The sequence below is a fragment of the Saimiri boliviensis genome, chromosome 17 (genome assembly GCF_048565385.1).
Source record: "Saimiri boliviensis isolate mSaiBol1 chromosome 17, mSaiBol1.pri, whole genome shotgun sequence".
NCBI classification, from domain to species: domain Eukaryota; kingdom Metazoa; phylum Chordata; class Mammalia; order Primates; family Cebidae; genus Saimiri; species Saimiri boliviensis.
The window spans coordinates 14,428,164-14,499,940 of NC_133465.1; the positions used below are offsets into that span (position 1 = coordinate 14,428,164).

Below are 71,777 nucleotides of genomic sequence, written 5' to 3' on the forward strand. Positions count from 1 at the left end.
TCAGGGAAAAGGGGAAGATGGAAAATTTTCTCAAACCTAACGTCTCTAACAAATTCATGTCGGATAAAACTTCCTACACGTGACTCCCACGCACACGTTTCGACCAGGAAACTTTTACTAGACTCTTCCTGTTAATTTCTTCGGTCTCTCCTTTCCCTTTCCCAACTTATTTTCGGCAGTTTGGAAGGCTGGAGATTTTTCTTAAGGACACTTTACAATGATCCCAGTTAACCGGCAGGCCTAGGGAGAGCAACACCTGGCAAAGAATAAGAAAGACACACACACACACACACACACACACACACACACACACACACAGGAGTTGACAGCGATTTGTACTTAAACTTCTGTGCCCATGCCTGCCCCAGACAGGCCTCTGAATGAATCCCCGGCGTGGGTTGGGCGGGTTCGAGTGCCTCGTGCATCTCTGCCCTTGCTCTCCCCTCTCCAACCGCCTCCCTGCACTGCAACACGTTAACTATCACGAAATGTCCTGTGAAACATCTGGATGGAGACTTGAGTCCCAACATCTGGGCAACTACAGCCAAGGCTGGCTCCTAGGGAGAGAGTGCGGAAATGCGTGCGGTCCTACTCTGTAGGGTAGGACCTCTCCCAGCGCTCGGTCACTGCAGCATTCTTCGCATCATCTGCTCCTGTCACCAGCCCCTAACTCCGCCCCTCTGGGCCCGCCTCTTGTTCCGCAGCCAATGGCAATCCCCGACCGCCCGACACCGCCCAGAAGCCTTTCCCCACCCCCACGTCCCGGGAGCGGGTTGGCTGCTGAGCGCTCGGCGCAGCGCCCGTATTTGCATGATGTTCGGGGTTCCTGGTAGGTAGAGCAGCCCGTCACTCTGGAAGGCCGGGGCCGCCCACGCCACCTCTGTCCCCAGCTCTCTTCCTGCGCAGTTCGCCTCCTCAGCCTCTGCGGGCAAGTGCCGGGGCTGCTCGCGAGGCTCAGTTCCCAGGACTGCGAGGAGGCAGCCCCGGCGTGCGGCGGTGCGCACCGTCTAGAGTGGCCAGGGCGCGGGAGTGCAACGTCCTCCTGGCTCCGAGCGCGTCGTCCCGCCCCAGGAGCAGACCCTCCGCCAGCAGTTACCGCCGTCCCGACTTTCAGTTCCAGTTGCAGCTCCTGCCGGGCAACATGTCAAGAGCCGCCGCCGCTACAGCTGCCGCCGCCACCTGGGGAAGAGCAGCAGCAGCAGCAGCAGCGGCGGCCGCGGGCACGCGGGGGCTATAAACCGAGCCACCCGGGCTTCCAGCGGGCCGGGAAACCCTCTCAGCGGTCACTGCCCAGCGGGACCCACGCCATGTGCTGAGCCATGCCCCTGGCCGCGCCCGCGGGCAGCGTATGGGGCAGCGCCTGAGTGGCGGCCGATCTTGCCTCGATGTCCCCGGCCGGCTCCTACCGCAGCCGCCGCAGCCCCCGCCGCCGGTGAGGAGGAAGCTCGCGCTGCTCTTCGCCATGCTCTGCGTCTGGCTCTATATGTTCCTGTACTCGTGCGCCGGCTCCTGCGCCGCGGCGCCGGGGCTGCTACTGCTGGGCTCGGGATCCCGCGCCTCACACCCCTCGCCAGCCCTGGCCACGGCTGCAGACGGGAGGCCCCCCAGGCTGCAGTTCCGGGCACCGCCAGCCACTCCACTGGCTGCGGGCAAGGAGATGGCCGAGGGCGCTGCGAGCACGGAGGAGCGGAGTCCGGAGGCACCGGACTCCCCAAGCCCCATCTCCAGCTTTTTCAGTGGGTCTGGGAGCAAGCAGCTGCCGCAGGCCATCATCATCGGCGTGAAGAAGGGCGGCACGCGGGCACTGCTGGAGTTCCTGCGCGTGCACCCCGACGTGCGCGCCGTGGGCGCCGAGCCCCATTTCTTCGATCGCAGCTACGACAAGGGCCTCGCTTGGTACCGGTGAGTTTTCCCGCCAGGGGCAGGGGCTTCAGTGTGGATTCCGACCCTGCGCGAAGGGAAACCAGGAGAACGACAGGGAACTGGCAGGGTTACAGCTTCAGACCACCGGGGGTGGGGCAGGGAAACCACCGCGGAGTGCGGCCGGTGGCGCCGCGCATCCTGTCCGGGTGCGGTGCGGGGTGCGCCCCGCTCGGTTCTCGCCACAACCCACAGAAAGTTCTCGCGGAGCGCTGGCAGCTCAGTGGTCTATGGTGCCCTTGAATTAATCAGGTGCCCTCGCCGCAAAGAAGAGGCGCAGCGACTGAGACCGCGCTTGGCAAAGCGAGCCACCCTCTAACCATGGCGGTACCAAGGCTAAGAGTATTTTATGACTCAGTTTTAATTTTTCCTCGTGGAGCCGGAGACTCTGGGAATGTTCTGCGCCCCTCTGGCTGGTCTCCGCCCTCAGCCAACTTCTAGAGCAGCTTCTGCTTCCCAGATGGGGAGAGGGGGTGGGGGCGACGGCGTCCCGCCCAGGCCACTGAGTCTGTTAACTTTTTGTTACAGTCCGCTTGCTTACCGGAATCCCAAGGGATTCAGACCCGCTTCGCTCGCGAGCCGCCGGGGCTCAGGAGGGTGAGCCGGGCTGGCGGCGCGCGGAGCATGGAGCTGTGCTGGTCCCTATCGGGCAAAGGCGAGCACTGCAACGGGCAGGAGCGGCGCGCGGCTTTGAAGGCGTCCGGAGCCCCGGGCACCGCCGCCCGTTTCCGCCTCCCTGGCCTCGGCGCTGGGATAGCGAAAGCAAGGACGCGTGTCTCCGCGGGGCTTTTACACGTCCGGGGCAAAGAATATTAGGGGCCCATTGATTGAGAAATGAGGGTTGCTTCGAGGTCGCGGTTTCCGGAAATTCTGTTGAGTCGGGTTGCGGGTCATGTTCCAAAGGGACAGCGGCCCCGGGGTCATAATCACGACCCCTGCCCACTGCTTTCCGCAGCTGCTGGCCTTTGGGGGTAAACTGTTGGGTTGCCTGGGCTTCGGGTAAGGCGCGAGTGGGCAGGAGGTCTAGACTCCGGCCTCGGATAACTGTCTCCGACTAGGGGCCCAGGTACCGGCCCCCACCTCTTCCTTGGGGTCTACACTCGCAACCCCAGCCAGCACGACGTTCAGGCACCCCTCCAGGCCCAATTAGCTTCACAGCAGAGGCTCGAGAATTGGGAAAACAAAAGAGGAGAAGAGAACTGAACGCCCCCTCCCTATCCCCACCCCGCTATCTGGACCTGGGTGGGATGGAGAATAAAAGTGGGCTGACCTCGCGGATTAAAACCGCTCTTTTCCCAGCCTTGTCCTACTCTGCCCCCCTTTGTCCTTAACGTTTTATATTATTGTCAGGAGTTGCCTAAGTCTCGAGGTTTAACCAGCCGTGACAGTCACCCTTCCCACCGTTCCCGGGCTGTAACGTATTCTCGGGACACTGGTGGATAAGAAGGCGGGCTCTGGAGTCCGACGCCTAGATTCATGTCCTGGTTAGTCGAGTGAACCTCGGTGCTCTCATCTGTGCAGTGGGAATAATGCAGATTCTGGGCAGGGATGGGGAGAGTGAATAGGCTGGTAAGGTCAGGTGCCTCGCAGGCACGAGAGGGCCGCTCGATTTGTTAGCTATTGTCATCGATTGTGTTGTTATTCCTACCACCACTCCCCACCTCCTGGGATAGTGATTCCGGGGTCGGGTGGCAGGCTGTAACTAGCGCCCTTCCAGGTGGAACCCGCCAGAGCCCGGAGGCAGCCTAGGATTTTCTGAGATCAGACACACTTGGGGCCGGGTTGGGAGGAACTGGCAAGAAAAGGACTGAACCCTTAATGTCAGGCAGTTTTGAAGCACCTGGGGCAAGCTATGGAAATCCCCATAGGAAAATTCACGCAGTCTTTTAGGAGGCTGCCCTCCACCTGCCACTTTCCTTTTGATTGACTCAAAAACGCTGAATGAAGAAAGAAGTCGCATGGAAACCCTAGCCAGGCGCCTGCAGCGGAGAGCGCAGCCCGGGAGGTTCGGGTGGGGACTTGCGCCCGGGGGCTGCGCGGCGAGCGGCGGCGCACCGCGACTGGCCCTGGGAGTGGAGGTGGCGCCAGGGTTTAGCTGGGATGCGGGAGGCGGGAGGTTTTTCGTCCTCCCGAGCCATCTCCCTGAATTGATAAGCGTCACTCCCGGGACCAGGAGGCACAGGGCCCGCGGCGGTGGCCCTGGGGACACGGCTGTGGGAGCCCACTGCAAATGCCGCAACTGGCCCCAAATACTGCGTTCTTGGACTACGCCAGCAGTGCCCGGCGCGGCTGCAGGGTTGGTGGATATTTTCCAAGGGGGCAAAAAATCTTTTAAATACTGTCTGTTTACTTAAAAAGTTCTAATTGAGAATAATTGATGGGTGTCTGGGCAAAGGTATGGACGTCACAATGATTTTGGAGGCGGCCTTTTTAACTTTAAACAGACCACGCCAGGAGGCGACTCCTGACCTAGAGCACTTTACCTAAAATCTGGTGCCCAAAGTGCACCCTTCGCCCTTGCTGGAGTCCCCTCCTCTCTGCCAAGCTTTGCTCCGTGCCAGAGGTGTGCTCCACTGTATCTCTGCTCTGTCCCTGCAGTCAGGCAGCCAATGGGAGAAGAGCACAAATAGTAATTAACCAGGGAGAGGTGCAATTTAGAAGCCTGGTACAAGTCCTCAAGAACTAGAGAATTTGAGAGTGGGGAGACATTTTGAAGGCATTAAGGACAAAAACGATGGGCACGGATGGTTGAGTCTAAGGATCAGCATCGTAATCTGTTAGAGAACGAGGTCGTGGCTGTCTCTGTGAGTGGTTAATGGGTTTAATCGGTTGATATACAGCCCTGCTAGTGGCCTAACCAGTAGCTCAGGGCTTGGCGGATTTGCAGGACATCTCGGAATTTGATTGCTCTTCCTTTCCCTTGGCAAAAGGAGACACCATTGGCCGGATCCGGAGGGGTCATGGTGAGATGGAACCCACCGAGCTGCCCTGCCACTGTTCAAAGTGTGGGAGCCTTTCCACTTCCTTAACCTTGCAAAAATCAAACGTGCTAGTATGGACTGTCCATCCACACTGGATCTCCAGCTGGTTTTAGTCTGCGAGGAGGACTCTTCTGGGTTGACTTTTCCAATTCATTATGCAGCCCTCTTGAATCAGGCCTCCCAAACTTAGCAGGCACCGATGGAGACCCCACAGAGGGGCTTATCAAGCAGGCTGGTGAAACTGGCCGTTTCCTTCTGTTCCTTGGCCCCCATAGTGTTTGAGAAGCATGGTGCTGTGGTTCAGAACTCCACATGTGCAAAGGTGGAGAAAACACCTGCCCTGTCCATTTAGGCTTGGGATGTCGATTTAAACTTTGAATGGTCAAAAATTAAATCTGTAAATTTTAAAGTTTCTCTTTGTGATTTTATTCCAGTGTTGGTAGACATTTTTAAATTTCAATGTCCTCAGTTTGGGAATGAAGTTAGCCAAATGTGTAATTATTGTTTGTTATACAAAAATATGCCTTAGACTGTACAGCGGGAAAAACTCTCTCTCCCACCTTGGCTCCTCTTTCCATTCTGGGTTATACAAAATCAACTGACAATTTAACGCTGTGGCCAACATTAAACAAAGTATATTGTGTGTTTGTGTGTGATAGTAATGGTGGTAGCTAACACTTACAGAATGTGAATGTTTTCCCTATGTACCAGGCACTGTTTCGAGTTTTACAGGATTAGCAAATTTAATCCTCATTACACTTCCGTGAAGTAGGTACTTTTACAGATGAGGAAACACAGGCAGAGAGAGGTTAAGCAATTTGCCCAAGATTTCACAGCTGGGAAGTAGCAAAGCTAATATACCAACCCAGGCAGTCCTGCTCCAGAGATCATTCTGTGCTTCGCTTCCTCGCTTAAGTGATTGAAGCGGGGTATTTATCATATAGCATGGGTCCCAAACTGAATTTGCTTTAGAAGAGTTTGACAGCTTTCTGACATGCCTTTAGTGGTCTCAGTGCACACTGCAGATTTTGCTATTTGCTTTAAAAGAGTATCAGCCTCAAACAGGCTAATTGCTACATCTAACATTGGTTAATAACTAATGTGAGGATAATCACACCAACTGTGGCAGTTTCATTTTTGTGCAAAGGACGGTTAGAATCAAGGTAGTCACTAAAATGACCAAACATCCCTCAAGCATCCAGACAGAGAAAACAGCGAGTGTCCCTCTTGAGATTTATTCTCTGCCATTTGCCCTTTTTAAGGCTGGGAGGATGTGGGGTTAAATGATGTGTTCCAGAACTTCTTGGAATTCATTTATTTGTAAAATGTAGAGAGCCCCCAAATCAAGTTCATGAATAATTAACTTGTACTGATTAACCAGCAGAAAATTATAGCTAACACTTTCAGCAGATTCCTTTAGAATGAAATTAGAAAATGCTGTAACTTCAGAAATCTCTCTCTTGAAGGCTAATAGCTGAACATAGCAATTTTCCCTACATTTTAAATTTAACAAATGCCGAGAAAACGAAATTGCCCCCTATTTTTCTACTTCAGAAAACCTAGCAAAGACTGTTTCTGTCTTTACTGAGGGAAATTTAAGAAAAGATCTGATTGGGGATAATCCATTTTGAAGTAATTGCACTCTCTCAGTCCTAGTTTAAACCAAGTATGTAACTCACTTCCAAGATGCTGGGTAAAGATTAAAAAAAAAAAAATCTACATTTGTATGCAACAATTTGAAATACAAACCATCATGTTACAAAGCTGTCAAGATTTATTAGCAAGACAGTGGAGCATGTGTTGAACTCTGTTTTTAATTAGGCACCTAAATTAGACCATAAAATGGTTGATTAATCTTTTACAAGTTGAAGGGAAAATATAACATAAATTAACCTAATCATAAGTGTTTTCCCAGATGCTCAGAGTTAATAAAATAGTCAAAATTTAATAGCAAGCCATTTGTTTTAGATAAATATAATGCTATAATATATAAATTAGATTATACTTGTTATCTTCCAAACGATACATTATTATTGAACAGGTCTCTAAAAATTAGGTTGCAGTACATGTCTTAAAAAGTATTTATCAAAATAGAAAACTGCAATTCGGAATTACATGTTGGCTAAGCTAGATTATGTTTTTTAATGGAAACTGATAATTGAAAATTTATAATTTAGCATAGACCAGCATCTGTGAAAGATATTTTTCCAGCTAAAGTTGTGTTGCTTGAAACTTTAAAATGACCTGTCACAACTTCTGTGTTTCAAGTTTGGTGTTTTAGTCTAAAAAAAAAAAAAAAATTTTTTTAGTATTTTGAAAAGTCAATTGTCACATACCCTTAATCCACATATGTATGCTAATTTATCTTTTTGTTGATAATATGTTGTAGGAATAAGGTTTTCTGGTTATATGAAATGACTTTTTGAATCACTAAAATTATTTGTAATTAAAAGCACACCAGGAATTTTTAAAAAGACAAACTCACCAGTTAGCTAGTTTTCTGAATCAGGGAGGTGGCGTTTATTTAAAGCTTCAGAACTGAAATACGTGACTCAGGCTGCTTGCCGACTGGTTTCTATGTCAGTAGTTTTTTGAATACTTTATGTTCTCACTCTATGAACATGGAAATTAAGTTGATTGACAGAAACACAAAATGCCTACTCTAAAGGCAGAGCATAATGAGGATTTCTTTTGCTGTGAATAGAGTTAGTTTCCAAATAGGGCACTACCTCTCTCATTTAACAGTCGATGATTTCAGACAGTAAGAGAAATTTCAATCCTAGGCTGTTGGGATAGTCAGGAATTCCAGCAAAATGAATCCCCCAAGTATGTGGCATATTTTCAAGGGTAATGAAAACAATATGCTGCCTACCTCGAATGAAAACACTTGCCATGACCGAAAAGAAATGAGATACTGATATCTCTGAAAACTAATTGTAAGTAGAGCATGAAACGTTTTATATATTTAAAACATTGCCTTTTATATATTTAAAGCATTACCTTGTTTTATATAGTTAAAACATTACCTTGTTGGATTTCTCTCAAACTATGCCAAAATGAAACTAACATCAAATAAAACTGATGTTAGTGCATGTTGATTTTTATTTCTGATTTTTCTTGTCAAGAGATATGGGGAAAAGTTTAGGATGTGAGAACCAATTACCATCTTAATAAAATGATAATAAATAATTTTTATTGCAGCCAAGAGTCTATATGTTAAAACACTGCTAATGCTAATAAAACCCACCATTAATTTTATTTGTACACAGATAAGAGTGGTATTAATTTCCTTTGTAAGTTCTTCTAAATGTAAATTTCATACACATTTCTGTAACCTGAAAAATACTGAAAATAGCTTGTTACTGGGTCATTCAGAAAATGTACTTCATTCTGTCATGGATGAAACATACTTAAATAGCACAGTTGTAATGCACAGTTTTTGCCTCCCAAAGATTGCTGTTCGTAAAAATTAATAAGAGCGTCTCTTTGGATTTAGAGCTGGTTAAAGAGGACGGTCTGAGAGTTTATATTTTCCGGACACTAAAAAAAGTACACACACCATACATCGCTGGAGTAAGATATTTTTGTTCTACATATGGCAAATGTGAAAAACTAAGACTGGTTTAATATCGAGTTGACCGTGTTTCAGCCCAGACTCTCTCGCCAAGAGGTCACTATTTTGAACGCCATTGCCTAGAATGTGAACAATTCCATGTGTGTCCATGAAGCACCTTACACGTAGGATTCAGAATCCCTGTTTTCTCCCAAGTCTTTGCCTCACACTACTTAATGCGGTTATACTTGCTTAGAAACCCATAAAATGCTGAAAGATGGTTCTGGGCACTAGGAGGTTTGAGAAGCAAATGGAGAGTGAAAAAAAAAAACATTGGGAAGAGCAGTGAAAAAAAATCACAGTATTGATTTAATGAATGGAGCTTAGAGAGCCGCCCCCCTTTTTCAGATCTGGGGACGGAAGTGTCCAGCAGGGCCCCAGCGGTCCCAGACGTTGCCACGTGTCCGCTCCTTTCGGCAGCTAGAGGGGCGCTGGCTTGGACGGCCCGTTCTGGAAGGGTGGCCGGGGACGCTGCCGCCGGCAGGGGAAAAGGCTCCGAGCCGCTCGGCCTCGGGCATCCGTCGACGCGGCCCTGGTGTCGCGCGGGATCGCCTCCTCTAGCCTGGGGGCCGCTGAGCCGGGGACAGATGGCGCAGCCTCCCAGCGAGGGGGCAGGGCCGGCGGCTGGGACTGGGGCCGCCTTCCCCGCCCCTCTGCCCTCCGGGTCGTCGGCCGTGGCCACGTGACCCACCCCGCCCTCCGGCCTCACCTGTTGGGTGGGGCCTGGCAGAGCGGCCCGCGCTCGGGGTGGGCGGTGCCGGCGGGACCCGTCTTCGCGCTGATTGGGTGGAGGGGCTGCCGAGAGACCAATGGTGCTTCGCCTGCGAGGAGAGCCCCGCCCAGAGAGGCGGGTTGAGCGGGCGAGCCCCGCCCCCGCCGAGGCCGGCGGGGCAGTTCCGCGGCTCAGCTTCGACCCCGTGCTGCTGATTTGGTCCTGGGCTGCCTTCGCTTTCCAAGTCGAGCCCATCAGCTGATCGATCGTGCTCTCTTCCTTTCGTTCCCCTCTCTTTGTCGGGTCTACACCTTCCTGCACAAATCCTCCTGCCTTCTGGAGCGGAGGAGTCTGTTCTCTGAACGTTCGGCTCTCGAGTCCTGCAGGGAGCCCGCCTCGCCTTCCTGCAGCCCCGGCTGTCGGGACAGCGGCCCGAGCGGATTCTTGACAGCCGGAGAGGACACCCCGGCTTTTCCGGGACTTATTCTGGGCCGGGGAAGCGAGAGGGGTTGCTGGCAAGAAAGTGAATCCGTTTGCAACGAGCACGTTTCTTTTTTCCCTTTTCCCCGCCCCCTTTTCTCTTAGGGGAAAGAAATGGCTAATCCTCTTTCCACCCACTTCTATAATGGGTGCCTGTAAGGCGGTTCGGCAGATTCAGTAGATAACAGAAAACACCTTCATTTCCATAATGTGGGCCACTGAATGACAGGATAGAGAGAAAGTGGGAAGGCCTGGGATGGAAAGGAGATGAGAAAAAGGAAAAGGCCGGTCACTCTCAAGTCCCCTCCGATCCCTGAATCTCACCTGGGCTCAGACCGAGTGCTCCGTCCCCCGGCCCAGCACCTCCCCCGCTGCTCACACACTCCAGGCCCGTCCTCCTAACCCTAAGCCCTGGGCACTGGACCCTGCGGCCGCCCCTGCCCAGAGCAGGGGAAGGAACGCTCCCCTGGACAGCCTCAGAGGAGAGAGGGGTTATCTCCTCGTGGGCACTGACAAGCCCACCAACTCAGCCCACAAACGCCCCAGGCTCTGCGGATAGGCTTCCTCCGCGGTGGCGACAAGAACTCTTGTGGATTTGAAAGAGGCAAGCTTTTTCCTTGCATTTCTAAAGGCCAGTGTAGATGATGAATGAACCGTATGAAAAGGGCAAGGCAGGAAGTGCACATTGCTGCATGAGGTACTCAAGAAATACAAGATTTCCCTCTCACTTCCATGAAAGCACCATCTCCCTGGGGAGAGACACACAGAGCACACAATTAGAGACCAGTAATTGTCGTCCAGATCCCTCCTGGTGCCTTTTCCTAGCTGAGCAGCCTCTCCCTGCCGGCCTGGCCTTGTGCACCGGCAACTCTCCAGGCTGGGTTCAGCCCTTCCTCTTGCTGTGTTGTCGGGCTTGTCCCTGGTGCCCTCTCCTCTGATTGTTCCAGTCTGTCTCCAGGCACTTAGCATATGTTAGTGCTGCCAGTTGACACGGATACACAGAGTAAACATCCTGTTCCCACTGAAGATCCCCAAGTGGGTGGGTGGATGGATACGGGAAGAGATGGGGTAAAGAGAGAGAGTAAGGCAGTGAAGTGATCATTACCTTATCATTGATTTAAAATACTTATTAATGGAGGAAGCCCAAGATGACCATTTAAAATCCTTTTCTATAGTCAATGAATAATACATTAATATAAATTATGTTTACTTTTTCATTCATCTAACAAAAATTTATTGAGCACTTTAAAAAAATAATTTGAAGACAGGGTCTTGCTCTGTCGCCTAGGCTGGAGTGCAGTGGCACAACCTCTACCTCCCCAGCTCAAGCAATCCTCCCACCTTAGTCTCCCATGTAGCAGGGACTACAGGTGCACACCACCACTCCCGGCTTTTTTTTTTTTTTTTTTTTTTGAGACGGAGTTTCGCTCTCGTTACCCAGGCTGGAGTGCAATGGCGCAATCTCGGCTCACCGCAACCTCTGCCTCCCAGGTTCAGGCAATTCTCCTGCCTCAGCCTCCTGAGTAGCTGGGATTACAGGCACGTGCCACCATGCCCAGCTAATTTTTTTTTTTTTTTTTTTTTTTTTTTGTATTTTTAGTAGAGACGGGGTTTCACCATGTTGACCAGAATGGTCTCGATCTCTTGACCTCGTGATCCACCTGCCTCGGCCTCCCAAAGTGCTGGGATTACAGGCTTGAGCCACCGCACTTGTTGCTCAGGCTGGAGCGCAATGGCGCGATCTTGGCTCACCACAACCTCCGCCTCCTGGGTTCAAGCGATTCTCCTGTCTCGGCCTGCCGAGTAGCTGGGATTACAGGAATTCGCCACCTCATCCGGGGAATTTTGTATTTTTAGTGGAGATGGGGTTTCTCTATGTTGGTTAGGCTAGTTAGAACTCCCGATCTCAGGTGATTTGCTAGATTCAGCCTCCTAAAGTGCTGGGATTACAAGCGTGAGCCACCATGCCTGGCCCACACCCGGTTAATTAAAAAAAAAAAAATTGTAGAGATGAGATCTCACTGTGTGGCACAGGCTGGTCTCCAACTCCTGGCCTCAAGCAGTTTGCCCTCCTCAACCTCCCAAAGTGCTAGAATTACGGGTGTGAGCCACCACACCAGGCCCAGACCTTATTTGTAGAGCAGTTTTAGGTTCAATGCAAAATTTAATAAAGTATACAAATTTCACAAATACTCATCGCTCCTCGATGTGCACAGCCTCCCACTATTAACATCCTCTACTAGACTGCTACATTTGTTACAATTGATGAACCTGCATTGATTGACACATCATCACTCAGGGCCTGTAATTTACATTAGGGCTCACTATTAGTGTTGCACATTCTCTGGGTTTGTAAAAATGTGTAATGACCTGCATCCCACATTACAGTAGCATTCGGGGTAGTTTTACTGCCTCAAAAATCCCATCGGAGCATTTGCTCTTATCTGGTGCTCTTACCAAGTATAAGCAGCACTTAAAGCACTGAGGAAGTACAGGAGTCATGAACTTGTCCCTGAGAAACCTGTCTTAGTTGATAGACTGAAATCTACGGGCTTGAGGAGATCTGCAGGCAATTTAAGCCTGGTTTTTAATTTTAATTTTGAAATCATTTGTCCTACTAAATCACTGGTAAATCTAAAAACCATTTTAGGAGGAAGCCAAAGCATGAGATAAGATAGTACAAATTGTAAAGTGTGATTTTGCATTTTACATTTCTAGGAGCTTTCCAAAAAGAGCTAAGGAGATAAGAAGGGGGCCAGAAAGTCAGTGACTGTGTAATAAAAAAGGAAAAAATATGTCTTAGCCTCAGCAAGCCTCATCCGAGGACTTGCCGTGTGCAGGCCAACGGGCCAGGCGCTTACTTCATCTTAACAGCGATGCTTCCTGTGTGATTTCCCTTACTTTCCAAGGGAGGAAATGGAAACTCATAGAGATTGCCGAAGGTCATACAGCTGTATCTGTAGGTGGCTCTACCTCCTGGACCTAAGAAGAAGGGAATGCCTCCCTGAGGGCTCTTCAAACTCCGCAACTCCAGGCTGTCTGCCTGGCTGAAATTCAATGCCACGCTCCTTCTGGACCAGTGTAAGCCATCGCTCCTGTTGTTTCTTTCCTCTTGACTTTTCCACTTAAAAGCGTTTCCGAGATTTGATTTTTTCATCCCTTTTTCTGTCTCTATTCTCTTTTATCCCCCACACTCGTTCCTGGCCCGTCGGTTGCTCTGATGTTCATGTTGATGGTGGCAGTCTTCAACCACGCCATCCGTGCACCACACCAGCACTTTCCTGCCATCCCTTGCCCCAACATCTGTGCATTTGACTCCCCATCTCTGACCGAGGTCTCCTCCCATCCCCTCATCTACCAACTCATCCCTTCTCTCCCATCTGCCCCACAACTATGCCACTCAGATTCTCGGCTCTTGGGATCACACTGGCACCTCCTACACCTTACACTCTGTGGCCCATTGCATCTGAGCTGCATTGTCCAGCACCGTGAACACCCTGCCCCCACCCCCTGTGGAGACACCGGGTTTTATACTGTCCCCAGCAGGTGTGCATGAAAATGTGTTATATAAAGACACCCGGCCCACCCTGACTTTATGCGCTCCATGGAGAACTTGGCCCTTACTTACGCTGCAGCTGCTGGCCCTGCTAGTCACCACCCCTTACCTGTGCCAAGAACGCTTGTGTGGGTTGCTTCTCTGCAGGACATGCTCTTCCTTGAAGCTCCAGTTAATTGAGCTCTCCCTACACACGAGGAGAAACCTCAGAGAGATGGCAGCATGTATATGAACACCACTCTTAACCACTTCTAGACATGGCTTTATTTTTACACCTTCACCAAGACTTCCATCATTTCTGATTTTTTTTGAGACGGGAGTTCCACTCCTGTTGCCCAGGCTAAAATGCAATGGCACGATCTCGACTCCTGCAACCTCCGCCTCCCAAGTTCAAGCGATTCTCCTGCCTCAGCCTCCCAAGGCATGCACCACCACACCCGGCTAATTTTGTACTTTTAGTAGATGTGGTTTCTCCATGTTGGTCCGGCTGGTCTTGAACTCCTGACCTCAGATGATCCACCTGCCTTGGCCTCCCAAAGTGCTGGGATCAAGACGTGAGCCACCACGCCTGGCCCCCTCCATCATTTCTAAGGAGGTGTTGAGTTATCTCTTTCCAGTATTATTTGAAAGAAATTTCAGGCATTATATTGTTTATAAATCTGTGGGGTTTGAGTTTTTATTTAAATTTGTTACATACTTATAGAAAAGTGCACAAATCAGAAGTGCAGAGTCCGATGACTTTTCACAAAGCAAACATACAAGTATGTCGTTGGTAAAAAGCACCAGGATCAAGAAGTGGCAGTTCAAGAACCCCCAAAGCTACCTTTGCATCCCCTTCTGGTTACTGGTCCCATCCCAAGGACACCCACTGTCTCACCTTCTATCACTGCAGATAGTTTTGCCTGTTGTTGAACTTAATATAAATGAAGCCAAGAGTAAATATTCATGGGGTTTTAAATTTGGCCGGGTACGGTGGCTGACACCTGTAATTCCAGCACTTTGGGAGGCCGAGGAGGGTGGATCACCTGAGGTCAGGAGTTCAAAACCCTGTCTCTACTAAAGATACAAAATTAGCTGGGCGTGGTGGCGCATGCCTGTGGTCCCAGCTGCTTGGGAAACTGAGGCAGGAGAATCGCTTGGACCCGGGAGCCAGAGGTTGCAGTGAGCTGAGATCACGCCATTGCACTCCAACCTGGGCAGCAAGAGCAAAACTGCGCCTCAAAAAGAAAATTTATTGGCTATGTTGGCAGGTTGGGAGGTTTCACATACAAATCCAGATTTCCTGGTACTTTTATAAAGGATCTGATTGTGCCATGCCTGCCTTTCTCAAGGCAACAGCTGGCTGGACGTGGTGAGCTCCTGGGCCTGTGGATGGGGCATCTTCTCTCCTTCCCGCATTCCACCCTCCCTGGCCCTTCCTGTCTCACACTTGGCCTGCTTCTCTCCTTTGTTATCAGAGCGGGGAGCTGCAAATGGTTTTCCCACTTTTTTCAGGTATGCACATCTCAGGGTTAAATTTTCTCAATCCGGTTCATCAGGAGCATTCTTGTTAGAGTTGGGGCAGGAGCTTTTATCTATTTGACTTTTTCATTTTATTCACTTGTAGGGATCCCAGATGAATCTGTGTGCAGGTCTGCTTAGCTGGCTGCCAATTAAAATCAGAATCGCTGTGATGAAATCATTTTCAGTGACATGCTTCTATTTTTTTACTTTTTTAGTTCCCTGTCTTTGCTTTTATCAGGTTTCCCAGTTGGCAAATGTTAGGGTTAGCCTTTTGCTGTGGATACTTTGTGATGTGACCTACTCAAGTCACTCTGGCATTCTGGTGTCAGCAGAATACCCAATGTATACCATAGAAATTGGACCCAGCAGTGTTTTCTAAACCAGTGCCCAGCCAACTCTGCTGTAGGACCACGTTTTTCCAAATGACTGTGGCTCAATATGCTGTCCTACTGCATGTGACAAGCACACAGATCATGCCATGTGCCTCCTGCCACACAATTAGCAACACATACACTGGCCAGTGAGCTCACTGATCATGGCCTTGGATACTGTCACAATGTCAAATTATTTATCATAGTTTTAAATGCTTCCTCTCAGGTTTTGCATGTATCTCCTCCAGGACGGTTTGGGGTTCATCTTGCAGACCAGATGTTGAGATGCGCTATTCCACTATTCCAAGTTTTTTCAGTGAAGAGAAAGTTCTTCTGGGTGCAGTGGCTCACGCCTGTAATCGCAGCACTTTGGGAGGCCAAGGCGGGTGGATAACCTGAGGTCAGGAGTTCCAGACCAGCCTGACCAACATGGTGAAACTCCATCTCTACTAAAAATACAAAAAATTAGCCAGGCCTGGTGGGGGGTGCCTGTAATCCCAGCTACTTGGGAGGCTGAGGCAGGAGAATCGCTTGAACCTGGGAGGTGGAGGTTGCAGTGAGCCAAGATTGTGCCATTGCACTCCAGCCCATGGGACAAAATCAAGACTCGTCTGTCTTTAAAAAAAAAAAAGATTAATACTGTAGCTAAAAGCAAAAAACTGTATTTATAAATTAAATAAATGTTTGTTTTAGGCCAGGTGCAGTGGCTCACACCTGTAATCCCAACACTTTGAGAGGCCAAGGCGGGTGGATCACGGGGTCAGGAGTTCGAGACCAGCCTGACCAACATGGTGAAGTTCCATGTTTACTAAAAATACAAAATTAGCTGGGCATGGTCATGGGTGCCTGTAATCCCAGCTACTCAGGAGGCTGAGGCAGGAGAATCCCTTGTACCCAGGAAGCAGAGGTTGCAGTGAGCCGAGATGGCACCACTGCACTCCAGCCTGGGTGACACAGCAAGACTCTGTCTCAAAAAAAAAAAAAAAGAAAGAAAAGAAAAGAAAATTTAATAGGTATAGTGGTATAGTGTAGAAAAAAAAGAGTTCCATGTTAGCATTTTAAAGGCCCTGAGAAATACTGTAGCTAAAAGGAGATTATACATTAAATAAACGTGTGTTTCACCTAGCATTTTCCCCATGAGTACAGAATCCTCTCCTTGATACCTACCAGCATTCTGAGCCACTGTGTCCATCCGGATGCCAGCTTGGGCCATATTAGCCAAACAGGTCTCTGAGGTTTCTTGCAGTTCTGAGAGTTTGACCCTGATCCTGTGTTCCCGCTCTCTCTCCATCCACCTTTACCCCTTGGAGTAGGCCTCCCGTTCCTATAGTTTGAATTATTCATCTCCCACACATCTCCCACTGTGATGCCATCTCAAACCTAACACGGCCGCACACTCCCCCGGCCGCAGATGATTGCTGCCAAAGGAATCAAGAACAAGAAGTGGAGCTGCCGTAAATCAAGGGTCCTGGATAAAACGTGGCTGAGGCTGAGGCCAGGGGAACAGTCTCGCTGATGAGGATTTCAAGTCGGGTCTTGCCGAAAGCTCCTTTGGTAGGCGTCTTCTTGCTGTTAGTTTGTAAGCAGGCTAATTGCTGGTTCGGCTTACGTCTGTGTTCCAAGGTAAGTGTTCTGTGTCGGTGGTGTTTACGGAGCAAGATGTTTGATGGTGCTGGAAAGGGTGAAGCTTTTTTCCACCCTGCCTGGCATTGTGTAGCCCTTGCGGTCTGTGTATGTTTTGTGCTAGCCCTGAGATGATTGCTCACCCTGGGTGTAATGTGGAGGTCTTCACTAAGTAACGTGAGTGCCACATGTAAACACTGGCTGCCTTGGGCTGAAAACAAAGCCAATAACTTTTTTTTAAAAAACGCCTTTTCCCCTTTTTGTTTGGCCAAGGGGAACACTTAAAAGTGTTCTGCAGTTCACACAGCACCGGAAGCAAAGAAACTTTCAGATTAGGTGTCACTGGGAAAGGAGGCAAGTGGAACCTTTTAACAGAGAGAGATGGGGATCGATTTACCTGTTTGTATAAAACTAAAGTTACAGGAGAGTCTGGATTTCTCCTGCAAGCACTCTAAGCTTGCTGTAGTTATCTTAGTATCTCCTGATACACTTACCACAGATCCTCCGTACTTGGGGAAATTCTAACACCTACGCGGATCACCTGCTCACCTCTACCTGAGCCCTCGCTGAGCAGCAGCTGTTTGCCAAGGACATTTCACATGATCTGCAGGTGAACAGTTCCACACCGGAGGGGGATCCCCTATTGCATGTACTCGACTAGCTTTTCATTCTTATCACACTTCCCTTCCTATAAAGTTACGTATCTTTTAAAGGGAAATTTAACACCCACCTTCTCTTTCTGTGCGGCCTTGTGAAAATCAGGCAATAACAAGGGCCGCCTTATTGCCAGAGTATGAACAGAGCATCTAGATGGCACTACTAGTGGAAGATAGTCTTGTCTGCCATTCATTCATTCATTCATGATTTTGTCTACCAGACTGTTTTGGAACACCTGCGGTAGACAGGCATTTGGGAAAACAAAGTTTTAAGCCATTGTCCAAATCCTTAAGGAACTCACCATCTTAGTTGAGGGGCCATGGTGAGATGTGTATATAACAAAGTGAGAAATGCTTTAGGAGCAAAGAGAAAGAAAGAGGCCCAGAGAAAAGGCCACCAGCCAGCTGGGTTCTGAAGCATGGATAGGAAGAAGCTTGCTGGCTGGTTGTCCCGGAAGGTGATAAAGACATTCAGGGCAGGAAGTTCCATGTGAAAAAGGCCCAGAGAAGCACAGAAGAGCACTGCAGCTTGGGCCTGGGGTTGGAGGAGAGAAGATCCAGGAGGCTGGCTGGGAGATGGAGAGGCTGGAATGTCACATTAAAGAGAGGATTTTTTTTTTTTTTTGAGACAAAGTTTCGCTCTTGTTGCCCAGGCTGGAGTGAAATGGCACAATCTCGGCTTGCTGCAACTTCTGCCTCCCAGGTTCAAGCAATTCTCCTGCCTCAGCCTCCCGAGTAGCTGGGATCAGAGGCTGTGCCCCCACATCTGGCCAATTTTGTATTTCTAGTAGAGACGGGGTTTCTTCATGTTTGTCAGGCTGGTCTCGAACTCCCGACTTCAGGTGATCCACCTGCCTCAGCCTTCCAAAGTGTTGGGATTACAGGCATGAGCCACCATGCCCGGCCAGAGAGGGCTTTTATCCTACAGACAAGGGAGTCTTTCAATCTAGCAGAGCTCCTACACCAGAGAAATTCACAAACTTATAAGTTGAGAATTTAAATTATTTTCAAAGAAAATTAAAATATTTGTTATTTCAAGACAGAAAGCAAGAAAACACGTAGATGGTTCACTAAGATGAACCACATTTAGCCGTGCCGGGTGATTCGAGTAAGGCTCTCAAAGGAAAAAACAACAGTTCTTGATGGTGTTTGCAAATATGGCTGGGACATGCTTCCTCATCCCCACTCATTGCCCCTGCAGAATCCAGACATCCCTCTCCCTGCTGCCTCCCTGAGTAGCTTGGATGACTATCCTAAGCACCTTCATTCTGTGGTTTGAAGTATTGAGGGAAAGAGAGCCGTTCTCCAACTCCTGGCTCGGCTCCCCAGGCCAGCTGCTCCAGCCCGATGGTGTGGAAAGGCAAGTGGTGTGCAGGGTGGGCCCTGCCACCTCTCCTGCCCCTTCATCAGTCCTGCTGAGAGAGGATCCCTGTCATTCTTTGGGAGGGGCATGCCAGCAGGCACAGCGAGTGAGGGGGTGAGGGAATGCCAGGTGGCCACTGCTCTCTGGCTCAATCAGGAAGGGTAGGGGCGAATCTTCGCCCTCTGTCTCAGAATTCTGAGCAGTCTAAAGAAACTTTAGACTCCTGCCTGCCAGCACTCCCAGCGTGATTTAGTCCTGTGCCCATCCCTCATTGTGAAGGAACTCATTTAAGTTTGGGAAACTTCCATGTTAGTATATAAAAGCAATTGCAGTTATTGATCAGGTCTAGCTCAGACTTGGGTTGCCCTGATCAGATCCTATTTCTGTTTGAAGGAGAGAGAGAAGAGAGGCTGAGAGGTAGACTCAGGAGGGCACAGCCAGGAGGCAGCTGGTTTGGGGCTGCCACTGTGTCTGGGGGGCCCCCTGCCCTGGCTGTGTCTCCTTCCCATCTGTCTGCTCCTCCAAGGGAATGTTCAGTCTTTCGCTGTTATTTTTAGGGTGGTGTTTTCTTCCAGTCCCAGCTGGAAACAGAAGTACAGAACAGGCCCATGACTATTTTGTGTTCTGTGAAAAGAGCATTTGCCAGGCAGCAGATGTACTGGCTTCCTCAAGACTGAAGCTTTCATGGGTTTTGAGGACTTTGATGGAAGCCACCTCATTTTACCCAGATGGTGTCTTTTGGGGATGTGGGTTTGGGGGATGGGAAGTGCAAGAGCACATCAGCGAGGGCGTGAGTTGTTTGTGATTGATCAGCCTCCAGATGTGGCCAATGGATCGTAGTTTCCAGAAGCTCAGGCGTGGTGGGGGACACTAGCAGACAGCGGTGGTCTGGGCTGCAGGTAGAGCTGCTCTCAAAGTGATTGCAAGCTCAGGTTCAGTGGTGGGCTTAGACTCGTCTCACACGTGACCTCCGTCAACAGTTTTCCAGCTGCTTGTCAGTTACATTCTGGTTTGGATTTGGTGCTGTTTTTTCTCAATTATAAAATCACTTGGCTTCTCTTTACTCAATTAGGGTGTATTGAGAGGACAGGTATCGTGTACCCTCCTCCTGGAGGAAACCATCATCAGGGCAGCCCCTGAAGATTGATTATATCCATCTGGAAACCAGGAGTGGACACAGGGAAGAGGTGGAGGAATCAGGTCGATTTCAGTTAGCTCCTGGTTTCTGTGTATCTGGATGTCCACTGATTTTACTTTTGTTCCTTAGAATTTAAGTACCAACTTTATTAATTTATCGAGCATCTACTCTGTATCAGGCTCTGGTATTCAAAGGTTTGGTCATTTCACTAATATCATTGGGTGCCTTTTTTTTTTTTTTTTTTTTTTGAGATGGAGTTTTGCACTGTCATCCAGGCTGGAGTGCACTGGTGTGAGTCAGCTCATTGCAGTCTCCACCTCCTTGATTCAAGTGATTCTCCTGCCTCAGCCTCTTGAGTAGCTGGGATTACAAGCACATGCCACCACTCTCCGCTAATTTTTTTTTTTTTTTTGTAGTTTTAGTAGAGACAGGGTTTCACCATGTTGGCCAGGCTGGTCTCAATCTCCTGACCTCATAATCCGCCCGCCTTGGCCTCTCAAAGTGCTGGGATTACAGACGTGAGCCACCACGCCTAGCCTGGGTGCCTATTTTATGAGCACTGTGCCTGCCATCCTGTAGCTTACATTCTAGTAGGGAGATGGGCAATAAAGAAATAAACAAGTAGACTAATAAAAATATGTCACCAAGAGTGAGGGGGATAGACCATTTTGTGGGAGAGGGTGATGGGAGAAAAGGGACACTGTAGACTGGAGATTGGGAGGGCCTTTTTTAAATAGTTTTTGAGGAACAGATGGTTCTTGGTTACATGGATATGTTATTCAGTGGTGATTTCTGAGATTTTGGTGAACCAGTCACCTGTGCAATGTATACTGTACCCAGTGTATAGTCTTTAATTCCTCACCGCCCTCTCCCCGAGTTCCCAAAGTCCATTATATCATTCTTATGCTTTTGGGCAGGAGGGCCTTTTTAAGAGGTGAAAAAGTAGAAAGGTTAAGGACTGAGAGGGTCAAAGAGTCAGGTCTTAGTGTGAGACGCCAGTGTGTGTGAGACTCTGTGAATGGAAAGGACTGGACCTGTCCTACATTTTAGAAAAACCCCGACTGCTTTGCAGAGACAGACGGTAGAGCCTGAGAATAAAGGGAGAGGTTGAGATGACTAAGTACAGTCAGGCATGATACATGCAAAAACAGAAGTAGTAGGGAGAATTTTAGTCTGTCTAAGCGGGGAGGAGCTGCACTGGGAAGGCTTCAGAGAGGAGGTGACGCGGGAGTGAAGTTTTGATGGATGAATAAGAGTTCATGTGCAGACCAGATGGGAAAGAAGATCTTGGCGGAAGGAATGCATGCGAAAAGGGAAGGAAGTTCCTGGGAGAAAATATGGATGGTGCAGGGAAGAACAGAAACGAGAGACAGCATGAGGGAGAGCAAGGGTTTTGTAAGCAAGGCTTACCATCGTGACATCAAAGGGTGACTAGTACAGCTTATCCTCCTCCGCCTTTTTTCTTTTTTCTTTTTCAAGTATGTTAGCGCAGAAGTGGGAATTGTAAGATGCTGTTTAATAGCACTAAACAGAAATTGTTTTTGCTGGTGATGCCACCCAGAAAACAGGGCCAGGGCTGGAGATGCTGTCAGGATGTGTTCCGGGATCCACGTCCTCAAATCTGGTTGCTTTCTGCCTGTCTGGATGGAGGCTTTAATTAGGTTGAAGCCATGTAATTAGAAATTCCACTTCTCAGCTCCGCGGACCTACAATAGGAACAGCCCCGTTGGCCACTCAGTTCCAGCATTCAGTTCCAGGCTGCCAGTGCCAAAATGCCAAACCTGGTAATTAAGAGGTGGCTCTACAGGCACACACCTGTTCTGAATGTGCAATTAGTGCCTGCCGCCCTTCTTACTGAGCTCAGCCCTCTGCACAGACCATTTGCAGGGACGGTGGGGTGTATGTGTGCAACCTTGATTTGCTGTGCTTTATCTGATCATCAAAGTAAGAAAGTCTCACTCATTTTGTTGTTGTTCAAAAGAGAAATTGTAAAGGAAGACCAGGTTGGAGTGCCTGAGGATGGAGTCTGGGCAAGCATTTGGTGGTGGAGTTTTTTCCCCAGGATTGCTCACTCATCAGACACTTCCCCCGTCTACATTTCGGGTTTATAGCTAGGCTAATTTAATTTCCAGCTGAAAGGCTACTGCCCAATATGATGGTAATCTCAAATAGTTAATGAGCTAGAAGAGGAGGCAGCCTATTGGATTGATTCTGGCTCCTCAGCTCAGTGGTTTAGTAGTACTAATTTATTAGCTTGTTTTTCTCCTGGTTTGAGAGGCTTGTTGAGCCTGGCACAGCTTCATGTATCTTCCCTCCTCTGAAGATGGATTGAGCTTGACTTCTAGCCTCTGAACCTTTAGAATCAACTCTTTTTTCCATTTACGCACTTGGTTTATTTAAAGGGAAGGAGGAGAGCAAAGAGGATACCCTGGGTTAGTTCATCAGCCCTCGATACCTGTAAAGCGCATTGCGAAATTCCAGTTCTTTCCTTCTTTCCAGCTGGGTCTGTATCACCAGCAGAGCCTTTTAGGTGAGCTGCCTTGAGCAACTCTGGCTTGTAATATTCCAGGATTCCGGCAAGTGGTGTTTTTCTTCCATAGGACACTGATGCCATTGAAATAAAATACAGGCTAAAGTATGTAAAACAGAATAAGAATTGGGACAGACGAATGAAGGCTGTGGTTTGGAGAGGCTAATCTGGTTGTTTTCAGTTTTGTGATCATTTCTTTCAGTGGGATTGAGTGAAAAATGAACTCCTAAAATAAAGGAATTAGTGTGGAAGTGCAAAGAATCAGTAGGACATTTATCTTCCACTATCTAAATGAATTTTTCTCTCATATATATATATATATACACACACACACAGACATCATCATCATCGTCATTATCATAATCATCTATTTTATATATGTATATATAAAGTGCCATTTATTTCATTATAATTTATAGGCCCCGTAATTCCAAAAAATTAATTTAAACCCAAACCATTTTTTTTTTTTAATTGTCAGATAGGGAAAGAAGATGAAAATCTCTTTCGAAAGAGGGTGGGTAATTAGAGATGAGTGAAAGGTGGGTGGTTACTATATCTGAGCATTTAGAAATGCAGAGAAGTGGGATGAGCATGAGACTCAGAGTGTTACGTTCTGGATTCGGAGTCCCTGCTTTGCTGTTGCCCAGTGATTCATCTGGGGCCACTCGGTCTCTCCTTTCTCAGCCTCACCATCCCCATCTCTAAAGTGAAGGAAACAACCCTTCATTGCGATTTACATTGAGCCAGTGAGATTCTGAATGTCTAGTCCTTTGTGGTGGGTAAAGTGCTAAGCAAGTATTAGAGCTGACATCATGATGACCAAGGTAGAGAGGACCAGCTTCTGATAAAAGGGAAGACTATTTATTCTTTCCAAGAGGCAAACTTATTTTTCTGTAGCATGAACTTTGAATGTTGCGCTGGACAGTATCTTTGGGACTTCACAAAATTGTGCAGACTCAGCATTTCAGTGCTTAGTAAAATACAAAGGCAGATCCCATGTGTGTGTAGTTCAGGCAGAGTGGGTGGGCCTATGTGTTATGCTAACCCACCAGATAGACAGAGTCTAGAAAACCTAGAAAAGTCCACGTCCTCTCTCCCCCATTCACTGACCCCGAACACAGATCATGTCAGCCAGGCTTTTGACCAGCGGAACAACCAATCAGTGGCTGGTGGATAGCTGCTGGACTGTGCCAAGCCTCTTTATCTGGGTTCATGGTTTCACCAGGGTCTGTGAACCTCTTGAAGTTGAGAACCGAGAATCGTGTCTATGTCTATTGTGTGTGTGTGTGTGTGTGTGTGTGTGTGTGTGTGTGAGACAGAGTCTCACCCTGTCACCCAGGCTGGAGTGCAATGGCGCAATCTCAACTCACTGCAACCTCCACCTCCTGGGTTGAAGTGGTTCTCCTGCCTCAGCCTCCTGAAAAGCTGGGATTACAGGCTTGTGCCCAGCTAATTTTTGTATCTTTAACCTTTCTGGACCCAGAAAAAGACACAAAAATTGCATCTGGCTAATTTTTATATCTTAAGCCTTTCTGGACCCAGGAGTTCTTTCCTAGCCTGTAATCTGAGGTTATACTTAACTTCTCTCAATTTTGATCTGTTTTTACACGTGGACACAAAACCAAAACCTTCATTTGTTTATAACATTTCTTGGATGAATATCTAAATCTTCCAAAACTACCTGGGTTGCTGCTACTTCTGTAGGTGAATGCAGATCACATTAGTATAATGTCCTTGATCGACTTTGCTTAAAAATCGAGACCATGTTGGCCAGGCTGGTCTCAAACTCTTGACCTCGTGATCCACCCACCTCGGCCTCCCAAAGTGCAGGGATTACATGTGTGAGCCACAGCGCCCTGCTGTGTATATGTCTTATACATATTATACATATACAGCATTTTGTTGCACAGAGGGTCTATCCCTTTATTCTGATTCTCTGCAACCCTAAAAGATGCAGAGCTCTGCTCCTTGGGTACTGCACTGTGGGATTTGCATAACTTTTTGCAGTCAGCAAGGGTAGCATTCTGTCGTAATATTTAACAAGCCCTGTTTCTGTTCTAAGCAAGTGAAGAATCATCTATCTCCAGAGGAAGGAGGAGCCCAGGAAAGGGGATCCTTCTTTGGATAGACACATTTGTCTCATAAAGAAAGCTATCCCAATTCCGGATTCATTGAGATACCTTCATATTGGGGGTAAAGAGGGTAACAACTGCACCAGCTTTAGGGAATCTTTGTAGTCAGTTGATTCTGTTCCTCAGTTTGTTACCTGATAGTCCTGACTGTCTCCAAGTGACAAGTGAATCAATGTATGTTTAGCAAATACAGGAAAACATTGTCTTTGGAGAGGTTTGAGCTTGAGTAATTTCCAAAATGTGCTAATGGGGCGATAGAGACCCGGGCTCTTGTTCTCTCCTTCAGGTGATGTTTGCTTCCGGGCTTAGTACCCTGTGTTCCCAGCCCGGGGAAGTGGAAATTGATTCATTTGGGAAAGTGGCAGCTTAAAGGTCTTTATTTGATTTTGTCAGAGAATAGAGAATACCACTGAGCTTTTCCGAGACAGGCAGTAATTATTCTTGGTGCACCCCCCACCCCTGTCCCCAGCTCCAACCTCGGCTGACTCATCTGCCCAGAATTAGCCTTTCTGGACCCAGGATCCCTTTTCTAGCATATAATCTGTGGTTATGAGGACCTTCTCTCAGTTTTGATCTGTTTTTAGATATGGACACAGGACCAAAATCTTCATTTGTTTATAACATATCTTTGATAAACACCTAAATCCGCCACCCCAACCCGTAAAACTACCTGGGTTGCTGCTGCTTCTGTGGGTGAACCCAGAGCACATTAGTGTCATGCCCTCAATTGACTTTGCATAAAAATCGAGGGTGCTCCTTGTCCCCAGTTCTTTTTCCACATCTAACCTGCTACTGGCTTTTCTTTTTATCTTCCCTGAAAATGTTTATCCGTTTATTTATTTATTTTTAGAGATGAGGGTCTTGCCATGTTGCCCAGACTGATCTTAAACTCCTGGCCTCAAGCAATTTTTCAGCTCCAGCCTCGGTTTCCTGAGTAGCAAAATGTTTGGAATGAGCTGCCCTTTCTTTTATATGCCCACTGTCCCCTCCCTATTCAGATCTACATCATTTCATTTATTTGTATTTACCTTTGTGAAAAAGTACTTATGGTAGTTTTTTTTGTTTTTTGTTTTTTTTTTGCTTTTGTTGTTTGGTTTTTAAAAAATATCTTTTAGAGACAGAGCCTTGCTCTGTTGCCCAGGCTAGAGTGCAATGGTGTGATCACAGCTCACCGCAGCCTCGACCTCCTGGTCTCAAGCGTTCCTCTTGCTTCAGCTTCCTGAAGAGCTGGGACTGCAGGCCATCACACCTGGCTAATTTAAAAAAATATTTGTAGAGATGGGGTCTCCGCGGTGTTACCTAGACTGGTCTCAAATTCTTGGGCTCAAGCAGTCCTCCCATCTTGGCCTCCCACGTTGCTGAGATCACAGGTGTGAGCCGACATTAAGGTGGTTTTTAAAAATGATACATAAAGAACAAAAGGCACATAAAATATGGCAGTTAAAGAAGAAAACCAAAACTGGGAATATAAAACGGACTTGGGAATTGTCCTAAGAAATGCACCTCGAATGACAGCGGATCCGATTCACAGATTTCTCACAGCCTTTTAAAAAAGGTAACCCTTAATTACACAAATCACAAAAGCAAGCTGTTTGCTCAAAGGGAAACATGAGTGTTCTCGGTGTTAAAATGGCCACCGGCACAGATAGAGCCCCTCCAAGAAGCATGTGGTTAATCCAGCCTTTTTGTTAAAGGATACTTTTCTTAGAAAAAGGTAAAAATTGTGACTCTCATCGAGGTATACAATGACCAGGTTAAAAAAACTTATTTGACTCATTATGAATGAAGGAACCAGGCAAATGTCACCATTGGTTCCAAGGAGAAGTCAAAAGAATACAGATTTACCTGGACTTAAATTGACAAACAGGTGAGAAACTGACTTCTTCCACAGAGTGGAGCAGGAGGTGAGAAGAAAGTCCCTAGGACTCCCATCAGAAAGTAGTTATGTGTATATCTCTGGTCAAGAATCAAGAATTATATTGGATTGCTATATTGCTGTCTGTATAATTTAGAAAGTTGCAGAGTCTCTCAAAGGCAATAAAAGACTGGAGTCAGATAATCAGTGAGCATGTACTAAACAACGCAAGCTTTCCACTGGAGATACCCAGTAATCTTTTTTGCTTATTCCAAATTTGCTTATTCCAAATGTTAAAAATCCTGGTCTTCTGCAGGCTCGTGGAGTTTATAATCAGCTCAAAGTCTAAGCCTGTTTAAGACATGCTGCTGGTAAGCGCCAGCTCGCTGACACCTAACACAGATTTTCATGTCACTAACCTCCTACACTGGATGTGACTTCCCATTGCTTCGGAGGTCAAATCCAAATTCTGACTAGCATTTATTCCTGCATTTATTTACCCTTCCTTTATCTAGCAATTGTTTATTTTTGCCATAGTGCAAATAAGTCACAGTCCGGTCCTCACACCCCCCGGGGGACTGCTGTAGCAGATGGATAGAGGTTATGATGACTCTGTGTGTGTGCGTATGTGTGTGCGCACGAGTGTGTGAGTGTATGTGTGTGCATTTGAAGGATGTTGGGAAGGTAATAGTTATAGTTATGAAAATGGAACAAGGAGTGTTTAGAAATGTATTAGAAGGAGGAGGTCCAGAAAGAATATTCCAGGAGGAGGGAAGTCCATGGGGGCCAAGAAACCTCATGACCCACTGGAGAAACCATGGGCACTTGCTCATAGCCGGAGTAAAGCAGAATTGGGAGGAGGGTTGGAAAGAGAGCGAGGGAGGAACTCAGAATTCCCTTGGAGTGAATTTACATGTGCCCTGCCAGGGCATTTGCAGATCAGTCTCCACACAACGGGAGGCTATGAACATTTCCAGATTTGGCTTTTGGAAGGATGTCTGTGGAAGCAAGGGGTGGAGGGATGGGCGGAGTGGGTGAGGGTATTCTCAGCCTGTTTTCCAATCCATCCTTCTAATCTTATTTGCTATCATTTCTTAAAAACAAATACAAAAACAAAAAACTTCAGGTTAAATGGTCCAGTGGCTGTCTCATTGAGTAGGCTTTGTTCAGGATTCTGAGTAGGAGCCTCTTTTGTTTCTGATTTCTTCACTTCCACCTACCCTTGGGGCAGACACAAAGAAGCTTCCGTTGTCCCAACCCCAGCCTCTGGGTGCCTCTATTTCTTTTTCTTTCTTTTTTTTTTTTTTTTTTTTGAGACAAAGTCTCGCTCTGTCGCCCAGGCTGGAGTGCAGTGGCTCAATCTTGGCTCGCTGCAACCTCCGCCTCCTGGGTTCAAGCAGTTCTCCTGCCTCAGCCTCCCTAGTAGTTGTGATTACAGGCATGCACTGCCAAGCCCACTAATTTTTTTATTTTTTAGTAGAGACAAGGTTTTACCATGTTGGTCAGGCTGGTCTTGAACTCCTGACCTCTGGTGATCTGCCTGCCTCAGCCTCCCAAAGTGCTGGGATTGCAAGCCGGAGCCACTGCGCCCCGTCTGGAGGCCCATTTTTCATGTTTCTCATTTTTGAGTCAAGTATATAATATCTCTTGGTAAACCTGTGTGTGGAATTTCTCTCGACACAAACAGTAAGCCCCTGGAGGGTAAGAATCATCCCCATCAGCAACACTTACTGGCCATATTACTGACTCACTCATCATCGTGACAAATAGGAACTGAAATTTGAGTTTGCTTTCCTCTTGCTGCTACCTAGGAGACATTTGCCATCACTTGAGGAATGCCTGGGAATGCAAACTATCTTTAACAATAATTAAGGCAAAATAATAAGTAATCATTAACACAAATCTGCTAAGTAACGCAATTTTTCTCATGGTTATTAACTGTAACCATTTATTAGTCGGAACAGATGTTGATTACTGGCCACCAGAGGTAAAGCCTCCCAAGTTCCAGGGGGAGATGGGCTCACACCGTGCTGTAATCCACAGGCAAAATGAGGAACTCTGATCTTATCCCGTTTATGGTGTGTTTTTGCTCAGCATTTACGTTTAAGACCTTTATGGGTATATCCAGTTAATGTCATTGAGTCACTTAATGTAATGGGTGTGACGATACATGTATGTATCATCTTTGGACATCAGGATACTGGGACCATCACCCTTTTGAAGCCTGGCTCTACCTGTTTATTATTCCAAGTTGCCTTCGATTCACTCTTGAGTCTCCTGACGTATTTGCACCATGACCTCCAGTCATCAGTTTTAAGCCTTGCTAGTCGATTCCTTTTCTTTCATTCATTTATTTGTTCATTCAACAAATACTTTGAAGTGCTTGCGATGCCTGGTGTTTTGCTGTTTTTCTTGTATTTTTTTTTTTTTAAGACAGAGTCTTTAAAACTCATAGTCCAAACAAATACAAGAGGAAACAAGGAAGGCAATAAGTCTCAATTAAAGATTTTGTTCTTAGAAATGGTCATGAGGCTTAAAAATAGTCACAGCGTCAGTTTCTCACTGGGCCAATGCAGGGTAAAAGACTAATCGCACTTGTAATTCTTAGCAGCTCTCTCGCTGATGGTTTAGCTACTTAATCTCCTCGGCGTTTCCAGTGTTGTTTGTTAGGGGTGGAGAATGTGACACGAACGGGAATGCTTTGTCTAAAGCACAGAAGAGTTGCTGAAAATTTTAAGGCTCACCAGTCAGGCAACATCATCTACCAAAACATTCCCATAGAATGTAATAAATAATCGTGGAATCTGCTGAAATAATGCAGAACATTTGACCTTAGCTTCAGCCTCCAATGCTTTTCTTCTCTCATATCGTTGGATGTGAAATGCACAAGACAGGTTGGACTCTGTATACGAACCTGTTGCAAATGTATTGGGCTTTTAGAATAAATGACTGACCACGGCAATGAAAAGATGAGAATTTAGAGAGGCTGGGCTTACTTTTCTCCTGTTGAAAATTGATCCTGTGTAGCATCTAAATGTCACAAGCTGAGAATTCCAAAGAGGCTGGGGAAGGGGATGTGGACTTTAATTGATGGGGTGTCCAGTGAGAGTTTCCATTGGCATTGCTATGTCTCTTGTTTTCTTGAGACATCTTTTGGTCAACCTCAAGCACATGGACAAGCCAATTTAAGAAGAAATAAGTGCTGATGACAAGAAGGAGTGCGAGGCGAGAAACAGCTGCCTCTTCTTTGTCTGTAACATCTCCAAGTGGTACACTCTCTGGGATCTTCTCTCTGGTTAAAAAGCGCTTCTTTTCCACCAGGCGAGGTGGCTCACACCTGTAATCCCAACACTTTGAGAGGCTGTGCCATTGCACCCAGGAGTTCGAGACCAGCCTGGGAATCATGGCAAAACCCTGTCTCTACAAAATAAAATTAAAATAATACAAAACAAGAGGCAGAAAATGCTTCATTTCTTTTCTAAAATGTTGTTGAGCTTTTTAAAGCCTGTGATAACGGAGGTTTATCGGCACTCACTTCCCTTCATGTTAGTTGAACTCAAGCTTCTATCTTCAGATTTTTACACATTTAGTGACTTTATGCCATTTTTAGTGGATAGCCATGAAGTGGGGTTCTGTTGGTTGAGCACGAGGGAAGCAGAAAGCTGGATGGAGACATTATCCTAGACTTAAGTCAAGCGCTGGTTGGAATTTCTCATGTCCCAAACTCCTACTGGTCCTGCACTCAGGAGGTAGGGAAGGTCACTGATGATATCAAATCTTCTCCACAGTGGTGGTTTCTTCTTAGCGGCCTCAGATGGACCCCTGCCCCTAAACTGGGGCTGTTTCTCTCCTTCTCAACTGAATTCTCTGCCATGTTAAAAAAGAAAGAGGAAAGAAGGAAAGAAAAGAAAGAGAAAGAGAGAAAGAGAAAGAAAGAAAGAAAGAAAGAAAGAAAGAAAGAAAGAAAGAAAGAAAGAAAGAAAGAAAAAGAAAAAAAGAAAGAAAGAAAGAAAGAAAGGGCCAGGTGCAGTGGCTCATGCCTGTAATCCAGGGCAAGGTCAGGAGTTCAAGACCAGCCTGGCCAATATGGTGAAACCCTGTCTCGACTAAAAATACAAAAAATTAGCTGGGCATGGTGGCAGGTGCCTGTAATCCCAGCTACTGGGGAGGCTGAAGGAGGAGCATTGCTTAAACCGGAGGCGGAGGTTGCAGTGAGCTGAGATCGCAACACTGTGCTCTGCCTGGGTGAAAGAAAGAAAAGAGGGAGGAGGGAGGAGAGAGAGGAGGAAGGAAGGAAGGAGAGAGGAAGGGAAGAAGGAAAGAAGAAAGGATGGAGGGAGGGAGGAAGGAAGGAGGGAGGGAGAGAGAAAGGAAGGCAGGAAAGAAAGAGAGAGTGCTTGTATTAAAACTGCCTCATTTCCCAATCCCCCTTGATTGATCATCCAACTCATTCAGTGATGTCAACCCCAGAGGGAGATTCAGTTTCCTTTTATCTCCAACATCCTACAGGGGGACTGAGAAGGAGGGTACCAAAAACGGAATCCCTCACAGCACAAGGGAAAAATTATAGGAAATCCCAACTCTTAAATATTTGTTGTTACATGAGCCTTTACATTTAAAATCCAGTTTTACGTCCCTTCTTCCTTAAAAGCATTTCTCTCATCCAGAGCCAAATGCCAGTGGAAACATGAAGAGGGGATGCAAGTGGGGTTCATCCCACCTTACCCTTAGGTAGGATTTTGCTGCTTTCAGTGTGTATTCACCCACAAACTACATTGGATTCTCGGAAGAATTTTTTGTAAAAGCAGCAGGACAAATGTTACCCTTTTACAGATGAGGAAAGACAGCACAGAGATGTTGTGCAACTTGCCCAAGGCCACACAGCCTGACATTGAACTCCACTTTTCTTTTTTTCTTTCTTCCTTCTTTTTTTTTTTTTTTTTTTTTTTTTTGAGACAGAGTCTCTTTCTGTTTCCCAGGCTAGAGTGCCATGGCACGACCTTGGCTCACTGCAACCTCCACGTCCCAGGTTCAAGTGATTCTCGTGCCTCAGCCTCCCAAGTAGCTGGAATTACAAGTGCTTGCCACCATCCCCAGCTAATTTTTTGTATTTTTAGTAGAGACGCGGTTTCACCATGTTGGTCAGGCTGGTCTCAAACTTCTGACCTCATGATCCACCCTCCTCGGCCTCCCAAAGTGCTGGGATTACAGATGTGAGCCACCGTGCCCGGCCTTTCACTTTTCTTTTAATTCACCAGGCTGAGTGCCTCATTTTACATTTGACCTTGAGGTATCATCCACATAAATGACACCTCCTGCGGGTGGTCTGTAGGAATGCCCTTGAGGTGCATTTTGTAGGTAGTCAAACATCAAATCTTTATAGAAGCTCTACTTGACATCTGCCAGCTGTGCCATCCTCTTGCTGGCTGTAGGAGGAAGGGGTATGTGGGGAGTGGTGGGATAATAACTCCCTCCACTTTAGAGCTATTTAGAACTTTTGTTTTTGAGATGGAGTCTCACTCTGTCGCCCAGGCTGGAGTGCAGTGGGGGATCTCTGCTCAATGCAACCTCCACCTCCCTGATTCAAGCCATTCTCCTGCCTCAGTCTCCTGAGTAGCTGGGATTACAGGCACACGCCACCACCTCAGCTGATTTTTGTATTTTTAGTAGTGACAGAGTTTCTCCATGTTAGTCAGGCTGATCTTGAACTCCTGACTCATGATCCACCTGCCTCAGCCTCCCAAAGTGCTGGGATTACAGGTGTGAGCCACCGCACCCGGCGCTATTTAGAACTTTCACACCTAAAGTTCTTAAGAACTTTCGAGCTGAGGAACACCCTTTTAAACCAATCCATTAACTTTTATACAGGGAGAACTGAGCTCAGGCTTTGAGTGCCTTGTCCAAGTACCTCTTGTCTGTGGCAGGGCAGGAACTGGAACCCAGGCTTTCATATGCCCAGTGCCCACTCCGCTTTCACTCTGAGCATTGGGCAGCCCCTCCCTTGGCTTGTTTCTCTCCTGGTTTCTCTGTGTGTGTGTGTGTGTGTGTGTGTGTGTGTGTGCATGTGTGTGTGTGTGTGTGTGTGTGTGCATGTGTGTGTGTGTGTGTTGCTTGGGGATGGGGGTTTAGTGATTTTCATCAACTCTGTGTTGACTGAGTTTCGGAAGATCTCTGGGTGAAGACCTGTTTACAAACATTTATCCTTTGCTACCAAGGGCGCAAGAGAAGGCTGCTTTTCTCAGGAATGAAGCTGGGAGCAGGGAGGGACTACAGAGGCATGTGAAAAAGAAAAGCCAATTGCAAGCTGCCCGCTGGAGAAATGGCCCTTTGTTGCCAGGGAAGTAACCCACATAGGGCTGGAGCCCCCACGGGCCCAGAAAAAAGAAGAGTGTAACAGACAAGGAAACTAGGGCTCATCAGAGACAAAACGTTGGCCCTACGTGTGCAGAGAAGAATCTGTCCAAGCAGGAAAGAGCAGAACCATTTCAACTGCGGCTGGATTTGATGCCCTCCTCCCCTTCTTTCTGAGTACTCAGCTCTGACCCGCCCCTGGCCATTGGCAGCGCTGATTTTACTTTCTAAAAAGTCTGCTTCCCAGAAAACTCTTGTTCTTTCTTTCTAATGATTTTAAGTTGGATTTTGTTTTGCTTTTTTTTTCGTCCCCCTGGGAAATAAGACACAGGATCACTGATTTCACATGATTTGTCCCGGCATACAGCAAGGTCCTGTAAACAGAAGCAGTACCCCAGAGAGCTCACCCACAAAAGACTATTAGCTTTTAACTGAAACCCTCCCTCCACCCCCATCCCCAGCCCCTTCCAGGAACAGGAACTTGTGGCCATTGTGAAGCAGGGCCTATAACCAAGGATTCTGCCCCTGTGAAAGGGATCTTGAGTTGACCCAGAGAAGCGAGATGCTCTTTTGCGCCCCACCCCCTTATGGTATTCAGGGGCTTTTCATTTTCTGAGCAGTATTGAAATTCTAGGACAATAGAGACCAAATCCTTGCGGTGGGGGCTGGGGGCTGGGCGTGGGGAAAAGAGAGAGGGGCTGGAAGAGGAGGAGGCCTGGAGAGTCCATCCTTTGTTATTTTTCTTCTTTCCTACCCATTACCTTTAAAACATTTTTAAAAAGGAAAGAGAAAAGGCCCTAGTAAACTTTTAATGAATAATGACATCACTTCCGGGAGCCCCAGGGATCCTGCTTCGAAACCTGAAATTGATAGCCAGTAACTATTTACAATTTCAGTTCAAATTATTTTAAACCCTCCCAAAGGAGTTCTTTGATATGCAAACATCTCCCCCAAATGGAGATCATTATTTATGGAGATGTGGGCCTTTGAAGGGCACTCTCAGAAAGGGTGGGCTTTGAGGCTTCCCAGGGAAGGAAGAAGGTTCCAGATAAGGAGTGGCGGGGCTGATACACATCTTTCGCCCAGCTGCCTCCTGCCATACCCGACTCCCAGGGATGAAAGCTGCTTTAAAGAAGAAACTTCCCCGAGTTACGACCTGCAGTTCAAATTACAGCTCTCCTCTGTCATTGTACCCATGACTGTGTTAAGTTTTCTGGGAAAACTTCCTTTTCGCATCCCTGGCTGGGTGTCTTATCTTTCGGTAGAAGAAAGGGGAGAGTAGAGGCTGTAACCTTTGTCTTTTTGACCCCTGAGGTTCCCTGCGTATAAGGTCGTGAGGTGGAAGGACCCTAGGGAGTTTTTTGGGGGGTGAATACTTAAGGTTAGTATATTGGCTTTCAGAGAAGACAGTCACTTAAGGCCATGCCTGTGACTACAGAAAATGCTATGGTTAGAACTGTAATGACCCTGCAGTCTCCTATTTCTTTTTTCCTTGGATTTTTATTTTATTTTATTTTTATTTTATTTATTTATTTTTTTTTTTTGAGACGGAGTCTCGCTCTGTCACCCAGGCTGGAGTGAGGTGGTGCGATCTTGGCTCACTGCAATTTCCACTTCCGAGGTTCAAGCAATTCTCTGCCTCAGCCTCCCAAGTAGCTGGGATTACAGGCGCGAGCCACCGCACCCGGCTAATTTATTTTTGTATTTTTAGTAGAGACAGGGTGTATCCATCTTGGCCCGGCTGGTCTTGAACTCCTGACCTCGTGATCCACTGGCCTCAGCCTTCCAAAGTGCTGGGAATACAGGCGTAAGCCACCGCGCCCAGCCTACCTTGGATTTTCTTATGAAAATGCTTTAATGTGTCTGGAGTAGCAGATCTCCCCTCCCCACCCACACCCCCGCCCCCCCTCACTGCCAAACCTGTCAGCTGCTCCCACCTCTAGGACTTGCCTGAAGGCTGGGAAGTCCATCCCCAGCTAACCTATAAATCTGCAACCGCTCCCCTCCCACCGCCCTTTCAAGCTGGTCTCCTGAGTAAGTTTCAGCATCTCCCTGGGATGGGAAGTTTGAGCAACGGGTCCAGGGAATGTGGAGCCTGAGATAAAGCACTCAGCTTCCATCCCACTGGTTCTTGGGTCCCTCATTTCCCTTATTATCGCACTTCCCCAGGGAACAGAGCAGGAGCTAAGGCCCCAGCTCCAAGGGACAGAGGCCAAGGAGGGGCTTGGGCAGCCTCCATTCAGCACAGTGGGGTACAGAGCAGAGTCCCTGATAACCGAGGGGCGTCCTTTCGTAAAAGAGGACCTTTTATCGTTTTTTCAAAATGTCTTAGGTGAAGACGTGCTAACTTTGACAAATCTCAGTTTTACTGAGTAGGAGGAAGGGTTTTTCCTTTTCCTGCAGGGTTTCAAGACCAGCAAAGCTGCGCATGCTCCCTGCATCCCAGCAAGAACCTGCAGCTCCAAGCAACCAGGTGATGACAATGATACTGATGATGTTGGCCTTGGTTAAGGGGTGAGACCCTGTTCTTCCCCAGAGGAGAAAAGGATTGTTCTGGTAGGAAGGAAACTAAAGTGAGATAGAATCTGTCAAAGAAAATCATGTAGGCCGGGCGCGGTGGCTCACACCTATAATCCCAGCACTTTGGGAGGCCGAGGTGGGGGGATCACAAAGTCAGGAGTTCGAGACCAGCCTGGCCAACATGGTGAAACCCCATCTCTGCAAAAGAAAAGAAAAGAAAAAGAAAACCAGAGCCAAGATCATGCCACTGCACTCCATTCTGGGCAACAGAGCAACACTCTGTCTCAAAAAAAAAAAAAAAAAAAAAAAAAAAAGGGAAAAGAATGTCTAAATCTCTATTGACCATTTTCTCATTTCAGTCAATATTTTTCCCAAAGCAGTATCAAAACAAGGATTGGGGCGACCTTTGGCCCTCTTGAAGGGGACTTGTAAAATCTTCACTGGCAGAGACCGCATAAGGGGATTTGTGGAGATGCCGGAATTGTTCTGAATCTTGATAGTGGTAGTTACATAAGTCTATGAATTTATCAAAATTATTGGACTTGGACACCAACAATGAGTTTTACTATAAGTTAAAAAGTAAGTTTTTTAAAAGGAGGAAAAGAATCTTTGTTGGAGTTCAGAAAACGTGGAGTGTTTTTGCAACTAAACAAGGAAGTCATTCTCCTAAGGGAACAGGAGGAGGGGGTGGGCTACATGTTTCCCTTGCTCTTCCCAGTTTTCCTCAATTGACTTGGAAGACTGAGCCCCCCCCAACTCAATGTGGGCTGTAGTTTGTTTCCTCTCTGAAGCACATTAACTTCCATCATCTGTTTTACATAAATTCCCAGGCATCTGTTTGCCTGTTGTGAGTTAGGTTACACCCATTTCAATATTTTTTTTTTTTTTTTTTTTTTTTTGAGACGGAGTTTCGCTCTTGTTACCCAGGCTGGAGTGCAATGGCGCGATCTCGGCTCACCGCAACCTCCGCCTCCTGGGCTCAGGCAATTCTCCTGCCTCAGCCTCCTGAGTAGCTGGGATTACAGGCACATGCCACCATGCCCAGCTAATTTTTTGTATTTTTAGTAGAGACGGGGTTTCACCGTGTTGACCAGGATGGTCTCGATCTCTCGACCTCGTGATCCACCCGCCTCGGCCTCCCAAAGTGCTGGGATTACAGGCTTGAGCCACCGCGCCCGGCCCAATAATATTCTTTTTTATTGTTGTGTCATTTACCAGTTCAAACAGTAACTTCAATTGCTGGACTATAGGAGTAGAGATATCACCCGAGGAAAGGAAGAAGGGGAAGAAGAAATTAGGGCAGATCGCGCCATTGCACTCCAGCCTGGGTAACAAGAGCGAAACTCCGTCTCAAAAAAAAAAAAAAAAAAAAAATGAAAAGAAGTTAGGGCAACATTTGGTACCGGGTAACATCTGAATTACAGGGTTTTTTAGAATGGCTCTGGTTCATTTTAATTTCCTACTCCTTTAGCCTTCAAGGTTGGTTTCTAATAGTCCAATTCTAGCAGCAGTATTTAAGAACCCCAGCGAGAGCTGGGGTGCTCAGCGGTAAAGTTTCATGTTTCTCCAAAGCCCTGAGACCGCCATTCCCCAGTGGGAAATGACTTGGCAGGAAGTCAGCTCATCTTCTCAGCTGACTTCTGTCTTCTGGAGAGGAAAGGCAAGGGGCAGAGGCTATCTCCGACTGAGGATGAAAATTCTAAATCCTCAGACGTGATTCTGAGCATCCTGCCTCAAGACTGGGAAAAAGGAAAACAGAAATTTTTGCCATTAATTCATGTTACTTTCGTGGAATTTTTTTTTTTCTTTGAAAGGAGAATTTCGTGCCTTTTTTTTCCTTTTCCTTCCTTCCATCCTTTCTTCCTTTCATTTATAAAGAAAAGAGTTTATTTTATTTTTACAGTTCTGGAGGCTGACAAGACCAGACACATTTGCTGGTGGGGACTCTGTTGAGTCCTGAGGCTGCTTAAAACATCCCATGGTGAGAGGCTGAGCGCACTCACATGAACTAAAAGAGCACTGAGTTTCATTTGCAGCCACGGATTCTCATAAAAGCATAAATTAGATAATCTAATACTAGTATCCTTCTTCACATCTCTGTTTCTTTCTGCTTAGGGTAATATTATTTAACTTTTGATGATGAAAGAGTTAGATACCTCTGTTTGCTTTTCTTTATCACACCAGTGGAGATGGACTTATCTTTCTTCTAAAATTTCCTTTCATTTACTTTGTTTCACTGGGAGCTTGACAGTTGGGTAACCGACTGTCAGAGGGGTGTGTGTGTGTGTGTGTTTGTGTGTGTGTGTGTGTGTGTTTAGGGGTAACAAGTACCTTAGCCTGCTTGGATTTTTTTTTTTTTTTTTTTTTTAAGATAGTCTTTCTCTGTCGTCTAGGCTGCAGTGCAGTGACAAGATCTTGGCTCACTGCAACCTTTCTCCCAGGTTCAACTGATTCTCCTGCCTCAGCCTCCCAAGTAGCTGGGATTACAGGAGCCCACCACCATGCCTGCCTAATTTTTTTTTTTGTATTTTGAGTAAAGACAGGGTTTTGTTATATTGTCCAGGCTGGTCTTGAACTCCTGGCCAGGTGATCTGCCCACTTCAGTCTCCCAACATGTTGGGATTATAGGCGTGAGCCATCACACCCAGCCTGCCCGATTGGAATGGATTTGTTCTTTTGTCTGCAGTTTGTAGACCTTGAGGACACAAGCCCTCCCTGCCTCTGGGAGGTGGTCTACAGGCAGCTGAGTGTGTGATCCTCACTCCTCTAGCCTTGACTCAGATAGCTTGGATTAGATTAACAACTTTCAGTTCTGCTGACAGCGTTGTTCTCTCATTTTTCCCCCACGATGGTGGATCTCCATACCCACATAGTGTCTCCACTTAGGTGCACGTGAATATCAGAGGAATAAATGACTACAGATCATGACAAGTTCCAGGCCCACAGATACCACAGAATAATGGTTTCCAATCCTGGTTGCACGTTAGAGTCATCTAAAAGAATCCCATGTTGAAGCCCCACCCATCCAGGGCCTGATTCAGTGGGTGTGGGGAGGAGCCAGGCATTTAACACCTGTTAAAAGCACCCTGCATGATTTAAAATGCAACCAGGGATGGAACCGACTGCCACAGAGGTGGCATATACCTTTCTTTCTTTGTTTTGTTTGTTTTCAGATGCGGTTTCTCTCTTATTGCCCAGGCTGGAGGAGTGCTGTGGTGGCATCTTGGCTCACTGCAACCTCTACCTCCTAGGTTCAAGTGATTCTCCTACCTCAGCCTCCCAAGTAGCTGGGATTACAGGTGCGTGCCCCCACGCCTGGCTAGTTTTTGTATTTTTAGTAGAGATGAGGTTTCATCATCTTGGCCTGGCTGGTCTCGAACTCCTGACCTCAGGTGATCCGGCTGCCTCAGCCTCCCTTAGTGCTGGGATTACAGGCGTGAGACACCACATATACCTGGCATATACCTTTCTTGAAATATCCTTAAACAAGTTAAAAGCCTGAAATACTCCAAATCCTCCTGGTTCTCAGAATCATGCTTTATGGGCCAGTTTTTTGAGGCCCCTGGTGTTCCTGGAAGTTCATTGCGTTTGTCATCCCCAAACCTTAATAGGGTGACAAGTCTGCTTTACCCTTAGGTTTAATTGAAGAAATAGGATCTTTCCAGAGTTCTGTCACCCTGTGTTCATGTGGATCTGGCTAGCGTCTCCTAGGCTCGTCCCAAGGAATCCTTTTGCGAGCATTGTGTCTTCCTTAGCTTTGGACTGGAGATACTGTCTAGTCTACCCCCGTCAGCCTCACAAACATCTCCTAATGATATGTGCCAGGTTTATGTGCTTTTCAAAGAGATAGCCCTTCCTGCCCACGCGGTAAAGAGGGCAAGAAGAGGCGGGGCCGGGGTTGCTGGAGAGCAGGTGCTGTTGCAGTGACTGGTAATCGTCCAGGGTCCTTAGAACGCAGTTAACAATGGGAATAGGTAAACCAAAGAAACATTGTTTCAAAATGGGACACTTACTGGAACAATTATGATCGGCAGAGATCTGATTAGCACTGAAATACCTTCTATTAGGATACTAATCTCTGAATGAAAGAGAAAAATACAGGTATCTATTTAAAGAGGGGTCAGGTGTGTAGCTCTGCTTTTGTGTTCTAAATCATTTTAAGAAGCAAAGGAGGGTTAAGAGAGGATCCTCATGAACGGAAGGAGGCGCATCAGGAGACCTGACTGTAAGTCCCAATTCTCTGACCTGCAGCTGGTGACCCAGCTCCAAGCAAGTCACCCTCTCTCCTTTAGACTCAGTGTCTTCATTTGACTTGGAGATTACAGTAACTACTACAAAGGCGTTTTGCGAGGGATCAAATCAGATGACGTAGGGGAAAGTTCGTAAGCTCCAGGGCGGTATGTAATTATGAGCTCTGACTATCCCTTTGAGAAACTGGCTTTCATAATGAGCAACTCAATTAACCTGCATCATGTGCTCACTCTGGAGGCCAGCCTGGGGCTGGATAGGCCTCTGGGCTTGCTGGGATTGCCGGGATGGGCACGCAGATTCCATGTGAGAGGGTCTCACCCTCGGCCACATCCTCATCCTTTTTCCTCTGTCCCACTGTTGAGATCAGAGAGGTTTCTGAGAGTGAAGGCAAGAAAACGTGACCAGAGGAGGGGCAGAGGAGGGGAAGGTGTGCCTAGTTAGTGCATGGAAAGGACTTGAATCCAGGACTGGGCGGCGGTGGGGTGAGGCTGGCAGAAGAAGAGCAGCCAGAGGGGCATAGAGGGACCTGCCTGGATGGTTCCATGCCGGGAGCTGTTCGCCCACTTCTCAGGCTGTGCCGTGCTTCTCACTTGGTATGACAAAGGCTCTTTACTTGACCATCCTTGAGTCTGCCTCCTGAGCCTCCTAGGGCCACCCGTTCGTGTCCTTGCAATACCCAGTCTGAGCAAAGGCTCCTTGGAGTTTTTAGCACAAACTCCTCACCCCTGAACCTGATCAGGTTCCTCAGCCTCCACCATCCCCCAGGTGATGTCTGTTCACCTTGGCCTGTCTTCAGGGAGAGTCCTATTAGATCGATTCAGCCAGAATTCCCCTTACCCAGCATGGCTCCTCAGAGTAATTTTCTACCCACTGATCCGCACCCTGCTCCTTGACTACAAACCCCACTTGCCCATGCCAATCTCTCTCCCCTTCACTGCAAGACTCCATTGCAATGGATCTCTATACCTATCACAATGGTCCTGAATAAAGTCTTCACTACTATGATTTAACCATCATTAAGCTAGGCGCTGTGGCTCACACCTGTAATCCTAGCACTTTGGGAGGCCAAAGCAGTCGGATCACCTGAGGTCGGGAGTTTGAGACCAGCCTGACCAATATGGTTAATCCCCATCTCTACTAAAAAAATACAAAATTAGCCAGGCATGGTGGCGCATGTCTGTAATCCCAGCTACTCAGGAGGCTGAGGCAGGAGAATTACTTGAACCTGGGCGATGTAGGTTGTGATGAGCTAAGATTGTGCCATTGCACTCCAGCCTGGGCAACAAGAATGAAACTGTCTAAAACAAAAACACGCATCACTGAGTAATTATTTTCGGCTCACTGCAACCTCTACCTCCCAGGTTCAAGCGATTCTCCTGCCTCATCCTCCCGAGTAGCTGGGATTACAGGTGTGTGCCACCATGCTCAGCTAATTTTTGTATTTTTGGTAGAGACAGGGTTTATACATGTTGGCCAGGCTAGTCTCGAACTCCCGACCTCAAGTGATCCACCCACCTTGGCCTTTCAAAGTGCTGGGATTACAGGCATGAACCACCAATCCTGGCCAAGTAATTTTTTCTTTAATGGATGGATCCACAGGGGCATACGGGGGAGATGCCAGGGTCTGAGCCCAGTGCCCACTACCGATGTGCCCCTGGAAGCCTTTGGAGAGGGCACAGGAGGCATTTGCCAAAATGATAAATTCCATTGTGTATCTCACTTCTCAGCCAAACATGCCGAGGAGAGAGTGGCTCCAGAGCCTCCGCTGGACAAGGGCTTAGATGTCTCTCTCTCTCTCTCTCTCTTTTTTTTTTTCTTTTTTGAGACGGAGATTCTCTCTGCTGCCCAGGCTGGAATGCAGTAGCACGATCTCAGCTCACTGCAATCTCCGTTTCCCAGGTTCAAGCAATTCTTCTGCCTTAGCCTCCCAAGTAGCTGGGACTACAGGTGCCACCTTGCCCAGCTAATGTTTGTATTTTTAGTAGAGATGGGGTTTCACTATGTTGGCCAGGCTAGTCTCGATCTCTTGACCTCGTGATCCACCCGCCTTGGCCTCCCAATGTGCTGGGATTACAGGCGTGAGCCACCGCGCCTGGCCCTAGAAAGAAGTCTCTTCCCCTGGCTCCATTATTTTGACTATAATCTAAATAAATTCTGAGGCTCCTAGTGTGCTTTCTGACACATGCAGACAAACAGCAGACTGTCCTGGGGAGAGGGGCCCTTACATGGGTTGGGGGACCGGCCAGCAGGCAGTTGAGCACAGTAAATCTGCCCTTGGCTCAGGGAATCTTATGATTGATCTCTCATTTCCTTTATACTAGCTCTATTATGTGGTTTCTTTTCCACAATTGCCAATTTAGCATTCTGTGCAGCTACTGACAAGCCCTTCTTCAGGACCAGTGAGGAAATGCAGGCTGCAGAGTTCAGGGAGGGTAGTGGACCCCAGGAAGGCTGAGAGAGGAATCCAGCATTCCTGCACTTAGCCCCTTCCAGGAGCCAAATCTCCCTCATTGCCCCACTGTGGGGTAGAACTGAATGAGTGACGAGTCCCCTATGTGCAAACCTTGCTTCCTTACATCCTTGCCAAGATCCTGTCAACAGAAGATAATTGATAACATTTTCCTGACAGCCTACTAGGTACCAGGCTGGGTACCAAAGTTAGCTTTGCCGTTCCTTCAAAAGCCCTAAGAGGCAGACATCATCTGTTTTTTTTTTTATTTTTTATTTTTTTAAATTTTTCACTATTCGATGAGAAAACTGCAGCTTGGCCAAGTGAAGTGACGCGTCCCCGCGGATCATACACCTTAGTAAACGGAGGTGCTGAGAGTCAAACTTGGTGACCACGTTTGGTCCAAGCCATGTTAGGTCAGACTGACAGCGAGCAGGACCCTAAACTGCCTTCTCTGCAATGGCGCTGAGGAACGCTGGGGTTTGGTATTCCTTCCATCGTGGTGACGCTTTGATTCTGAATAGTAACCTCTTATAAACTGTCTAGTTGCAGATGGTTTAAGGCAGGGCAAAAAGGCCTTGGGCTTTGTCTGAATTGACCTGCTTTTTTAGTCAAATGCAACATAAGTTGCGAGCTGGGACTTCCTTTAATCCTCAATCACATTAGCCTCATGACACTGCTATATTAATGTAAGTGGTTAATGGACAAAGTGGGTCAATCCAGCTTTAAACCAGGGCTGACTCCAGTGCTGCTGAGGCAGCCTTCCTGAAGGGAAGAGCACTCGTCTGACTCCCTGTTGGCAGTCAGGAAGAAGTGCCCTCTCTCCAGGGAACTGCCTTTTCTGGCTCCCGTGATAAAGTTTCTATCGTTTCTGTAGCAGTACTAGAGAGGAGAATTGTGGTCTCAGGGGATTAAGATGCCTTGAAGCCTAGAATGCCTTACTGAGAGGTAAATATTTGGTCAAAAATAATGTGGAAGTTCTCTCTTTTTTTTTTTTTTTTTTTTACTTTTAATTCCTGTGGCTAGGCAGGAATCAATCAGAAAGCTCTATTCCACAGCAGGTAGCTAATAGATGATGTCGCACCTAATGTGGTGTCTAGAATAATTTAGCAGGCATCCAATAAATTATCTGACTTGTAAATAATAAGTTGTCTGACTGTAGATCTGTGACCAAAACTTAGTATCCATTTAGTTAATGCCTCCTTTTGATGTATGCACGCCAGTGCTTACACACATATGCTGAACTTTGGTCTTACCATATGTCATAAACTGTGTATTGAGCAACTTGATGATGATAATAACAGTAGTAGTGGCTGATATTTGTCAAGTATATTCCATATGTCAGGCATGTTCTAAGCCTATTATAATTATTAATTGTTTAATCCTCATTAAACTTCCATGAATAGGTATTGGTAGCTACATTTTTGTGGATGAGAAAAAGAAGCCCAGAAAAGTTAAATCATTCAAAGTGGCATAGCTTATAAGTGGTAGAGACAGGATTTAAACCCAGGCAGTCTGACTTTAGAGCCCAAATTCCTTAACTAATTTAAGGAGCTAATTTAAGCTAAACTGACTCAGCTTTATGAACTTCATTTAATTTTTTTCCTTTTTTTTTTTTGAGACAGGGTCTTGTTTTGTCGCCAGGTGTCAGGCTAGAGTGCAGTAGCGCAATCTCTGCTCACTGCAACCTCCGCCTCCCGGGTTCAAGCCATTCTCCTGCCTCAACCTCCCGTGTAGCTGGGATTACAGTCATGTGCCACCATGCCCAGCTAATTTTGTATTTTTGGTAGAGACGGGGTTTCACCACGTTGGTCAGGCTGGTCTCGAACTCCTGACCTCAGGTGATCCTGCCTTGGCCTCCCAAAGTGTTGGGATTACAGGCATTAGCCACTGCGCTCAGCCTTATTTTTAATAACAACTATATGAGGTAGGTGAGATTATTTGCACTTCACATATTATGATCCCGAGGCTCAGAGAGGTTAAGTAACTTGCCTCATACACACCTAATGAGTGGCAGGGAGGGATTCAACCCTAGGCCCATTCACACCAAAGCCCATACTCTTAACTCTTAATATGTTCATTCAGGACTTACCGATCAGCCAGACTACGTATCCATTCATATAGTTATTGGATGCTTGCTATCGTTCCAGACACTACGTTAGGTGCTAGGCATTTAACGGAGGATGAGACCACTACAGTCCCTGCCTTCATCTGGAAGTCTCTTGTTCCGGGAGACATCTCACCCAGCACTCTTTCTTTCCTTCCTTCCATTTCCCATCTCCTGAGGTGTAGCAGAACGTAAAATCTCTAGGCATTTTCTTTTGCATGGGAGCGTTTTTCTGTCCTGTTTCTTCCCAACACGGGTCGTCCTCCTTATCCAAAGCTGCCTTATTCCTTGTCTCCAGTCCTTCCCCCTCGCCCCTGCTTGCCTTGGTTGGTGCTGTTTCTACTTCCTAGAGCACTTTTCTATGGATTCACTTGAAAATATATGGAGTGGAGTTACAGGATCAACGGACCCCTCACATCTAGGTTCTGGACTCTCTGCCAAATATTTTACAGCAACAATTACATAGTCATATAGCAGAATCTATGTCGTAAGAAATTTTGCAACCTGTTTTATAATAGCTGGATTCGCGTGCCTTTTGACTTCATTTATTGTATCCAAGGTCTTACATCATGGATTTGTATAGTTAATGTGGTTGTGATTTATCCCCATAAAACTGCATTTTAGTACAAATACTGTATGTACCGTAGGTTGTAACTGTTGTCTACATGATTTTCTTGAAATTAATGCCACAACAGATATCTTATAAGTTGTTTTTCCTAATGGAATCCATTAGAACATTCCATTTCCTAGTTGTTTTCTGTTGTTTTTTGTTTTTTGTTTTGAGACGAAGTTTTGCTCTTTTTGGAGGCTGGCGTGTAATGGCGTGATCTCGGCTCACCGCAACCTCCGCCTCCCAGGTTCAAGCGATTCTCCTGCCTCAGCCTCCCGAGTATCTGGAATTACAGGCACAGCCAGCTAATTTTGTATTTTTTAAAGTAGAGACGGGTTTTCTCCATGTTGATCAGGCTGGTCTCGAACTCCTGACCTCAGGTGATCTGCCCTCCTTGGCCTTCCAAAGTGCTGGGATTACAGGCGTGAGCCACCGTGGCCAGCCTATTTGTTATTGTTGTTGTTTTATAATTTCAACTTTAATTCAGATTCGGGGATGCATGTACACATTTGTTACATGGATGTATTGCATGAGGCTGATGTTTGGGGCACGATTGATCCCATTACCCAGGTAATGAGCATTATTTTTGGAGGTTTCTAGAATTGTGTCTTGGGAATTTCCTTACCTGCACGTTTGTATCAGTTTACTTACTTGTTTCACTGGAGTTTTTTTGCTGCGGTGTCCTTTGTCGCTTTGTGGAGTAAAGGCTTTGTCAGCAGTCACTGTGATAAAGCTGGAACAGCTGGGCTGGGCCCGAGGGATGTTTTCCTTCCAGTGCCCACAGTACATTTGCCCGGGCTTGGTAAGTATGACAAGGCAAAATAGTGCCAGGACTCATGGACAGTGAAATCTCTGGCAGTCCTGGGTGCTGTATTTTTAGGAAAGGCATTTATCAGAGGCCACAGGTTTTTGTATTTTGGCAACAGATGCTTGGGGCAATCTGAAAGCTGAAAAAATAAGGGAAAGGTGATCCCCACAAGAAGATCTTAGAGAAACACGTAGCTTGCTTTTTCTACCTTGCGTGAAGGTGCCTTCATGTTTCCGGTAGATGGTATTTGCCCCCCAAACCAAATGTGATGCTAATGGACCTTTCAGCTCTAAAGTTCTGCTTGCATTCTTACATGTTTCTACCACTGCTTCCAGAAATAAGAAGGAGCTGGGATTTGAAGTGGTGACCTTGAGACGTGTGGCCAGAGAGGCCTCGCCTTCTGACCCCAGTCCGTTTGCTTGCTTTTCTCAGGGACCTGATGCCCAGAACCCTGGACGGGCAGATCACCATGGAGAAGACGCCCAGCTACTTCGTGACGCGGGAGGCGCCCGCGCGCATCTCGGCCATGTCCAAGGACACCAAGCTCATCGTGGTGGTGCGGGACCCGGTGACCAGGGCCATCTCGGACTACACGCAGACGCTGTCCAAGCGGCCCGACATCCCCACCTTCGAGAGCTTGACGTTCAAAAACAGGACGACGGGCCTCATCGACACGTCGTGGAGCGCCATCCAGATCGGCATCTACGCCAAGCACCTGGAGCACTGGCTGCGCCACTTCCCCATCCGCCAGATGCTCTTCGTGAGCGGCGAGCGGCTCATCAGCGACCCGGCCGGCGAGCTGGGCCGCGTGCAGGACTTCCTGGGCCTCAAGAGGATCATCACGGACAAGCACTTCTACTTCAACAAGACCAAGGGCTTCCCCTGCCTGAAGAAGGCGGAGGGCAGCAGCCGGCCCCACTGCCTGGGCAAGACCAAGGGCAGGACCCACCCCGAGATCGACCGCGAGGTGGTGCGCAGGCTGCGCGAGTTCTACCGGCCTTTCAACCTCAAGTTCTACCAGATGACCGGGCACGACTTCGGCTGGGATTGAACAGACCCGGGCCGTGTACCTTACTCACGTGGCTTATATATTGACAGAGATTATATGTATGTAAAATGTACAGAAATCTATTTTATAATAATTTATTTTTAATTCATAAGCAATTAATTCACTAAGCTGCCTAGCCACACTCTTTAGAGAGTTAGCTTCATAATCTGTTAACATTCCAAAGTGTTTAACTCTAATATTTTGGTCTATGCTTCACAATGGATGGTGCTTCCATTTTTTTATTTTCTTCTCCTCTACCTAGTATATTTAAAACGAAGAAAAGCACAACTTGAGATTTTTGTTGTTACGGGTATTCAGCCTTCAGTTGCTGTTTGAGTTCTTCGGTAGCTGCCTCCATGTCCTGTCTTGGGCCTTCCATTCCGGCTTCCCTGTCCCTTCGTGCCTGTGTACCTGTTAGGAATGCTGAGCTGCCTCAACAGGGCTGTAGGGCAGACCTCATGAAGCAGCCTCCTTCCAGATGTGGTGTCAGGTCGGGTGATGTTGCCTGAAAGCCACAGCACTAGGGTTCTCTTCCCATCTCCACTCAGCACATGGGGGAATCCCTCACTACCTTTACAGGGACATCCGAATCTTTTTAGAGTCAGAATACTAGGGTCCATTGACTTCAGCTTTTAATTTTGAAGGATGGCCCTGTATCCTCCTCTACCCCATGCCCTGGTTCATGAACCGGTTTGAAATGTATGCAGATTGTTGTTCCCTCTTTCCCAGGTCACATGTGTGAAATGCTGGGGTGCTGCCTTAGAAATCAAGGAGATCTCCTTTAATTTGCATGACATGGCACCATGCTGCGTTCTCCGGGCGGACAGTCATGCTTTAACACACCAAAGAATCCCATAAGCTAGCAGAGCCGCTGGCACAAACCGAGGGCACTGGGTGTCGAGACTCAGAGGGGTCAGCTGCGTCCCTCGGCATCAGTGCCTGCCAAGGTGCTGCTAGGTACAGAGCCAGCCAGTGTTGGGCAATAGGCTCACAGCCTCAATAGGGAGAAAAGACAAAGGCCCCCAGATGACAGGTAGCCTAGCAGAGGAAGGGAGTCTCACACCTCAGCTTAATGCATCTTTGGAATTCCTAGCTCATGTCAGAATGACATCTCTGAGTGATAATATGGTCAGTAGCCAGTGGCCAAACAGCAGGAACGAAGAGTGGCCCTTGTAAATACAGGTTGAAAAAGCTGGCCCCATGTTGCCTGTAAACGCTTGAGCCTGATGCTTGTACAGCTGTCCCTTGTTTTAGCCAGGTTTTACAGAAGGGTTGCCAGCACTGGCACTGCTGTGCAGAATGCTCTCCCCATGCCTCTCTGTTGATTTATAACAGTTGGGTTACCATATAGCAATATCATGGCAATTGAGTAGCCATATAGTAATATAGGGTCAGTTGGTTAAACATATAGTAATATCACATAATGACATGTCTAATTTAACCTCAGTTTTTTAAACCAGAATGCTTCTACTAGCATCAAATAATGGTGATTTCAGTTATACTTCCATCACGGAACATATGGGAAGATACACATATTGTCAAAATGGTTGGGATGGAATAGTTACAAAGGACACTTTTGTATGTTGTATGGGATCACCTGCCTCATAGTGTAAGAAACGAATGAAAGAGGAAAAGATCATTCATTTTTAGAAACTGATCAGAGATGTCACTGGTCTTTGAGTGGTATCTTGATAATCTGGTTTGTATTTGCCCAAAAGTTATAGCCTAAATCTAGCTAGCTTACAATTAGCATCCAAACTATCTTTGCTTAGGTTCGGTTTTGGAGGAAGCTCATCGGGGAATCTGTGGATTTCTTAGGTTCTCCCTGTTCTCTGATGTTATATCCATTTCATAGCTCCAGAAAGTAGCGTGGGACCTGCCCGTAGGAGAACACCATAATCATAGCATGGCTCTACCTTGTTGATGAATGGGTGTGAAAAACACCTGCATAAGGTACTAATTGGTTGTGTATTTTTTTCATTTATTTGAAATCAAACTGAGAACACCTCTTTTCAGTTACAGCGAAACATGGCTTGAAGTTAAAGGCAATATCCAAGTGCTTCACCTGGTCTTGCCCTGTCCACTTTCTGGCCACCCTGGTGGTCTGATATGGTTCTTGATGTGAAACTGCGGAATTATTCAAAGGACGGTATACAACAAAGCCATAGGAAAACATGCAGGAGCTTTCCCCGATGCCGGTCCCCGCCCTCCTTCCAAGCTGGACAATGTTTGATTAGGTTGTTTATTCCCTGCCTTAAAATAAAACTGAAACAGGACATTTTCTGGTAGAAGGAGGATCATTTAGTCATGAACGCTGAAGTGGGTCAAAATTCTATTCTGGGTCAAATCCTTGAATTCAAACAGATGTCCATAATTAGTACTGATGGAAGAGGGCAAGTTTTTCTATGAAAGACAAATAAATCAATGTGCATCTCTTCATAAGGGTCTGATGGCTTAGAGCTCCTGACAGATTTGGACGCAGCAGTTTCTGCCAGAACTTGAACCCCATCGTGTGATGGTTATTACAAAACCCTCATGTCTTCCCCCTGTAGAAGTTAGGCACCATGAAAACGTAAGCCTTAGATTTCTTCCTGTTCTAGCAATCTGCAAGACCACCAAACTTAACTTTTTAGCTGCCCAAAAACAAACACCCTTTTCTGTTTTGGCATTTTGTCCTGGGACGTGCTTTGGGCTTCCTCCAATTTACAGGAAAAGTTCTGATATTCACTCATTGGAGTACTTCTTTTTTTTTCTTTCTGCTTTTGGTTTCTTTTCTCATTTAAAAACAAACAAAAAGGTCAACAACAACAACAACAACGACAAAAACTAGGAGGTTTTTATTGTTTCTATCTATTTCATGTTTTCTTTGCAGTGTTTGAACATTAGTCTGTTAACTTAGTAGGTGGTACCTGGAAAGGTATTTTAAGTATAGTGACTGTTTAACAAATGCTTCATTGGATGATGGAGGAGGAGAAATTGTTTTCTTCCCAGGATTCTCTTTGGAGATCATTTAAAGTGACAGATACATTTTAGACATTCAGAGAAACAGTTTCAGATCCTGCCAGGATATTTTTGTAAAAAAGGAAAATGGAAGGTTCCAGTAAACTAGAAACAGTACGTATCTAAGATGCTGACCCAGAAGCTAATGTGATTTTTCTTTTCGGCTTATCAAGAGGATGGCCAATCAAACTTAAAGGTGTGGTTAGATGTTTTTTCACTTTTGTGACATTAATTTATGACTGAGTTTCATTCAACCCAGTAATCTAAAATACTGTGCAAATTCCAGCAGTATGTATTCTATAACTTGGATGTTAGAATAGCCAATATGTACAAAAAAAATTGAATCAAGTATTTTGTCCTATGTATAACACAAATTAATTTTACACAGAGAAAGATGTTTCTAGGAAAATGAAATTCTGGTAATTCATACTATTTCTTTGTATGAACAAATAAAATATATTTTGCCAACATGTGGGTACCTTTATGTCTTCTTATTACAGAAGGACAAGGTAGCAATATTTTATTCAATAATCCCATGTGTGCGTGTGCATGTACACACACACACACACACACACACACACACAGTCATTCTGAGGGCATGCTGATCTTTCAGATTTTGTTTATTTGTTTATTTTATTTTTTTGAGATGGATTTTTGCTCGTTGTCCAGCCTAGAATGCAATGGTACAGTCTCGGCTCACCACAACCTCCACCTCCCAGGTTCAAGCGATTCTCCTGCCTCAGCCTCCCTAGTAGGTGGGATTACAGGCATGCACCGCCACACCAGGCTAATTTTGTATTTTTCGGAGAGACAAGAATTCACCATGTTGGTCAGGTTGGTCTCGAACTCCTGACCTCAGGTGATCCGCCTGCCTCGGCCTCCCAAAATGCTGGGATTACGGGCGTGAGCCACCACGACTGGTGATCTTTCAGATTTTAGAGTCCAATCCAATATCCAACGAATCCACAAACATTTAAGGTGGTTTTTCAAAAATATATAAATGAAGACAAGATCAGTGAGGGGCTGGTGTGCCCTGGTGGAGCCCCCTGCAGCCCCCAGGAATTGCTATCCATTAAACAGGATTCCAAGAAAACTGAAGCCACTGCCTGCCCCAGCCTTTCCGTGCCACAGGTTCATGCTAGGCTGAGTGTGCGTGGGCAGCCACATGTCACACAACAGGTGCAATGTGAGCACGACATCTACGGCTGTGTGGGTTTTGATAACAGGTGCCTTCCCTTCTCACTTTTACAGTGTTCTCCTGTTAGGTGGAGATCCTTTTCTGCAAGACAGAAGCAGAAAGTACTCAGATGAGGCAGCATTTTTTGTGTCTTTAATCCATCTCAGACTACCTTCTGCTTACTTTTGACCTGGCATACCATCTGTGCAATCAGTATCTGCTACTTTAACCATTTGATTCACTCTCTGATTTTACTTAACTTTAAAAGGAAACATATTTTAAGTGAAAAGCTATGAGTCTTGGCATCAAGAGGAGATAATCATTTTAAAAAGGCACAGTGAAAGCAAAGCAATGCTGTTCACGTCTAGCCAGATAGTATCACTAAAGCCGCACTGGCTTTACCTTAGGCGCACTCACTGCTCCTGGCAAAGATTCTGCTGTTCAAGACAGGCACGTAAGAGAGACTGCATCTTGCCATGAAGAATAAATGGGACTTGGTGAAGGAATGACCTACTCAATGTTATTTATTGTTAAGCTATTTATTGTTAAGTCTAAAATATGGGTGCCCACCCCTCCACCCCCAAATCATCTCTGGTAGTTCTCTTAGTTTTCTGCCCTTTTGGAAAATAACTCTGGCTCACACTAAGAAAATGCCTTGGAGAGGCATGGATTTGAAAATCAGTGGCTGGGCACGGTAGCTCACGCCTGTAATCCCAGCACTTTGGGTGGCCAAGGCAGGTAGATCACAAGGTCAGGAGTTCAAGACCACCTTGGCCAAGATGGTCAAACCCCATCTCTACTAAAAATACAAAAAATTAGCTGGGCGTGGGGGCATGTGCCAAAATCCCAGCTACTTGGGAGGCTGAGGCAGAGAATTGCTTAAACCCAGGAGGCAGAGGTTACAGTGAGCTGAGATGGCACCATCGCACTCCAGCCTGGGCGACAGAGTGAGACTCTGTCTCAAAAAAAAGAAAGAAAGAAGAAAAAATTAGTCTAGCATTTTGGGAAAGCAGTGGAAAGAAAACCCTGACTTAACTAGAACAGGGTGTAAGTTCATCAGTCAGGAAAAAAGCCTTACTTAGGATTTGGTTTTCAACAGCTAGCATTCTATGGAAACCAGTTTCTTCAAAGCTAGAAATTCGCCACCCAGTGAAACAGGGTGTGAGATACAAGTTTTGACTTGACTTTGCACCCCATCTCATCAATTTTATGCTTTTTCTACAGAAAGCTAATAAAATGAACCTAAAATTGACTAATTAACCTGAGGACACAGTTTACAGCAGTGATCACCAAGCTTGGGCAAATTTTCAAATGACCTGAAGAAACCTCAAGAGATTCCAAAGCCTGGTTGGGCATGGTAGCACATGCAAGTACTCAGGACCTTCAGATTATGAGACTGACGCACTGCCCACTGCACTAAGAGGGCCTCTAGGTGCATGCAAGTAATACCAGCATTTTGGGAGGCCAAGGTGGGTGGATGGCTTGAGCCCAGGCGTTCCAGACCAGCCTGGGCAATATGGCAAAACCTCATCTCTACAAAAAATACAAAAACCAGCCCAGTGTGGTGGCACACCTGTGGTCCCAGCTATCTGAGAGGCTGAGGCACTCACTCAAGTCCTGGAAGTCAAGGCTGCAGTGAGCCATGATCTTACCACTGAACTCCAGCCAGGGTAATAGAGGGAGACCCTATCACAAAAAAAGGCAAAAAAAAAAAAAAAAAAAAAAAAAAAAAAAAAAAATCTGAAGCCCGAACACAGTTCAGATCAATTACATTTAGAATCCCTAGGGGCTGAGGTCCTAATATGGGTGTATTTAAAAAGCTCCCCGAGAGATGCTAATGTGTATACAAGGTTAAAAGCCGTTAGTCTGGAGTGATTTTCCAAGTGTGGTCCCTGAATCACAAAGCATCAGATAGAAACTTGGTAGACACGCAGATTTCTAGTCCCTCCTCAGACTTACTGAATGAGAAACATGGTTAACAAGCAATCTAGGTACAGGTATTGATCGACTTACAACCTATACAATTTACGACCATTCGACTTTGCGACCACAATCACTAGCCGCGACTGCTCGGCGTCTGGCAGCGCAAACCTTGCCCAGCCGGGTGTATGACAGTGCGGACCAGCTTCTGGCAGCACTACCATCTCTGCGTGCACCATTTCAACTGTACATATAGCCTACTCAACTTACGACCAAATCGTATTACGACCCTTCTGCGGTCCCGACCGTGGTCGTAAGTCGAGCACTGCCTGTAATTCTGACTTATACCCAGTTTGAGAACCACCCAGCAAGAACATAGGCTTCCTATCTTTTTAAAATTAGAGAGCTTGGACTCTTGATGAGAGCTGTTTTCCTCTGTATTAAGCTTCCACCAGTAAGGTCAGTTATGAAGCTATCTCTCCATATAACTGGAGACCCCCTTTAACGAAACTCCTACATAGTTTCTGTTGCAGGGTTTCAAATAGTTCCAAGGCTGCTGGGCCCTCTTTTATCAGTCAGCCCCCACCTGTTATCTATAATATGTTTCTGGAAATGCCTTAATGTAGAATGATAGACTTGTATATCATAAGGCATTTCTTTTAAGAGAGCTAAGAATCTTTTAAATCCCTAATTTCACCTCACCTAGATTCAACCTCCAACAATGTATTCCCAATGTTTTGTACATGATTAACCATTATTTCTTCTTATCCTTCACAACTGAACACACAGTTGGCTACTGAAAACACACTGACTGCCCATTCAAGGTCAGAGATGTAGCCTGGCCATCTGGCCACCTTATTCTCAATTATAACAAGCTCACGTAAGCCTACAGTTCTATCATTAGCATCTAGTTTCGTTTTTCCATTCACTTACTATCATGTGCAAAAGATGATTAAATAATCATCTTATTGCACAAAGGCAGTTGTAATTACATATCTGTGGTCTCACAGGTAGCCTTCTCCAGTTGAGAGTTTAGGAAGTTTTGCTTCTACCCAACAGTCTTTTGGTGGTTTTTTTTGTTTGTTTGTTTGTTTGTTTTTTGAGACACACTCTCACTCTGTTGCCCATGCCAGAGTACAGTGGCATGATCTTGGCTCACTGCAACCTCCACCTCCCGGGTTCAAGCAATTCTCCTAACTCAGCCTCCCAAGTAGCTGGGATTACAGGCTCATGCCACCACACCCAGCTATTTTTTGTGTGTATTTTTAGAAGATGGGGTTTCACAGTGTTAGCAAGGACAGTCTCGAACTCCTGACCTCACGATTCGCCTGCCTCGGCCTCCCAAAGTGCTGGGATTATAGGCATGGACCACTGCACCGCTCCCCAACAGACTTTTTAAATGGCTTAAGGACCTCAATGCGTCAGGTCTCCTGAAAACGGTGCCTATAAGGAATTGAAGTTTCTTTCCCTGGACCTGACTTTATACCTCCGAGAAGGTGTTGAGGCTCCTTTACATCTTCTCTGTTGAGCCTCAGCACCTTCTGCTCTGGTGGCTCCTGAGATATGAAGAAGCTGTTTATAATTCCTCATTTGTTAAGAAATCCTGACCTCAAAACATCCAAGCCTTGCATGCTTTCTGTTCCCATGCATTCGAAAAGAGAAGAGAGGGGCACGAAGCCTCCTTTGGAAGCAGTAAACAACAGGAAGCCAGAGCTTCTGAGGAAGGGAGGCGTCAGAGGAAAGGGATGTCCAGAGAAGTGTACTTTGCATAGGATATTCCCTGTGAATTGCAACACGAAGAAGCTGAAGTCAGAGGTCAATTCATGCATCCAACATTATTTACCAAGTGTCTACGGCTGCTGGGGACATCACTCTAAACAAGACACACTTCCTGCTTTAAGGAATTTGCATTCCATGGGAGAGCTGAAGGACATGCAACCACAATGCAGTGTGACAAGGACCCTGATGAGTGCCATGGGGGACAGGAGCGGGGTGAGGGCATGTGGTAGAGGGAGGGCCGAACCTATAAATCTGGTAAGATGCAGCCATGTGGTGGGAGGCAGAGGCAGAGGGAATTATCACAGGCAGAGAGCTAGACGTGAAAAAAACACTGTCTGTAGGAAACTGCAAACTATTCAGCAGGGAAGTAGGCTGGAGTGGGTGGTGGAAGGGGTTTGGACAGCTCTGGAGAGGATAAACTGAAGACTGTATTGCAGGCAAAGTAAGAGCAATCTGGCTGCTTCCGAGCTCCCAACTCCTTTCTCCAGCTGCCCACCTGACATCTCTATTTGGATGCCTCCAGAAGCATCTGAAACATAAACATGCCCTGAACTGAACTCTCGGTTCTCCTTCCTAAACCTTCGCTAATCTCTCCTTCCGGGAGTGCTCAAGCTAGAAAACCTGGAGTCAGTTTTGACGTCTTTTTCTCCTGCATACTTCACATCCCATCCATCACTAAGTGCTAGCAAGATGACTTCCAGAAAATTTCTCAAATCCCTCCACTTCTGTTTATCTCCTCTGACACTATCAACCTCCCTAAGCTATGGTTCTATACACTGAGCCACTGCGTAGCTTTTCCCCTGGCTCCTGTGATGTCCTCCTCCTCCTCCTCCAATCAAGTTCGTTCACAAGAGCTGGAGGGATCTTTTAAAATCTCAGTTGGACTGTGTACTCTTGCTGTCAGCCCTTACATAGCCTCCAATTATGTTTCAGATAAATATCAACTCCTTAATGTGTCTGGGAAGGCTTGACTAAGGCTCATTGTATACTTATGCCTCCTTGTTCCCCCTGCTCCAGCCACATCCTCTCTTTCAGCTCCTGGAAAGAGCCAGGTTTCCTTGGTAGATGCATTTCTTCTAGCTCCTCGCCTGGCTAACTTATACTTTCCTTTCAGATCTTGACACCCCCCACCCTCCGCCAATAATTTTCTCAGTGAGGACATCTTTAACTTCCTATATTAGACTGCTACCCCAATGAACCCTGCCTTGTGGCATTCAAACCCTTGGGTAACCCTGTCCAACAGTGATTTAGTTGCTGGACTTGTAACAGAAGACAACGGAAACACTTCTGAGCCCATTCCTGGACAAGCCATTCATTGGCCTGCCCACTTCTGCTTCCTCTCTTCCAATGCACCTTTTCAAAAGCCAGCTTCTATGCTTTAAGAAGCTCAAACTACATAGAGAGACCACCTGTAGGCATCTTGGCCAACAGTATCAGTTGAGCTCCCAGCTGGCAGCCAGCATCAACTGCTGCCACTTTAATCATCCCTCTTGGGTGTCCCAGCCCTGTTGAGCCCCAGCTGATGGCAATTCCGTCATATGGAACAGAAGAACTGCGCAGCTGACCCCAGGAAACCAAAAAAATCAAGAGAGATCATCACTGATTTTTCTTATAAGCCACTCAGTTTTGGGGCATTTTGAAATTCAAATAATAGATCACTGGAACAATCCCCAGTCAAATTAACTTCTGCTCTTTTTATTTTAGCTCAGAAAATCCAATCCCCTTTCCTCATAGTAATTGTCACATTTGCAGTTACGTATATAGTTGTGTGTTTGCTTGCTGTCTTTCTCCAGCACTAGTCTGCAATTTCCATGACAGAAGAGATATGGCTTCTTATTCACCAGCAAGGTATTTTCAGTTGCACCTGAGAGTTGGTTAATTATCTGTTGAATGAAAGAATAAGGCATTTAGATTATATCCTGAGGGGAAAGGGATAAGACTTTTAAACAGATGAGTGATAAGATAGTTTTATACAAAAGGAAAAAAAAAGTATTATTTGGACAGCTAGCTTTTAATGAAGGCAGAATACTTCTACGAGAGCTTTCCTCATGGTTAAGAAACAAGATCAGGCCAGGCGAGGTGGCTCATGCCTATAATCCCAGCACTTTGGGAGGCCGTCAGGTAGGTCATGAGGTCAAGAGATCGAGACCATCCTGGTCAACATGGTGAAACCTTGTCTCTACTAAAAATACAAAAATTAGCTGGACCTGGTGGCCTGTGCCTGTTGTCCCAGCTACTCGGGAGGCTGAGGCAGGAGAATTTGCTTGAACCCAGGAGGCAGAGGTTGTGGTGAGCCGAGATTGCGCCACTGCACTCCAGCCTGGGTAATAAGAGTGAAACTCCGTCTCAAAAAAAAAAAAAAAAAGAAAGAAAGAAAGAAAGAAAGAAAGAAAAGAAAGAAAGAAACAAGATCATTGGGGTTTGAAATGAGAAGACTGCTCACAGTTTGGGTGAGAGAGGACAAGACAGAGAGAGGTTAAAAGGGTACTAAAAATAATGTAAAATATGACTTGCTTGAGCAGAAAAAAAAAGTAAATTAAGGGATTTTCATTTTCTTGTGATGAACTCTGGAGATGGGCATTTAGGGAGGGAGCTTCTGGCAGCCCCGGGCATTCCTTGGCTTGTGGCAGCAAAGCCTCAGCCTCTGCCTCTGTGGTCACATGACTGCCTTCCCTCTGTGTCTGTGTCTGTGTCTTCACTTGGCATTTTCCTCTGCTGGGCTGTGCCCAAATTCCCCTCTTCTTATAAGGATGCCAATCACATTGGACACCTAATGACCTCATTTTAACTTGATTACATCTGGAAAGATCCTATTTCCAAATAAGCTCACATTCACAGGTACTGGGGGTTAGCACTTCATTGTATCTTCCCGGTTACAATTCAACCCATAACAGTCTGACACCTAAGTTAAGTTGTTATTGGGGGGTGCTCTGATTCCACTCTGATACGAAACCCCAAAGTCTTTCTTAATTGCTACAGGCTTTGTGGATATCGACAGTGGAATATTGGAGACCTTGGCTCTGCTCTTGGGAAATGAAGAGAATTGCGTAAGAGAGGGAATTGATCCATCACAATGGAACTCTAGGAAATGCGAGCCTCCGCAGCGAAAGATAAGCAGGGCCTTCCCGTGGTTCTGCTCTAGTTATTTTATTTGGTTATGAAAGAAAAGCATGAAATCGGAAGGCGATGGAATTTAAGAAAAACCCAAGTTACTATCAGATCAGCACTTTTAAAAGATGGTGTTGGCCACTGGGGAGAATAGATTGGAAGAATTAGGAGGCCAGACAAGGGGTCCTTGGAGGCAGCAGCCGTAGCGGCCCAGATGGACAATGATGGTGACCAGGACTATGGCAATATTTTGGAGATGGCGGAAGTCAATGAGTTTGGGAACCATAGACAGCAAACTGAAGGCATTTAGGGAGTAAGGAGGCACAAAGGAGGTCTGTGTTAAACACTTGGTGAACATCAGTGCTAAAACTTTGACGGGAAATTTAATTGGGGGAACACATTGTGGCAGGAATGTAGACTATAACATTACTCACTTAAGAATGAGGGATGGCCGGGCGCGGTGGCTCACGCCTGTAATCCCTGCGTTTGGGGAGGCCGAGGCAGGTGGATCACGAGGTCAGGAGTTCGAGATCAGCCTGCCCAACATAGTGAAACCCCATTTCTACTAAAAATAAAAAAAATTTGCTGGGTGTGGTGGCACGTGCCTGTAGTCCAGCTATTCGGGAGGCTGACACAGTAGAATCGCTTGCACCCAGGAGCCAGAGGTTGCAGTGAGCCGAGATCACACCATTGCACTCCAGCCTGGGCAACAGAGTGAGACTCCGTCTCAAAAAAAAAAAAAAAAAAAAAAAAAAAAGAATGAGGGCCTAGACAGGGTGGTGGCTGGAAAGGGTTCCGACATGCTGACTAACCCTTGCTTTTCTAGTTGGTTTGCTTTCCCAACGTTCTAACATGGGCACTGTCAGACTGGATGAGGTCCTTAAGTATCTGGGAACCCAGAAAATCAGGCTGAACTTTTAGAAGTCACAGAAAATTTTGGTCGAACTGACTCGGGGGAAAAAATTGTATTATTTTATTAAGTTTCAAAAATGATCATTTGTTATACAATTTTATTCTGATGTTGGGTCAATTTAGCTTTTTCTTCTTAATGATCCATGGACCAGAAAATATATAAACATTGATAACTTGCTCCATAGTTGCAGAACATTCTCATTTGAGGTGTTTATTCCTCAGTGATTTTGGGATCCTATAGATCTAGGCATTAGTACAACATTGAAGCAATGTATTACGTGGGGTGTTGTATTAGGCAAAGTTCTCCAGAAAAACAGAACCAACAGGGTATACACACACACCACACACACACACACACACGGTTATTATACGGATTGCGTGACATGATTATAGTAGCCACGAAGTTCTGTCATCTACTGCCTGTAAACAGGAGAACCAGGAGAGTTGCTGGTATAATTCGGTCTGACTCTGAGGCCTGAGAATCCATATCTCCAATGCTTAAGAGCAGGAGAAGCTGGATGTCTCCCAGTTCAAGAAGGGTGAGAAAATTCACGCTTCCTCCACCTTTTCGTGCCATTAGCCTGTCAGTGGATTGATGCCCACTCATATTGGTGAAGGCAGATCTTCTTCGCTCAGCCTACTGATTTAGGGGACAATCGTCCAGAAAGGGGGTCACAGACACACCAGAAATAATGTTGTCCCAGCTATTTTGGCATCCCTTTGCCAGCTATCTGAGCATCCCTTAGCTTGGTCAAATTCACACATAAAATTCATCATCACGGACATCAGGTGATTTGAATTGGCGATTGGTGACATGGTATAGTGCAGTTCTTCGTTACTTTTTTTTTTTTTTTTTTTTTTTTTGAGATGGAGTCTTGCTCTGTCACCCAGGCTACAGTGCAGTGGCATGTTCTCAACTCACTGCAACTTCCGCTTCCCAGGTTCAAGCAATTCTCCTGCCTCAGCCTCCCGAGTAGCTGGGATTACAGGCACCTGCAACGGCACCCAGCTATTTTTTTTTTCCCTGTATTTTTAGTAGAGATGGGCTTTCACCATCTTGACCAGGCTCATCTCGAACTCCCAACATCACGATCCACCCACCTATGCCTCCCAGAGTTTATCTTTAATTTAACCTTTTTTATAACATGGTGATTTTAAGGCATCTAGTTGATACTCATTAAAATCTGTCAAGCTCTTTCAATGAGATGGACTATCTTTTCTGTATCCATATGTATGTATGAGTAAAGAGCTCTATCTGAAGCCTGCAAGTGCCATTTAAAAAATATGAATGTAAGCCAGGAGCAGTGGCTCACGCCTGTAATCCCAGCACTTTGGGAGGCCGAGACAGGTGGATCACGAGGTCAAGAGATCGAGACCACCCTGGTCAATATGGTGAAACCCTGTCTCTACTAAAAAAATACAAAAAATTAGCTGGGCATGGTAGCACATGCCTGTAATCCCAGCTACTCAGGAGGCTGAGGCAGGAGAATTGCCTGAACCCAGGAGGCGGAGGTTACGGTGAGCCGAGATCGCGCCATTGCACTCCAGCCTGGGTAACAAGAGCGAAACTCCGTCTCAAAAAAAAAAAAAAAAAAAAAAAAATGTAGGTGTTCATCTGAGTCTTTGTCTTCGGCCCAAATGACCCTTTACTTATGTCATGTTGGGGGCCTGAAAGTTGGTTCTGTGAAGAAATAGGAGAAAGGGAATCCCATAAGGATGAGATCTATGCACAGTCTAAGAGCAGGGGACTCTTCTTGCTTTAGTTCCTCCAACTTGAGATTCTCACACCTTCTACCCACAGGCACAGTCCCTTCCTCTCCAGATTTGAAGCTCTGTACCATCATTACTAGTTCCGTTGCCTTGGGAAAATTCCTGAAGCTCTCTGAACCCGAGATTCCTTAACAGTAGCTTGGAGTCCATAATACTGGCCTAACGAGTATAAAACGATTAAAAAAGATTTCATCTGCAAAACGCTTCCTGTACCATCTGGCACATAGTTAATATTTGATAAACATTGCTTTCCTTCATTCACTCCTCTTGAGTTCATTTTGATCAGGGAGGAATGAATATTAAAAGCCCAGGGTTCATTTTTGGTAGTACCCAAACACAGTCCCATTTTTATAAACATGGTGTTTGATGCTGCAGGTTAAGTCCTTCCAAGCCCAGTAACGTCAGAGTTGTGGATGTTCCTTCTGCCCTTATGCCATTGGCTCAGACAATATGAATGGGATTCTGCCTCTGTTTACCTGCTTTAGGATTTTTCCTGTTTCCTCTGGAATTAGAGACTTCCTGGACTTCAATCTGTTTGGGTCCCTAAGGCCCTGGGCGACTCTCATGCCCTCTCTGGTCTCTGTTCCTCCCTCCACAGACGTGGGTTTGAGCCCAGCTCCGAACAGCCAGTTGGTACTTTTCAATCCTCATCCTGCTGCCTGTCAGCTTTGTGCATTCTGAGCCATCTGTTCTCCATGCAAAGCCCCTCTTGGGGATTAAACCCCTGTGAGTGTTGGCGAGGCACTGCCCCACAGTGGCACCAGGAGGCCGGCTCTTGGCCACCAGGTGGGTTTCCCCAGCCTACACACCCCACGCCATGTACCCTTAGCATCTCTCATTTCTCCGCTCCCCTCCCACCACTGAGAGGATGGTGGGGATGTCCTGGGCAGGAAGATCACACAGTCACCCAGGTATGAAGAGATGATGAACCTGGGGACTCCATCTGTGCCTTTGAAAGAGAGATTGTAGTTGTTACATCTGAGCTCATGGAGGAAGAACGAGGGGCCATGTGACTAATAAGAGGCAATCTGATCTCTCACAAGCAACAGACTCTCTTTTACCCTGCAAAAGGAAACACTTACAGTTAGCTCCTCTCCTGCTGCCTCCCTGACGTGCAATTTTGTTTCCTTCACCAGCCTCTGGCTGAAGCCCTGACCCTTCCCCACCTTTCTCCATGTCCCTCCCTCCTTTTGCAGCCCAGCTCAAATTCTGTTTCATTTTCGAATTCATTTTTGGAGACTGAAGTACACATGTTGACATCTCCTTGTTTTCAGCATCTATTGCTTATTTTCCCTATTGTGTACTCTTCAGCATGTTGCAATTGTGTTCCTCAGAGTTCTCCAGAGAAACAGAACCTGCAGAATTCACATGGATACACGGAGTGGTTGGCTCATGTGAATCATGTGAATATGCAGGCTGAGAAGTCTCACGGTCTATGCTCTGTAAGCTGGAGACCCGGGAAAGTCAGTGGTGTGGTTCCAGTTCAAACCCTGAAGGCCTAACAGCCAGGGGAGACGTTAACACTCAGGTACGAGTCTGAGTCCAAAGGCCCAAGACCTGGGAGGATTGAGATCTGAAGGCAGAAGGAGATGGATGGTCCAGCTCAAACACAGAGCAAATTCTCTCTTCTCTGCTGTTTTGTTCTATTTCATCCTCAATGTATTGGACGATGCCCACTTACATTGGGGAGGGTGAATCTTCTTGACGCAATTGGTGGATTCAAATGCCAATCTCTTTCAGATACAACATCACAGACACACCCAGAAATAATGTTCACCAGCTATCTGGGCATCCCTCAGCCTGGCGAGGTTGACACATAATATCAACCATTACAGTAATGCCACACTATTGCCTGCTCTCTGACTGTATCCATTCGTCTGTTCTCTCAGACACTTTCATCCACCAAGGGATCTCACAGGCCTCCTTGGGTCTGTCAAGATTCGAATCCTATCACCTTGGTCTCCCTGTCTCCCCAGCCCTGATTCTACCTTGTCACAGAGTGCAAACTGGGATATTTCTGATCTGCTGTCAAAAATCTTCTCGGGTGGGTCCCATCCCACCACTTGCAGAAACCAGTCTTACACTACACATCTTTTGATTCTCAGGATACAGCGTGTGCCTTCACAACTCCTTGCTCTGCATGAACAATTTCCTCTTTCTGAAATTCTTTCCCCCATGAACTTTCATTCTCTGCTCATTTCTGTTTTCTTCTTTTCCCACATTGTAAAATTTGTGAAATATACATGCAGACAAACGCATTCGACATTTGTAGACAGTTTAACAATTGTCTAATTTATATGGATCCAGGTGCGGAAACAGCCCATCATCGACACCCAGAAGCCCTCTGCTTACTCCTCACTCATGTTTTTCCTCTCTACTTCCCTAGTGGTTACCATTATCCTAACAAGTATGATCATTATTTTATGATTTTCTTGAGTTTTGTCCCTTCTAATATGGATTCCTAGACACTGATTAGTTTTGTCTGCTTTTTAACTTTATGTAACTGCAATAATATTCTTTCTAAAAATTCATATTATATATATATATATATATATATTTTAAGAGACCAGGTCTTGCTCTGACACCCAGATTGTAGTGCAGTGGCATGATCATGGCTCACTACAGTCTTGAACTCTTGGACTCAAGCAGTCCTTCCACTTTGGCCTCTGGAGTAGCCGGGACTACAGGTATGTGCCACCATGCTGGGCTAATTTTTATTTTTATAGAGATCTCACCATGTTGCCCCGGCTACAGTCCTATTCTTTTATATCTGCTTTCTTCACTCAACCGTCTGCGTGTTGAGTACGTAGGTGGTGTTCTTTCCTCTTCTCTCCTGTATAGCTCTGTATTCCGTGAAGAAACCATATTTGATGGCTCCACATCACTGTTCATGGACATCTGAGGTTTTCCTTTGATTTATTCTTCTTCATCGTGTTTTTCAGCCATTAAGCACATTGTTTAAAGTTCATCTTCCTCCAACTGAATGTAAACTGCCGGAGAGAAAGATTGCTTTCTTGTCCAGTACTGGGTCCCCAGAACCTACGCAGTGACGCATATAGTCGGCACTCACTGTATGTGTTGAAAGTATGAATGTTTACTTGACAAGCATTTCCTGGTTATTTGAAGCATTCCTCAAGTGTTTCCTTCTGGGTGAGGGCTTCATTAACTTCTCCCTGCAGCCTTTCCACAACAGCAATGATATTAACAACAACTGTGGTCATCGAGTGCTTCCTCTGTGTTTGGCGGCATGCTAAACATAGGGGGCATCTCATTCCATCCTCCAAAACCCTCATGAGGTAAGCAGTCGTCTTATCCCCATTCTACAGAGGCAGATGGTACAGCCCAAGAAAGCTAAGTCATTTGTCCAAGGTGACACCGTTGAGAAGGCAGGAGTCAAAGCAGCGACGAAGCGACCAGCCAGGTGCTCACTCCTAGCAATACACTGGCTCCCACAGCTCCATCCATAGATGTGTTCAGTTCGGACACCAAGGTAAGAATTCTTATCAGCATACTATAGATAGACTGAAGTCTCAGAGACGTAACTATCTAAAGTAGTTACACAATTTCCAGGGAGCTGAACCAGGGCTTAAACTCCAGTCTCACTCTGAAGTCTACATTTTTTTTCCAGTACAATATTCTGCCTCAACTGGTATAACTTATATGAACAAAAAGAATAGTGGACCCCTGGGGCCAGGTGTCTTCTCCTGGGGCTGCTTCATTCTTCAGGAGCAGCTCACCCCCATCTTGTTCCTCTGCTTCCAAGCTTATCCAACCTTAAGTCCACAGGCTGTATGAGGCCTAGGACAGCTTTGAATGCAGCACAACACAAACTCGTAAACTTTCTTAAAACATGATGAGATTTTTTTGCAACTTTTTTTTTTTTTTTTAGTACAGTAGCTATCATTATTGTTAGTGTATTTTTTGTGTGGCCCAAGACAATTCTTCTTCCAGTGTGGCCCAGGGAGCCCAAAAGATTGGACACCCCTGCTCGCCTCTCCACTCCTCTCTCCCATGGCCTTACAGGCTGGGCTATTACTTGGGAGTTTTACTGCAGATTATGACATCTATTCAAACTCTTCATGCGCCATTAACGTCTTTTTAATTTTTATTTATTTTTTTGTCTGCTGGTCTGTGAATGGGCTGGACTGTGTGGTTTTAGAGAATAGGAATATCTTAAGTCTCTAAAAAAATAAATCCTGACCTGAAGAGTTTGTAAAATCCAATTTCTTATCTTCTCGGTCATCACGAGTCCCAAAATTGGTGGAATAACATTTCAAAATGTCATCCAGAAATTGACCTGGATACGCAGTGACTGATGAAAGACCTGACAGCTCTGGCACTTAGCTTGGAATTTATGAATCCAAAGCTTTCAAACTTTACCCAAGAAAGTTTTTTCAAGGACCACTATTTCCACCTAATTAAGGACTGTCACACAATTATAATTTATTTACAGCTATCATTCATAGGTAGAGTAGAATTATCTAAGTTTTAAAAAATTTTTCTAATGATTTTCGTGCATTAACTCAATCAAGGGGCTTTCTAAAAATTATATCTTTCCTCTTCTGGATAAAAATAATTAATGCCTACTTATTATAGGAAATTTAGAAATTATAGAGAAATATGCTGAGACCATAAAAATCACTGGAATCCTACCACTTTGGACTAGTCATGGTGAACACTTTTAGGATAATATTTTTAATTTTTTTCTGTAGATAGTTTTATGTGCATTTATATGTGTATGTAATAAAACAGGATAAGAAGATCTAGTTTGTGTCTTGCTTTATTTAACATCATAATGTGAATTATTATCCTTTACTAATAAACATTTGCAGAAAACGTAATTTAAAAAAATTTTTTTCTTTACTCACTTCACAGCCAAGAAAACAGAATTTTGAATGACTTCAAGGTAGCCTATCTTACGGATTTATCATTTGTTTTGCCTTTCCCTATTATTTGAAATTCTGCATATTTCTGTATTTCACTATTATAAATAATGTTTTAATGAAAATTTATACATACTTTTCTATCTTGGATTTTTTTTTAGTCTAGGTGTAAATAGAATCAGCCCAATGGATACAGACACAAAAGCTGTCATCTTTATGAAGACTTCAAGTCACTGCTTTCTCTCTTTGATAGCAATATTGACATGGAGAAAAATGGTTCTCTTTAGCAGTGAGTGAAAAAGGTAAGATACAAAATTAAATTTCTATTATTATCTTAATGATGTAAAACACATAAAATTATTGGAATGAGGCCGGGCACAGTTGCTCATGCCTGTAATCCCAGCACCTTGGGAGGTCAAAGCGGGCAGATCACTGGAGGTCCGGCATTGGAGACCAGCCTGACCAACATGGAGAAACCCCGTCTCTACTAAAAGTACAAAATTAGCCAGGCATGATGGCATGTGCCTGTGATCTCAGCTACTTGGGAGGCTGAGGCAGGAGAACTGCTTGAACCTGGAAAGCGGAGGTTGCGGTGAGCTGAGGTTGCACCATTGCACTCCAGCCTGGGCAACAAGAGTGAAACTCCATCTCAAAAAAAAGAAAAAATCGGAACCATATATTCTAGTGATTGGCTCTGAAGAGTGGATTATCTTTCACTTTGCTAGACATTTAAACGTTTAAACACTAAGGATTTCTATGTATAGGCATATTCATTGTAAAACTCCGTCTCTACTGAAACTACAAAATTTAGCTGGGTGTGGTGGTGGCACGCGCCTATTGTCCCAGCTACTCGGGAGGCTGACGCAGGAGAATCGCTTGAACCTGGGAGGTAGAAGTTGCAGTGAGCTGAGACTGCACCATTGCACTCCAGCCTGGGTAACACAGTGAGACTCTGCCTGAAAAAAAAAAAAAAAGTTATTTGGAAAATGATCTACCCTATGCTATGTTGTGTCCCACCTGAATGGAATAATAAAACATTAAAGTGCTCTCTGCGGAGAAAAATGGTTCTGGGATTAAACTTGTTTAGAAAACACTGAACTTAGTATGAGTTGAACAGGTTTTTCAAAGCTTCTGCCCTGCTAATATGTGTGTAATTGTCACAATATAGCTACAACAACGTTTTCGAAACAGAAATAGGATCACGTCAGTCTTTGACTTCAATGGCTTCCCATTGCACGTGGAGTCAAATCTGAACCTTGGGTGGTGACCTTGAGGACCCTCTATGGTAGATCCCTCAGCTGCTCCAGCCTCATTTTGCATGCCTCCCCCTTTGCTCCTGATCTCTTGACAGGAATCTTCCTGATTCTTGAGCAGTGCAAGTCCTTTTCTGTCTCCAGGATTTTGCTTGTCCTTTGTGTTCTGCCTGGAGCAATACATTCTCATTCTTTAGCTCTCCAAGAGGCCCTTCTCGACCATGCTATGCAAAGGAGGTCCCTCGCTACCTGGTTTATTTCCTCCAATGAGCCCACAGTTCAAATGCAAGCCTGGTGCGTGCATAGGAAAGGGTAGACATGTTGGCTTGTGTCTTACTCTGTTTTCTGTTGCTTATAACAGAATACCTGAAACTGGGTATTTCGTAAAGAAAAGGAATTTGTTTCTTATAGTTATGGAGGTGGAGACATCCAAGATGGAAGGCAGCACCAAGTGAGGGTCTTCTTGCTGGTGGAGACTCTGCAGAGTTCCAAGGAGGTGCAGGGTATCACATGGCAATTGGGATAAGCATGCCAGAGCAGGTCTCTCTTCCTCGTCTTGTAAAGCCCACAGTCCCACTCCCATGATAACCCATCAATCCAGCAGCCTATTAATCCATTAATCCATGAATGAATTAATCCACTTACGGGAGCAGAGTCCTCAGGACCCAATCATCTCTTAAAGGCTCTGCCTCTCAATATTGCCACATTGAGAATTAAACTTCAACATGAGTTTTGGAGGATATGAATATTCAAACCATAGTAGCTTATTTTCCAGATTTGCTTCAAATCTCTACTGGTCTTCATTTGTCCAGCCAATAATCCCTTTGTATTTTCAGTTATAACTTAATGCGTTTGAAATTAACTGGGTTTGAAATATTCATCATGCCATTATGAATATCTACGATAAGACAATTGCATCAAACCAACCAGCTACTTGATCTCTATTGCATCAAATAACTCATTTCAGTAATTCCCCATCTCCCACAGACCCTGTGAATTCACTAAATAAAACCACAGAATTGATTGATGGAATTTCTTTGGAATTTCAGAAGAACATTAGATTTTTTCCTGAACTGGGGAATTTGGATGGGCTGAGCTAGTGCTGCCCTTTCAAAAGTCAGACCTATAACAATACCTTCATGTGAAAGTCCTTAAATATGCTTTCTTGGGCTCCATAAGTAAACTTTAGCCCATCAATCAAGTAGTTGGTGCCAACCATATGGGAATCTCCAGGGAGGTTATATAGCAGCTCACACTCCTGCTCATTCATTCAGGTGTCTGTGTACTCCTTGGAGGAACAGGGCAAGAGAACTTGAAGACAGGGATGGGATGAGAACTTGAAGAACCCTTGGAGATCTCAGAGCCTCACCATGGACTTTGCAGATGGAGGAACCAAGGTCCAGAGATGTAGGAAGAAGGGTAGTAGAGAGGACATGAAGTCAGAGCTGCTGAAACACAGGCCTCTTGATGCTTTGTCTAGAGACGCTTTGTATTAGTCCCTTTTTCATACTGCTATAAAGAATTGCCAGAGATTGGGTAGTCTTTTTTTTTTTTTTTTTTTTTTTTGAGACGGAGTTTTGCTCTTGTTACCCAGGCTGGAGTGCAATAGTGTGATCTCGGCTCATTGCAACCTCCGCCTCCTGGGTTCAAGCAATTCTCCTGCCTCAGCCTCCCGAGTAGCTGGGACTACAGGTGTGCGCCACCATGCCCAGCTAATTTTTGTATTTTTAGTAGAGACGGGGTTTCACCTTGTTGACCAGGATGGTCTCAATCTCTTGACCTTGTGATCCACCCGCCTCAGCCTCCCAAAGTGCTGGGATTACAGGTGTGAGCCACCGTGCCCGGCTAGAGATTGGGTAATTTATAAAGGAAAGAGGTTTAATTGTTTCACAGTTCAGCATGGCTGGGGAGGCCTCAGAAAACTTACAATCACGGCAGAAGGAGAAAGGAAAGCAAAGTACGTTCTTCACAAAGCAGCAGGAAGGAGAATGGCCTAGCGAAGGGGAAAGAGCCCCTTATAAAACCATCAGATCTTATGAGAATTCACTCGTTATCACAAAAACAGCATGGGGGAAAACCGCCTCCATGATTCAATTACCTCTGCCTGGTCTCTCCCTTGATACATTTGGATTATGGGGATTACAATTCAAAATGAGATTTGGGTGGGGACACAAAGCCTAACCATATCACCCTTCCACTACCGTGCAGTAATAACACCAGAAATTCACACTCAGTACAACAGTGGGGGCAAGGCCACACTGCATACGTAATCAACAACCAAGCAAGAGGCCTGCAGGATGAGCGCCCAACAGTGGAGGAGTCAGGTCTACCGTGACTAGGAGCAGGCAGGAGGCTTGGAGAGATCAGGAAGATAATGCTTGAAAAGCAGAAAAAAATGGGGCTGGGCTTGGTGGCTCATGCCTGTAATCCAAGCACTTTGGAGGCCAAGGCGGGTGGAGCACCTGAGGTCGGGAGTTCAAGACCAGCCTGACTAACATAGTGAAATCCTGTCTTGAAAAAAAAAAAAGAAAAAGAAACGGCTGGGTGAGGTGGCTCACACCTGTAATCCCAGCACGTTGGGAGGCCAAGGTGGACAGATCACCTGAGGTTGGGAGTTCAAGACCAGCCTGACCAACATGGAGAAACCTCGTCTCTACTAAAAATACAAAATTAGCTGGGCTTGGTGGTACATACCTGTAATCCCAGATACTTGGGAGGCTGAGGCAGAATCACTTGAACCCAGGAGGCAGAGGTTGCAGTGAGCCAAGATCACACCACTGTACTCCAGCCTGGGCAACAAGAGTGAAACTCTGTCTCAAAAGAAAGAAAAGTGGAATTGAATCCAGAGGAGAAACAAGAAACCCAGGCATGGGAGGATTTCAGGGAGGGTCTCAGAGAACCAAAAAAAGTGAATGCATTCCTGATGCTCAGGGATCCATTATTGCTTTCTGCAGCCTCTGGACCTACACTCTCTCCCAGGGACTTTGAACACCTTCTTCTTCTTCTTTTTCTTTTTTAAAATTTTTTAGAGGCAGTGTCTCATTTTGTCACCCAGGCTGGAATGCAGTGATGTGATCATGGCTCACTGCGGCCTCAACCTCCTGAGCTCACATGATGCTCTCACCTCAGCCTCTGAGTAGCTGGGACTAAGGCATGCACCATCATGCCCAGCTAATTATTTTATTATTTTATTTTTATTTTTTTAAATAAAAATGGGGTCTCACTATGTTGCCCAGGCTGGTCTGAACTTCTGGGTTAAGCTGTCTTTCCACCTCAGCCTCCCAAAGTGCTGGGATTATAGACATGAGCCCCCACACCTGGCCTTTTTCCTTTGTAAAGCTGATAACCATTCCCTACAGGCATAAGCCACGTTTTCTTTATTCGTTCATTCATTGAGGGACATTTGCACAGTGCTTCCACCTTTTGGCTACTGCGCCTATTGTGGCTATGAACACGGGCATATGATTATCTGAGACTTTGCTTTCAATTCTATTGGGTGTACACTCTTAAATATTCTTTTGTATGTGTTCACATTGGTAGATTCTCCCCCTAAGGAGAAACTCACAATCATACTGATTTCTCTCAATTCACAAAGTAGAGGCAGAAGTGCCTTACATCGAATGGGGTGAACAACTCTCCAGGGTTTCCATGGGGCTAAGGGTTTCACTCCTCCCTTAGAGGTGCAGGAGGCTGGAGGACCTTTTTGCCCAATGACTGTCAAGTGTGCACGTTGCTACAAGCTACAGGGCAGTAATGGGAAATCTGGGCTGAATGTTATGGTTGCCCTCTGCCACATCCCTCCTAAAGGGTTGTAAAAATGGGGGAGTGTGTGGGTGAGGGATGATTGTTACCTTAATTATTTTAAAGTCTTGAGAAATTAATCAGTGTCCCGATGATTGTTTACACTAGGCCGTATGAGGACCGAGAGCAGCACAGCCAGCTCGTCCAGCTGTTCCCAGATGTTGAAAGGAGCCATCAGGAAAGTCGAGGAGGCTCATGAACAGTGAAGCTGAGAATATTTTCCTAATGATGTGTAACTAGTCAAAAATGAACTATTTGGTTTCTACCCTAAATTTAGTTTAATCCATGACCTTTATCTGCTCTGAAATGAGGGAGTTTGAAAATAACGCTGTGACTGCTGGACCCCTTCAAAAATGGTAGCTTTCTTCTTGGATGCAGTGAGAGTTTCCTTTCCCTGAATAATGTGGCCCTGATACAGAGGCATAGATTCTCAGAGACCTGCTTTATTTAGCCATGCAAACGTTGTGTTAATAGCATCCAATTGTTTTATAAAAATCAGAAGATGCAAGTTTGCCGTGAAATTTGGTTTTATTGATTCCTCTCATAGGCTTGTTTATTGTAATAATTTCATACTATTTACGAGAAAAGGGTTTACTACATGTTGTTAGCTTCAGACTAGGCACAATGAAAATTTATTCCTTTATCCATCTGTTCAAATGATATTGATCAAAAACCTACTAGGAACCACAGGTCTCAGCTGGGCTTATCTCTGAGTGGAACCTGAGGCAAGGAATGGGGGTTCAGGTAGTTTATTTGTGAGGTCACCCAGGAAGCAGGAATGAGGGAGGAGAAAAGAAAGGGAAGGAAGGACAGCCCACAAAGGTCATGTTAAGGAGCAGGGCTCAGTCCTGCTGTGGAGACTCTGAGAAAACATGTGGAGTGTCTGAGAATTGTCCATGAAGAGGATGGGGTGGGTGGGGCATTTCTTCCCGCCTGTCATTGGTTGAGACGAACCCCTGGAGACATTAATGTGTCTGCACACCTCTGGCAAACTCCTCAATAGAAAGAAGCAGAGATTTGAGGTGAGAGGCCAACGGCATGTTGGGACCTGATCACCTTCCATGCAGATGAACCCAAAGGTGGGGCATGAAGACAAGGAGCAGGGCATTGCTGGCATCTGCTACCCCATATGGTGCCAGTGCGTGGGATAGAAGGAGGCACATAACAGATACCACCTCTGCTCTCACGCATGAAGGAAGACAGACTCTAAACAAAGAAGCGGATGTGATTGTCATATTGTGACAAATGCCATACGGGGGATGGCCAGGGTGTGTGCACTGGGGGGAGTCCGACCTAGTCTGGAGACTGAGATTATTTCTAATTCCAAATAAACAGAGTCTTAATTTGTATGAATCACAGAGTATTTCATTGCATGCTGTAAGAAAACCCGTAAAATTTGGTGTTGTGACTAATTCCTATAAACGTTCATGCTCATCCTGATTATCCTAGAATATAGAGTACCAGGTGACAATCTCATTCTGGAACTTTTTGGAGGTCCTGGCAGCCTGAGAGTGTGGCTAGGTTGCTCTGATTGAAGTGATTGAGCAGGTGTGATGGAGTAATTCATTCATGGATGTATTTGGAAATAATATGTAGT

The 71,777-nt window shown here is 45.9% G+C and overlaps 1 protein-coding gene across 1 annotated transcript; it reads left to right on the forward strand.

The window, feature by feature from the left end:
• Positions 1 to 1,272: 1,272 nt before the first annotated feature.
• LOC101038227 (heparan sulfate glucosamine 3-O-sulfotransferase 3B1) lies at positions 1,273 to 50,045 on the forward strand. The gene is made up of 2 exons (XM_010339872.3): positions 1,273 to 1,902; positions 45,962 to 50,045. Exons 1-2 carry the CDS (start codon positions 1,349 to 1,351, stop codon positions 46,578 to 46,580), a joined length of 1,173 nt encoding a protein of 390 aa, XP_010338174.2. The 5' UTR covers positions 1,273 to 1,348; the 3' UTR covers positions 46,581 to 50,045.
• The last annotated feature ends 21,732 nt before the right edge of the window (positions 50,046 to 71,777 follow it).

Excerpts from the sequence above, each read along its gene's own strand:
- LOC101038227 (XM_010339872.3), top strand. The coding sequence starts at position 1,349 with ATGGGGCAGCGCCTGAGTGGCGGCCGATCTTGCCTCGATGTCCCCGGC. Across the intron at positions 1,903-45,961 it reads AAGGGCCTCGCTTGGTACCG|GGACCTGATGCCCAGAACCC; the intron begins GTGAGTTTTCCC and ends TGCTTTTCTCAG.